At 42.2% G+C, this 71,296-nt stretch overlaps 3 protein-coding genes across 6 annotated transcripts; 2 read left to right on the top strand and 1 right to left on the bottom strand.

The window, feature by feature from the left end:
- Window positions 1–209: 209 nt before the first annotated feature.
- Window positions 210–23,770, top strand: LOC140656651 (hepatocyte nuclear factor 4-beta-like). 2 transcript variants are annotated; one of them, XM_072872627.1, is made up of 10 exons: window positions 210–324; window positions 6,876–7,080; window positions 8,977–9,071; window positions 16,821–16,927; window positions 18,020–18,175; window positions 18,726–18,813; window positions 19,628–19,780; window positions 21,594–21,830; window positions 22,490–22,603; window positions 23,634–23,770. In XM_072872627.1, the coding sequence occupies exons 1-10, from the start codon at window positions 210–212 to the stop codon at window positions 23,768–23,770; spliced, it is 1,407 nt and encodes a 468-aa protein (XP_072728728.1). The 2 variants fall into 2 exon arrangements, with proteins under 2 accessions (XP_072728728.1, XP_072728729.1); XM_072872628.1 differs by having other exon boundaries at window positions 6,909–7,080.
- A 4,164-nt stretch (window positions 23,771–27,934) lies between these two features.
- Window positions 27,935–51,184, bottom strand: ZDHHC7 (zDHHC palmitoyltransferase 7). Of its 2 annotated transcripts, XM_072872553.1 has the most exons (8): window positions 50,987–51,184; window positions 44,356–44,441; window positions 41,111–41,433; window positions 38,165–38,289; window positions 33,203–33,299; window positions 32,650–32,731; window positions 31,269–31,399; window positions 27,935–30,188 (listed from the first exon to the last, which is right to left on the bottom strand). In XM_072872553.1, the coding sequence occupies exons 3-8, from the start codon at window positions 41,414–41,416 to the stop codon at window positions 30,012–30,014; spliced, it is 918 nt and encodes a 305-aa protein (XP_072728654.1). In that variant the 5' UTR covers window positions 41,417–41,433; window positions 44,356–44,441; window positions 50,987–51,184; the 3' UTR covers window positions 27,935–30,011. The 2 variants fall into 2 exon arrangements, with proteins under 2 accessions (XP_072728654.1, XP_072728655.1); XM_072872554.1 differs by lacking the exon at window positions 44,356–44,441.
- Window positions 51,185–55,905: 4,721 nt separating this feature from the next.
- LOC140656560 (uncharacterized) lies at window positions 55,906–67,473 on the top strand. 2 transcript variants are annotated; one of them, XM_072872452.1, is made up of 11 exons: window positions 55,906–56,270; window positions 58,468–58,602; window positions 59,850–59,974; window positions 60,283–60,351; window positions 60,841–60,954; window positions 61,758–61,873; window positions 62,785–62,840; window positions 64,322–64,374; window positions 65,030–65,157; window positions 65,685–65,841; window positions 66,952–67,473. In XM_072872452.1, exons 1-11 carry the CDS (start codon window positions 56,067–56,069, stop codon window positions 67,052–67,054), a joined length of 1,260 nt encoding a protein of 419 aa, XP_072728553.1. In that variant the 5' UTR covers window positions 55,906–56,066; the 3' UTR covers window positions 67,055–67,473. The 2 variants fall into 2 exon arrangements, with proteins under 2 accessions (XP_072728553.1, XP_072728554.1); XM_072872453.1 differs by having other exon boundaries at window positions 56,131–56,270; window positions 58,437–58,602; window positions 66,952–67,472.
- The last annotated feature ends 3,823 nt before the right edge of the window (window positions 67,474–71,296 follow it).

Genomic DNA, 71,296 nt, shown 5'->3' on the forward strand with positions numbered 1-71,296 from the left:
ACCGATGCACCCCGGGAAGGGAGGGGACTGCATGAGCGAGAGGGAACGGCTTCGTCCCTTCTCTCCTGGCACGGGGAGGGGACTGCGGGCAGAGCTGGGTAATGATTTGTCATTGCAAGGGCTGGGGTGTCTCTCTTTGCAGAGGAAACCTTGGCCGTGATTGACAGCAGGGCTGTTTTTGCCGCTTCTCTTGCTGTTGACAAGTAATAATGAAGCTTTGTCAGTCCATCATGGACATGGATATGCCAGATTATGTTGACTCCTTGGACTCCTCTTATACCATGCTGGAATTTGACAACCTTCGGGTGCTCCCCAATAACGCTGGTGAGATTTCTGTTCGCTTCCTCTTGAATAATCTCCACTACCTTTGTTATAAAGCTGAACACCTAGGAAAGGCAGGTAGGAGGTGTGGGGCAAAGGGTGGAAGAGGTAATATTTAAGCAGCTGACCTGTCAACTTGTGTTGCATCTTGCAGTTATGTTTGGGGTGAAATGGGACCCCTTCACTTGCTGGTCCTATTTTGAGTTATTCTTTTCCTTGGTGGGCTGAGCGTCATGTCCTGAAGAGCCCACAAGATATTGCAAATGTTGGTAGAGCTCTCCATGGCATGCCATAGGTTTGTCCCCCTGTATGACGTATGAGAGGAGTTATTACCAATTTTTCTTCCTTAAAATGTGTTTCATTCCCATATATGACTTAGGTTCATATTTAATGTTTGGAAAAAATGCCGTCTCAAATGGCATTTGTCTGTTACTCAGACAATGCACCATGTGTCCAGTTTAACTTGTTCCTAGGTACTTAGATTGAGAAGCAATGACCAAATTGTTACTTGCCTTATATTTTTTTCTGGCTACCAAGATGGTTTAAAAGCCTTCAGAGCACACAAAGAACTTGGCTGTGAGGCGCGAGGTTTTATATGCAAAGACTTCCGCTTTGTTCACAGAAATAAAGCGTATTGCGTGATATTTAGTTTTTGAATAGTCAAAAGTACTCTGACATAAAGCGAACACTATTCTGTGAAATTAACTGTTCACTGTGTGAAAAATAAAGGACATTTTAGTCATATAACATGAAACCAATCATGTAGCCGAATGAGATTCCAACGTCAGCAATGCTTTTGGGGAATTTTGGCAACATTTCATTTAATTTGTTAAGAAGCTTAGTGAAATTAAGATGGGATTTTCAGGGTCTCACGTTTGCTCATTAGCTGTCTCATCAAAAGAAATCAGTTTCAGTAGGGCTACTGCCTACAATATAAAATGATTAGACTTATTATTGTGGGACATGGGGGGATGTCAGGAGACAAGTAGAGTTAAAAGGCCCAAAGAAATTTGAATTTAAAGTTGATTTCAAGAAAGGCTCTGTCTGTCCCTAAATAAAAGATTTTCAGTGGTTTTTTTTGCCAGCTCCAGTTACACTGGATCTTATTTCTTATTCTTGTGGAAAGGGTTCCATCTGCCATCCTACTCCAGAAATGTTATTTAACACAGATGTTTCTCTCTGTCACTTGCTGCTGAACAACAAAAGACTTTTAACTTTTTAGAGTGGTACAAATTTCCTCAAAATTCAATATAATTTTGCAAATGAACTACCAAAACCTGTTTGGGGGTCTCTGTTGTTTCATGCTGTGGAACTGACAGGTTGAGTTTTTTTGAAGTTTATCTAGATCAGTATTGTGTTATTTGTCTAGTTGTTAATGAGTAACTGGTTCTCTCAGGAACTAGCTGTTTTGAAATTAGCTTGTTTGCCTTGGGTAAGTGTTCTCTTCTACAGTTTGTAAAAATAACTTCAAAAAAGACCTGAAATGTCCATGCATGGAAATATATTGCTAACCAGCCGAGTTCAGTTCCCATAGGTAACCCAAAGCAACAGTTTGCATAGATACTCCATAGTTTCAGAAATATTTTCAAAGTTGTTAGAATCAAGAAATAATCTCACTTTAGGTATTTTTTTTTTTTAAATATATGGCATTGTGTTAAACCATGTCTTTCCCACTATGCAAGATTATTCTGTATTATTTCCCCTACTAAATCTAATGGCAGTTTTGCCCTCTATATAAACACGAACAGGAAGGGGTGCAATATTTATTTTAATGGACGCAGGACTGTTTCTTACATTCTGAACAATTTTTAAAGTGAAAATTAGAATATTTTCAAATCAGGTCATGCTTTCTTAAAACTAACTGTTTCCTTCTTTGGAATATTATTTCATCAACATTTTGCGTGGATTAATGATGTGGAGCACTTCCGGTGCTAAGCTTTCTGCTTCAGGAAGCTGCTATCATTTTGAGATTTGCCTAGGTATATATTTTGGATTTTCCACCTTTAAGTAGCCCATAATTTGCCAAATATTTTGACACTAATTCAAAATAAAGAATAGAATCCATTATGGGAGTGGAGGAAGAGTATAAAAATTTGTCTGTTTTAAATAGAAAGAATGGCAAAAGGAAATGAACAAAAATAAATGCTAATCCTGTCTTTCCTTTATAAAATATGTGTTGTAACTGCAGAAATTTTCCCATTCCGTACAAACTTGTTTCCTGTACCTTGGCTGGCATTACAAGCCATATTCTCACTTGGTTTTTATGTGCTGTTAATACCCATTTCCTCACGCTCTTGTCAGAGTTGTCATTTTGCTTAAAATATGATGCATTATTGAAATATTGCACTAATTCTTTAGCTGAGTGTCGGCGAACACTTTCTCCCATGGTGGTGCTTATTTTCCCATCTTAGCACTCAAACACCACACTGATCCTTGGGACTTTGGCATAACGTTGGTGAAACACCATTCCCAGCCCCGCTGCAGTCTGACCCAATTCAGACCATGAAAAAGCCATCAAAGGTATTTTGACGGTGTCTGACCATCCCTCAAGCTGCATGTGTGCTTGCGAGGAGCTCTTGCCTTTCTGGCTGGCCTCTTTGTCATTGTTACTGTAGGATTTGGGAACACTAAAAACTATGTTTTATATCTCAAAAACTCCCCTTCTATTTGCTAAAAGCTGATGTAGAAAGTGGCAGACCTGCACACGGCCAGGGCTTCAGTGCTAGCCCCCATCCAGCCCTACATTTGTATGCACAGGTTTCGCAATGCTGGCTTTGGCCACCAAGTTTGACTGTGTGTGCCTGCCCTAAACCCGCATTTATGATCTCTTTACATTCTAGCCCAGCACATGTAATTTGGGGATTTGTTAGCTGCAAATTATGTGCACTAAGACTGGCTTGGATTTGTGGGTAGATAAAAGCAAAAGCCATTCTGGAAAGTATCGCAAGGTAAGCCTCCTATACAATGTGCATCTAGAAGAGATGTAGCCAGTAACATAACTGAAAGGAAAAGCAGCAAAGAGGTCTGCAGTGGTCAGGTATCGTTCAGAGCTCCAGCTCTGAATGGAAGCCAGATATCGTTCCCCAGCAGCATCCTCACTGAGACCATCCTCACTGTCATTTCTTATCACTGTAAAACTTGGCATCTCCATTTCAGCCCTGGTTAGGTAATGACTTACATACAGAGGCAGTAGGTAACAAAAATGTGTATGCATTTTGGTTGCGAGCTTGGTTGACCCCAAAGCTGGTGAAGCCACTGGGATACTCTCATCAGCATTAGGTAGGCTGTAGTTCCCAATCTGCGGGCTGCTTAAATATAACTCACAAAAGATGGCTGAAACTTCAGATTTTTCTGCCAGTGGATGTCCGGGACAGTTCTAGTGAGGAGCCTGGCCACAACCACGGGTCTTCAGCTCAGCCTGGGACCCACGCAAGGTCAAGACGAGTTATGGTCTCTTCTTGGAGAACGTCATCAGTTGCATCTCTCTGGAGAAATTTCAGAGGCACTGTGGCACGGCTTAGGAACTGTTCTGTTATACCACAGTGATGAGCATCTATAACCAATACACGTCTCTGAGCATCTCTCTCCAGGGTGGTGAGGACAGTTGTGAGCTTCATTTGTTGTGAGTCAGCTGGACTCTGACCAGATCCATCCTAGCAGCCCTCGAGCCCATCTTAGTGCGGAGCTCAGCTCCAGGTAGCAACCCCAGTAGAGTGGCACAACATATTAAATGAAACGCTGAGCAGGTTATCGCCTTGCATCAGGCAGGGCTGAAGTAAATGGTCTACAGTTCTCAGCTGATTTTGCAGGCAGGCAACTGTGCTGGCAGGGATCCTGGCTTTCCTCTGCCTTTCCTAGCAGTGATCAGTCCAGGGAAACCCCCAAATACTGGGTAAGTTTGAAAGCCACGTTGAAACAGTCCTCTGATGCACGCGATATCAGTTGTGCCTTTGCTCTTCTCTGAGCTAATTCTCATTTGGAACTCATCATTAGTTGGTGACAGGATTTTGTAATTAAAATTTATCATCATAATTAACATGTGCATACTGGCTTAGGGCTTTCCTTTTTAAATTTTTTTTTAAACTTCTATTCCCAGTCAACCAAGCTGAAAAGGAAACAGCTACCTAACAGGGACTGAACTTTTAGCTATGCATCTGCCCTAACGCAGAGCCACCCAACTCAGCTGTAGCCCATGGGCTTGTCTGTGTTTTCATGGGTACAAGTGAGGGCAAAATTTGGTTTGCTAACCTCCATGGGCCCTCACATGCTCAGTGCTGATGGTCCTGTCTCCAGTAATACTTGGTTTAAGGCCAGATTATTAATTTCTTCCTTATATCACTAAGCAGCTCCTCACACGTCCTACTCACATAAGGGAAAAAAGTCTTCTCTGGTGACTAAATGCTTTCCAGCATCAGGAACATTTTGCAATCTGGACCTAGCTGAAGGATGAAGGGTTCATTGGAGACCCAAACTGTATGACCTTGGCTTGATTCCTCTGAAGTCAGTAGAGAAAGCATGAATGGAGCGAAGAGAAAATTGGCCTTCTTATCTTTATTTTTGTTGTGCAATTTTTTTAATGGAATCCAGCACACTCGGTACATTTGTTTATGGTCATATGTTCCTTCAAAAAAACAGATGGAGCAACAGAGGCACGAATGTTTAGCAGTACAGTGACCCTCGAAGGAATATTCTAGTACAGCTCATTTAAGACTGAGTTATCAAGCAAAATAAAACAAAGAATCAATGTAAAAAAACTAAAAATCAATGTAAATTACCATTTAAGCACCTCTGACACAGACAGTGTTCCCAAAGGACCCAAGTGCCACTTACTGACAAATGTCAGAACTGGGAGCATCTTACATGGATTTTTGGGAACAGGTAAATCTCAGTTCCTGTCATTATAACCTAAGAATGATTTTGATGCAGTCATTCTTTCTTGTCATGTTGCTCCCATCTTGCTACAACCTACTTATTTATTTATCCGTATGTTAGAAGGTGAAATATAGATCAAAAAGGTTTTTTTGAGGGGATGAAAGGACGTCTGACCTTTGCATTTGTGAAGTCGTAGCTAAAAATATCTTCGTCTTAGCTTTAGGTAAAAAACTTTCCAGTTTTTGAAAAACTAAAGCTTTATTGGCTTTTTTTTTGGCTTTTGATTACAATTTTCATTGCATAGCAAATATTTTCACTATAAATTTTTAACGTGTGTTCATATACAAAAATAGCCTTCTCTCTCTCTCTCTGTATATATACATGTTGTGTGTGGATTACCCAAAGGTATTTTTATGCATTATGCATTAGAAAACTTTCTCTAGACTGTCCGGATCAGATGCCAATTCCTCCCTTTTGAGTAATTTTCTCTAAGATTTGTCATTGCTCAATACAAAGCAGTTGAGCTTTTCTCATCACCGCCCATCTCTTCTGCGAGGCTGGATGCGTCTTGTCCCAGAGACTTTGCCGACGTCACTCTAGCACGAGATTGGCTCCCCTGGAGCGAAGAACACGCTCCCAGAAGTGCGATAAATTCATAAAACCATCCTGCAGTGAGTGCCCAGGTCAGGACAGACTCCACAAACATTCCTCCTCTCAGCAAGATGTAAACACTGTCATCTGCGTCTTCTCAAGTGTCTCCTTTTTTTTTTTTCCTTTTTTTTTTCTTCCCCAAGCTGTGCCTCAAATTAGGAGGATTAAGAGGGCAGCGAGTCTGGTGGTTAAGGCCAAGGGAGAAGTTTAAAGGGGAGTTTTCAGCAGCGTATACACAGGCCAGGCAGGGGCAGAGCTATTCCTGCCCCAAATGACTGGGTGCAAACAGAGGACATGATAGAGGGCATTCATATGACCTAATTTTAGGTCCCTAATTTAGAAGGTTGATCTTCCTGCGCCCCTCTATTGCTTTCCAGTGGAAAGCAATGAGCCTCTTCAGAGGGCAATTCAGAGCGGGAGCCAGACTTAGGAGAACTAAAGTGACCCTTCTGGGAGCTGCTGTCCCTGTCTTCCAGCCACAGAAGAGCTCTCAAGAGCAGCCTTTTATCTCCAACACCTCTGTCATGTGCATGAAGCAGTTCATCCTTCCTGCCTCTCCTCTCTCTTCTCTGCTTTCTGCTTATTCAAGTCAATGATGTTCTTTCCACTGTCTTCTGTGGGCACCAGCTTTGAACCATGTTCTCCAGGTATCTAACTGGGAAGGTGGTTCCCCATCCCTCAAAAGCATATATCTCACATCCAGGTAAGGTTTCTCTGCATCTGTCAAGAAAAGTAGTGGTAATTGTTAAATTCTCATGAGCACGTCGGGTTATGCAGCTTGAAATCTCTCTGTTCACTGAAGCAAAGGAAAACACCAATATCAGAAGCAAAGCAACTGAGTTACTCTCAGTTGAGATTGAGAAGCGCCTGGAGGCTTTGTATCTGCCCTAACATGGCCCTCCAGGCCATCAGCCTGGAGGCTTTACTAGCAACACATATTGCGTGTGCACACATGTGTGTGGGGCTGGGTCAGTGCACGCTTTGCTTAAAAAAAGCAGCTCGCTGTCAGCTGATTCTGGTTTCCATCACAGAGGGGTCTAACGGTCCCTGTTCTCTGCCCACAGAGGCCATCACAGCCGAATCAGCAAACACCAACCTGCTCACCAACGGCATTGGCTCCCTCTGCTCCATCTGCGGGGACCGGGCAACTGGCAAACACTATGGGGCATCCAGCTGCGACGGTTGCAAAGGCTTCTTCAGGAGGAGCGTCCGCAAGAACCATGTCTATTCCTGCAGGTACCTGCCCCTTCTGCAATAAATAAATACAATGTATTGATGCTGTAAATAATTTGGGGTGAAGATCAGGTTGTACAACGGGGGCCCTATCCCAAATGCTGAATTACCATGCCGTGAATGCTAACAGTAATACTGCAGTTTAGTTTCTGGCTGGAAGACAGGGAGCTAAGCAGTAAGTGAAGTCCTGTCTCATCTTGGACCCTGACACCTTTTGTGACCCTGAGCAACCCGTTTCACGAGTTCACTGTCACTGCTTTCCCCATGTTGCAAATCAAGGGAAACTTATAGACCTGAGGTTTGACGGGGGTGTGTAATACGTAAGTACAGCTTCTGGGTGTGGAGTGACGTCGTGACCTTATCACAGCCCAGCAAGAGAAAGCCAGTGTGGCAAAGGATCAAAGCTCCAGAGATTTAATCTCAAACGCAGTGTTTCTTGATTTTCCCGGTAAAAAGCAACAAGCATCCAAGAACCTGCCACCTGCAAAGCCTCCACCTCCCCCACAGTGTCTCCATCTTTGTTTTGAAATCATTAAATTATGTACGCTGACATATCACTGATGATTTTACAACCATTCTGAGAACCTAGCGTGGACCAGTGGTGATTCATATCCACTTTGGCACACAGGTATACATTTGAGAATTTTTGTACCAGGAGGAGGCTATATATTATATAGCAGCTATCTTGGTTGACCTTAGAAAAATGGTGTTTATTTTAGCACAGGAGGAAGGGGAAAAAAATCCTGAATACACTCAAGCCCTTCATCTCTAATTAAAACCTGGAAGTTTTCTTTCTGTTCCAGAGCTCTTCCTCCTTTAAGGGTGTTCCAAATTTTTGCAACGTGAGTCACGCTGTTTGTTCAAAATGCTCCTGGAGGCCTTATCACTCCAGGACACACCAGCCATGAAAGACACCTGGGTGACAGCAATGTCCACCCACACGGTGCCCATCCCAGGAACCATGGGATCCCTGCAGGAGGAAGCAACAGCTACTACTGATTTCTTAGAAATTTTGGCTCTCAGTCTCCTGGGAATGGAGTTGTTGCCCCTCCCCAGGAATCCATGAATCTCTGCGATATTTGGCAGCTCAGGGAAGATCTACAGCATTGAAGCCAAGCAAATGGCAAATGTTCACTTGTCTGCAAATCCTTATTTGGTGAGCCATACTATATTATAGCCCAGCTCGGAGATCTGTTGTTTATCGCAGACGTGAATTCCTTGGAAAGTCTTCGGGCCTTTTTACCTTTGGCTTTTTACCAGCCTGGGAAAGTCCCTCAGCTTTTACAGCCTGATGATGATGGTCCTGGAGCAACCCACCCTGTCTCCTCTCTGAGTGGCAGATTCCTCTTCCACCACTTCACCCACCGTGGCGAGAGCTGCCAAGTCTACGTGGGCCACCCCTTGAACAGCACATAGGTTCCTAAATCCCCTGTTGAAATGAATAGGAATTAGGAGGCCATGTGCCTCAGAACTAGGCTGCAGACACAAAAGGGCTTGTGGTCCACAGCATAATTATTCTATGCAAAGCAGGGCAGTGTTAACAAGCGGGATCAAACAAGCTCCAATGCCGAACATCCAATAACTGTTTGAAAGCGGGAGATGGAGTTCCTGCACTTGAGTCACAGTCACGCTTTCACAGCCAAAACCCTCACGGTCCTCGCAGGGTGGGTGGTCTGAAATGGCTGTGCTCCCAGCTGGCGGGAACAGCGGTGGGGAAGATGAGGAACTGGGCCAAGCCAACGCTGATTCAATCCATTTCTTGCAAACCTTTGGCTCTTCTCGGGGTTCAGGCAACGTGTAGCTCAGTGAGGTCTGGGACTGTATTTGGGGCTGCTCGGGGTGAGTGGGGTGCAGACGCCAGGCTGGTTGCTCCATGTTTTATATTCCGTCTCCCCCCAGGTTCAGCCGACAGTGTGTGATAGACAAAGACAAGAGGAACCAGTGCAGGTACTGCAGGCTGAAGAAGTGCTTCAGAGCTGGCATGAAGAAAGAAGGTAGGTGCAAAGAGACATTTCAAAACTGCCTGCTGCTGTCTCTGGCCCTGCTCCCACTGCAGAGCACGGTGGAGAACAGCGGCAGCCCTGGCCCAGGGAGGTGATGCTTGTGTGTCACAGTGAGAGATTTCCTGTTGTGGAAGCTGAAAGCTCCATTTCTCATCTTATCAGATGGGAATTTCAATTAGAGCCTTGCGACAGTATTCACCCTTCCTGGGAGGCTGGTCTCTTCAGGATATTTTTATACTGGGAAAGGGACGGGCATCTTCAGGGTTTATTTAGCCTCTAATTATTTCACAACAGAAATTCCCTTGCTACGTACCTGCTAGTGCGACTGCTAATCCCAGCTGTGACAATCTCAGCGAGGACCTGCCATCCTCAATCTCATAAATGCTAAAAACCCACTACTGCAGAGTAGTGTTTGGTGGTTGACTTGGCGGATGCTCACGTAGCTTGGTGCAACCCTTAGGGCAAAGTACAGCCTGAACACGATGCCTTGCGGTGCGAGAGCTGCTCCTCTGTGGCACAGGGCACACAGGCAGCGCTCCCAGAGGCAGATGGCTCCTGTGTCCCCTGAGTTGGGACCTGAATCAGAGTTAAACCCTTGGGTAGTGCTGTCCTCGTGGTGAGTATAGCACGACTATAGAGCCACTATTAGCACTAGCACTGAAGGGCCAATCCAATATTGGCTGATGCCTTTTGTTGCACTTCACCATGGCTGTATTAAGAGGGAGGTGGAGCACTGTAGAGCATTTGGGTACCAGTGACCATCGGGAAGTGCCCTTCCAACGCACTGAAGGAAATACTAAGTGTTACAGTGCCTAATGCAAGCAAGAGAAAAAAAGACTTCTGTTAACCTATGCCTTAATTCCCTACAGCCAGCTTCCCTGGGAAAGTTTGGGACCTATCATAATTTCCTACAGCCAGCTTCCCTGGGAAAGTTTGGGACCTACCATAGCATTTCTGATGTCTGATCCTTCAGTGTTTGCATAGTGGGAGAGCACGAATAATACTATTTTACTTACTCCAAGCTTTCTGGGCAGACTGTCTTTGTACACTGAGTGCTGAGCAAAGTGGGGGCCCAACCCACAAGAGATGGTACATCCCCCTGATGTGCAGGTAGTTGGGTGATGGTTTCAGCACTCTTCACCCTTCATTTGTGCTGTTTTCCAACCCACTAACAGCTAAAGGGTGAGGGAGCTAGAAAGGAACTTGAGAGTTTCTTTCCATGCCACTGTGTAAAACACCCCTTACCTAAGGGGTGAAATCATGGTCCCACTGAAACCAAGGGGAAATTTGTCACTGATTTCTGGTAATTCATAAGACTTCACTGGTGATGAAAAAATCTTTCCAACTTTCTGACCATATGTTTTCCTGGAGAACAAGGGTGTCTTGCAATTTAGGAGATATGGAGTAAATACAGCAGATGGAAAAAAAATAGCCCTCAAAGTAATAAAGACCAAACGGAAGCATATCTGGTCAGTTCTAGATGGGGATGGAGCCAACTGCCGATGCAGCAAGCTCCACAGCTTGGAAAGGCTGAAATCTGGTTATCAGCTCCACTCTTTGAGCTGAAGCATGATTTTTATTGGTTCTATGGTAAAAGTTATAAAACCTTGGCCCACGCCTTCATTATTGATTGCAGCCTGATAGAGGATGACTCATTTCAAGTTCCACATAGTCACATTCTTTGAAACTTTTTTATGAGTGCAGAGTCAGGTTGTGTGCTCACAAACTGCTCATGTGTTTGGTAAGGAAGATTTTAAAGCACCTTGAGCAACTGCTTTGCAGAAATTAGCTTAGCTGACCAGAGCTATGTCCAAAGCATGTGTGCAGGACTGGGAAAGAAATTTTCTTGCACAATTGTGTGCACAAAAAGAACACAGTTATTTGCTTTAGGGTGGTTCTAGATTAATATTAAACAGTATTGCGAAGCATTAGGGAAAAAGAGAACCCATGTCTTGGGATAGAGCAGTATGAGGATGATGCAAATGTTTGTGCATAATTTTTTGGTGGCATGCACCAATTCATGTTGGGAGACCACAGCTGTGACATCCACATTCAGCCTGGCCCGTTGTCCCAGCACTGGCACGCAAGAGTTTGACACTCTCCTTCTCTGGCATACCACTTTTCGGCCAGCCCATATAATAGCAATCAGACTTTCCAGGGTGTGGTAGTAGTGTTGTTTATTCACAGTAGAGGGGAAGAAGCTGGAAACGATCCTTTTCCCAGCCTGTCTGTGACAGTACACCTGGGGTGGGGTTAGCAGGGTTGTGTCACCCTCGCACGCTCCCCACTGCCGGCGTCCCACTGACCCACTGCTCACCAGGTATGTGCGCAATATCGGAAAACTTGCTGTTCCCCAGCAAAACTAACTGATACACTGGAATTTTGGATCCAGAATGACTTTTTTCCAATCTTCCTGAGTTGTAAGATGTGACGTGATACATTTGGATCTTTCTTTCTCTCTTTTTTCCCCTGTTGGAAACAACTCTAGTGCATAAGAGTTTGAGAGGCGCCTGGCCTGGTGGAAGGGAAATTTCTGCCTAAAAAAAAGCCATACGATGCAAATACCTGAGCGCGCTTTAAACTGGCTGTCTATAGGGGCAGCAGGGTAGGTGCAGGGCTGAGGGTCTCAGCATGGGCTGGTGCTGGGAGCACAGTGCAGTCAGGCTATAGGTTCACTGTGGGTTTGGGGCAGCTGGGCAGAGGTTGTTGAGAAAAGCATCAGCAGGGTCCTTTAGGTTGTCTTAGGTCCTTGTCCCTTAGGTTTGTACACTCTGAATTTGATCCTGCTTTTGGAAAGGACCAGGACTGTCCCACACATGAACCCTACGTCTCCAGGCTTCTTCACTGAAATGGGATCTAGGTTCCATCGGTGCCAGCGAGAACAAGAAAGGGCCAAAACATGAGTCTTGTGGAAGGTCCAGTCCCCAGATTTCCTAGAAATTAGGTCATTCAGAAACACTCCTATCACAATTACATTTTTGGTATCAGTAATTCAGTTTAATAACCACAAGTAAAGAATCATTAAAGTTGGGACGAGGGGAGAGGAAAAGGCTTGCTTAAACACAAACCCCTTCCTGTCTCCTGAAATGCCACTATGATCAGGATTTAAGATTTTTACAGGAGATTCACTCCTTTATCCTTGTTTTGTGGTTAAGGCTGGGACCGTACCGCAGGGTGGTCTGGGTGTTTCAGGGATTTTCTGGCCGTTCTCTCTGATTTTCTCTCTTTGCACAGGAGAAGGTTCGATTTCTATTGTTTTGCACAATGCTACTGGACAAGTTTTTGGTCACTACAGCATCAGTGAAGGCGGAGTGCACCAGATACTTAAACATCCAAAGAAAACAGCAGGATACTATTTTTAGCATCTTACTGAGATCAAGTTTAACCTTGAATAAATTAGCAGGGTGTGATTTTTCAAATGAGCCAGGTCATGTACTCACATTGAATTGAGCATCTGAAAACCTGGAAGCCTTTTGAAATGCCAGCACTGTACTGTCAGGATTCAGTTTGCTGGTGAAAAAAAGAGGGGTTAATATTTAACCTCTCATCCCCTTTAAAGTAATTTATGAATGTACATGAACTCCTTTAGTTTTCCTCGGAACTAAAAAGTATCACTTACAGCCATGACACAGTGGGAGGATTTGAGGCTATTTTTTTATTTATTTTTGTTAAATTGGACAGGTTTATGGGACAGTTTTATTAGCATTTCACAGGACCTCTATCTTGTTTCATACCTTTTGTTTGCACATCTCTTCTGCCAGCTTTTAGAAGGCCGAGACTGCATTTTATTGCAAAGATGGATGGAAAAATTAAAGGATCTTCCTCACTTTGTGATAGTCATAAATCAGGTCAGAAGCTCGTGAAATTATTACATGTGCATGTACCATTGGGATTTATTTGCAGATAAAATATACCACACCTACAAAATCAGAGGTAGCTTGGGAGAAAAAAAAATTGTATGTATAAATTAATCAGGCAGCAGAAGGGGTAAATCTATTGGAGGAGACAGAAACACCGTGAGCACCGGTGAATGCCGGCACCGTGCTGGGGCACTTGCACTGCCCTCCTCCTGCTCTCTCTTTATGCCATTTATTAATACATTTCCAACTCCATCGGCATTAAATGAGGATGTTTTTAGTGGAACAATAATGGAAATGGTAACTCCCATCTAGGCAGGGCTTTAACCTCTGCAGTTACTGTGGAAAGTTACTGGTTTGCTGCGGTCCCCTTCCAATCAATGCCTGTGCCCATATTTATTGGACTCCCCGGAGGTTCCTCATCACAGGCTCTGTACCTATGTGGCAAGGCAGCAAGGACAAAATGTTTGGGAAACACGGGTTTGTTGCAATCCCACAAACACACCGCTGTTTGCTCAAGAGCCTCCGCGCGTGCTCCGCAGCCTGCCTGGCTGCCGGCTTCCTTGATGCGCTCATGGCAAAAGGGCCTAGGCTTGCTCTGAATAACCAAACCCCTCCGATGGCTCTTCTACATCAGATGGAGAATATGTTTGTTTTCCCATCCGCTTCCCACAGTCAGGACATGCTGTAGCCGTGGACAATTCCCTGTGGGGAGACGTGGGCACCATCTCGCCCTCTCTCCCCTTTCCCCGGGGTCGGGGCCACGCTGTCCCTGGCCGGCAGCGTTGTCGGGGCTCGCTCCTGCTGACGTCCCCTCGTGTGGGGCTGCAGTGGCCCTTCCTGGTTTGTTGGCTTTGGGAACTGGAGCACTGTGCAGAGGACATGATTAGAGAAAAAAAATGGGCAAGCAAAGCTTTTGCCAGGCACATATTGGAAATAGTTGTCCCTGGGAGACAGGGGGATCCAGCACTGGGATTTTAGTCCTTCCTGCAAGATTGCTGATTTTTATTGACTGCAAAGCCAAGATCATGTCTGAGCCCGAGCACCCTCAGCGTCAGCACACCCCTCGAGCACTCCCGATGTCTCACCACGAGTGACCTATCCTTTCCCTTTTACAAGCACAATAAATATAGCAATATAATTACCACACAGTAATAGATTAATTTTGTGGCAGGTAAAACATTAACTCCCTTTTGTATCTAATTCCATGGCATCTTGGGTACTTTCAGTGATAACACCCAAATCACCTTGAGAAAGTCGGTCTGTACCATCCACTTACACTTGAAGATTGAGCTTATCAGAGCATGAGGGAAGCACTGAAATATGTGCCATAAAAGGACCCGGGAGAAAAACAGGCTGAGGCTTCTTAAAGGAGTCTGTCATCGGGGACTAGGACTAGGTCTGCCTGGATTTGTAGGACTTACCTAAAATACGATGTGTAACTCAGCTGGAAAGGCAAAATTTGTACCTTTTCTTCTACGTGGACAAAAAGAGCCCCATCACCCCCAGAGAGCTACATGGGGGAGCATCTGATATGAAACCAGGCATAGAAGGTTGGGTGGGGATTTTCCAAGGACATCAGCGATGACATGGATTCGGGCGGGCTTGGATGCTCAATGCTGGATGCTGCTGCTCGTCTTTCTGGTGTACCAAAAAAAGTCATGAAGGGTTAATCTATTCTGACGATTAATCATAGATTATGGTTCCTATAACCACCCTCACCTTCAGACTGGTGGGGATTACTGGCTGAACAGCCTTTTCCATCACTCCCCCCATGCGTAGGGTAATGTATGCTGGTAGGTAGGTTAGCAGAGCCTCCCAAGGGTTGTAGTTTTTCTCTAAATTGATGTCTAATTGCCTCTACATAGTATTCATAGCCTGAAAAGGCTCCAGTAATATGTACATATGTTGCATCTTTTACAAATTGATGTACCCATCCAGCCCCTTGCAGCCATTCAGGCAAGGGGCAAAATGGCTTTGGTGGCTGGACCCCAGCAGACCCCCCCAGGTACACCCAGCTCAGCAGCGAGTGGGTCCCGACTGACAGCGAGGCTGAGCCCCAAATCCTGGAAAATAAATACTACGCTCCTGCCGATAACGGAAGATATTGATTTTTGTCACTGTTGCTTGTTTTCTGCCCTTTCACTTTGTTGGCCTCTCATCAGAGGCCAGTTAGGAAAACAGATCGGTGGTTAGACCTGAGCTGACAAAAACCCCCACCTTCCCACTCTGCGTACGAAAAGGTGCCCACGTCTCCTCCTTTGCATGAATTCAGAGAAACGTGCCGCATGCAAAGACCGATGCTTGCTCTAAAGCAAGGCCCAGCAGCGAGGCAAAGTCGTGAAAAAGTGATGGCGAAATGATTTTGCTAACTCTGCAAAAAATCGTTGCTGGAAAAATCTTCTCCAGTGGCCACTTTTGAGACCAAACCGCACTGTTTCACATCCAAGGGGTTAAAGCACAGAGCAAGTTGCGCTTTAACAGCTACGTCTGAGTCATTCCCCCTAAGTAAAATCAAAAGGAGCCTGGAATTGCTGTATGAAGGAGGAAGGATGTGTTGCATTATCACCACATGCTAAATCTTCCCGCTCTCTCTGCTTTAAGGCCCTGACAATTGCCTTTCTGAGCTTTACATAGCCAAGACATATGAGCTGTCAGGAAAACGCTGAGTCTGCATTCAGGCTCCTTCCTCCAGCCCCGTGTGGGCTTGTTTGCTGCTGGACGGAGGCAGTAAGGCTCAGGGGAGAAACTAACACTGAAAACAAGGTTGCTTTAAGTCTGTATTCTGTTTTTTCCTCTGCTGCTGTTCTACTTGATGGCACCAGTGGAGGCGAGTCAGTTCTTGAAGCGGGTGTTTCAAAAATGAGCTGCTGAAATGCAATAAAACCCTTATGTTCAACATGCAGGGTTGACAGAGCATGGGGCTAGATGCGGCTTGTGCTTCAGGGAAAAGGATGGTTTACAGGGTGGAATTGACCTCAAAAAAATCAGCATTTTTTTTTCTAATTCACCATGGTATGGCTGTACCTTTCTGTTTGCAAAAAGCCCAGGGCTGATCTTCACTCTGCAGTGGTCACTATAGTGTGTCCAAGGAGCGTTGTATCACTGTTATTAACAGTTCAGGACTCTCTGAGCTGATTTGCAGCAGTGATTTGCACAGGGTGCCAGCAGAGCTGGAGACAAACCCTGGCTTGGTTTGTTCCCTCAGCTGTGTGTCGGCATCGCCATTGGGGTCACGGGCTCCTTGAAATCAGCAGCATGAGGGGCAAGGCTGAGGGAATGGTTTTAAGGTGGGATCAACGACTTTAAGCTTTCTTTCTTTGAAGCTTCTTTAATGAGGTGACTCTTCCTGCTCCCCGTGAGTGGTGATGTCCCCTGGGGACCACCATCTGCGATGCCTCGGGGCAGGGGACACTTCAAGGCTGCTTTGAGGTGGGATCAGAGGATGGTGCTGCTGTAAGATGAGATGAAACCTCAAGAGCATCCTGCTGTACCAGGAGCTCAGGAGAGGAGTCCTCAGTGCAGACGTAGCAAAAAGGGTATCGCAGGCCAGGACTCCAGCAGTGTGGGTGCATTGCCAAGTGAAAAGGGTCGACATCAAATCCCCAAACCCAGTGGGACCAGCTAATGTCCCGCAGGGGTTGGTCTGACTGCCAAATGGCCTTATCTCCCTCTGTTGCTCTTGTGCTTGGTCTTCTCCCTCACTGGTGGTCTTTTCCTCTCCCCGCTGTCTGTTTAATCTTATTCCAGCATCCAACAAGGGTGGAGGGTCTTGCAGGCACTAAAGCCCCATCCACTCCTGTTTGGGGACCACAAGTAACAGCAGCCATCGGTTGAGTGGGAAGTTTCTTGCTAACACAACCACTGCTCACTCTCATTTCAGCCGTGCAGAACGAGCGCGACAGGATCAGCATTCGCAGGAGCAGCTACGAGGACAATGGCTCTCTCTCCATCAACGTGCTCACTCAGGCCGAGGCCATGGCGCAGCAGGTATGAAATGTGGGGACAGCCCTCCAAACACGTACGTGGCCTTCAGCTATTCCATATGGGGTTATGAACTCACTAAACCAACCAGGGCTGGATCTTTTTCTGCCCTTGGATGGCTCTTGCACAAAGCCACAGGGAAGAAAATGTATTAGAGATAGCCAAAAGCAGACAGTAAAAATCCTTGTTGCATTGTCAAGACAACATGTCCTGCAAGGAGCAGATGCAGCCATTGGCATGTGAGATCCAAAGCTGAAATCCCAAGGGCTGAGGGATGTTGCAGACCCTGGGTCCCCTCTGCCCCCAGCCTAGATTGATGCTGCACCCCTAAAAACCCATTGCATTTCATGCAGAAGTTTCTCTCTCCTTGCTGCACTCTGTCCTGCTCAGAACACAATGTTCCCGTCATGGTCGATTATAACTTTTCTCGTAATTTCTTTACCAGGGCAACAATTTTAGGGGAGAAAAATAAAGCTAATAAAATCGTTGGGCTTCAACTAACACTGATTGCTTTCTTATTTCGTGTTCCACAATGAATTTCACCCTGCGCGTCCTTTAAATTCTTATGCAAATATCCTTTCTCCACTGAAACATACGGTCCAGATGTTGCATATTACATGCAGTGATGCGTCCACTTCCTTTTCAAAAATTATTGTGTTTTAACCCTCTACCCACCACGCAGCTTTTTAGAGATTGAAATGGGTGTTTTGTGTCCCAGAGAGCTACTTGGGGGAGGAAGGCTGGATGCCTTTCATGCATTTGGCTGGCTTAAGTGATTGATGGGAAGCTGAGACCCAGTGCTGCTGGCTACTGCTAGGAACAGGAATATTAATCAGATTTTGTCCTGAGCCAGCCTGGAGAGTGGGGAAGGAGGCGGAGGAGGGAGGGGTGTCTGTTGGGACTGAGCACCACCTCGTGGAGGCTTCGCCATGGGCTGTACATTGGACAGTATACACCGCTGAGCAAATACGTGTGCACCCACGACGGCAAATGTCTTGTCAAAAACCTGATGAGGTTAATGTCTGTGAATCATTGCTGTCGAGGATGGCAAAAGAGCACAGATCTGGTCCCAGTGCAACCGGGCTATTTCTCTTTCAGTATTCATCGCTGAGTCCGGTGCACAGCGCGGACATTGCTATGAAGAAGGTTGCAACCATCAACGATGTGTGTGAATCCATGAAACAGCAGCTTCTGGTGCTGGTTGAATGGGCAAAATACATCCCGGCGTTTTGTGAGCTCCCACTTGATGACCAGGTAAAATGCAAATGCCTCTTCCCTGCAAACCCACTGCCTTCGACAGGAATTCCCAGCCATATCTTTCAACAGGAGAATCTGACATTAACATATAGATTACACTACGCAGAGCAATAAACTAGCAGGAGAGAAAGAATAATAAAGGCCAAGGGATCGATTAAAAATAAGTTGAGTAGCCAAAGTCCCCCAAAATATAATAGAGTTGGTCACCCCAGTCTGCACAAGGAGCCAGTCAAAAAAGACTGGTTTTCCCTTTATTGCTACCTGATAGTTGAATGTAAAAGCCATTTATTTCCAAAGAACTCAAATTACTCAAGCCCCTCTTTGCTCTTTCAGTTGAAAACAACTTTTTATTTAGTTTGCCATGAATGTAGCACTTCTGAAAAGTGAAGATATACTAATAATATCTAACTTTTAATAGTACTTTATCTGTAGATCTGACATATCTAAGCAAACACCAAATTTGGCTTAATCTAAACAGCAACAGCTCACCGTTCTCTTTTCTGCTTTTCAAACGTAATATTATTTCTTTCTCCTGTGCCATCTCCAGGTTGCCTTGCTCAGAGCCCATGCAGGGGAACACCTGCTCCTTGGGGTAGCCAAGCGGTCCATACCGTACACCGATTTTCTGTTATTAGGTAAAGTAGTGAAATACACTCCTGCTTTTATAATTCGCACACCCGAGTCATTGCCAAGTATCCTGCCTGCCTGAAATCCTCTCTGCACTCCTGGGCATGGTCTGCACATCTGGCTTGAGACTAAGTGCTTGAGAAGGGCTCTGGAGAAGCATAAAAGAAGCAAGCAAATTCACTGGGACTTTTACAACTGTTCCCTTACTGCTTTGAAATTGTGGATGCGAAAACCCCCAGTATTTAAAGGGCATCTCAAACTGCGTTGCCTTGTTTTTGTAACTGAAATTGCCAGGACAGAGGCAATGAGGTATTTGGGTATCGGTGCTTAAAAATTTAGCAGAAAGGTCTATCAAAAATTATAGTGTAAATAAGTATTTCCTTTTCATGTAGCTCTCTGCCACCAAAACCACAGGTGGGATTATTCTTGGAAAAGTTAGAATATGGATCTTGAAAGCCACACATTAAAGAAAAGAGGGAAGAAGAACTTTGTTTAAAAAAAAACCCACCAAAAATAAAGATGCAACACCACTTGCAAACAGATGCTAGATGTAACAGAGGGTAAACCAGAGCAGAACGTGGAGCAGGCTTTGTGTACAGTGTGGGTGCACTGACATGTGCAAACGAGATAATTAAGGACCAAAGAATGAAATCCACAGCTTGCTTCTCAATCGTGAATCTGAGTATCAAGCTGCACACTGGAAACCTGCTCCACATGGGCACTGGGACTATCTGGCAGCATGCCTTGGGGTAACTTCTGGATGAGACCTTGTCTGCACAGCTAGAGCAAAAATCTGATGCTGAATTTCTCTTGTCTCCCCAGGGAATGACTTCATCATCCCAATGCACTGCCCAGAACTGGAAATTGCTCGTGTGGCCACCAGAATCTTGGACGAATTGGTGAAGCCCTTGCGGGACATCCAGATTGATGACAATGAGTACGCTTGCCTTAAAGCCATCATCTTCTTTGATCCAGGTAAGCTTCCCTCCTGATTGCCAAGCATGGGGCTTGAAAAGGAGTTGAGGGCTCTCCAACAACCAGGAAAACCCCTTGGCAGCAGCTGTACATTTCACCCTGCCTCTGCTGTAACGAGGAATACTTAGAAGTGCAGCAAGGACGTGTTAGGAGTGGCCTATTCCTGAACACGTAACTATTTAGCAAGTAGTAGCTTCAGCCGGACTGATGTGCAAGACTCTGCAGACCCTAGAGGAATTTTTACTGCTTCTGTAGCTTGACTTCAGGAAAGCCCATCAGTCTGAAATGAAGGACCTGACTATTAAGGACATATAAGCCTATAGTGAATTATGCATAAGCGACATGAGTCAACTGAGCAGCAGTGTAGAGCATCCATCAGAGTTCAGAAAGCAGCATTAAAAACCACAGAGAGCTGGACCGTTCAGAGTACCCAGAAATATCAAGGATGTCTGTTAATGGATCTTGCTGGCAGCCAGTACGGACCAAGGGCAGGGCTGATCTGTACAGGGTGGAGAACACAGAAACACACAGAGGCAAACAAAAGCTTGTTTTGAACCTTTGCTGTATTCTCATTCCACAGACACGGGGGTTTCTGTCTCAGCCCAGGTTTGCCCCAAACACTCCTGTTTCTACATGCCTACAGCACACACACAAACCCCCTTGGTACAACACTTGAGTCCCTTTAGTGTGTATTGCCTTCTAGCTTGGAGAAGAGACAGGGGAACAACCCCAAGTCCAAAACAATGCCCTTTTGTCTTTGGCATCTATTAGCATGGAAAAATTAGAGCATCTTCCATTAGTTATTTTTTGCTGCGTTCGCTGATTTGAAATCAAGATACAAGAGTTTTACAAACATCATGAACTTTGGCTCGCCAAAGAGCCTGCTGAAAATCTGAATAAGGATCGCATTATTAAATTGAGTTTGACAAATTGCCTTCTCGGCGGATCAGTATCTCAGTGAAGCTTTAGATCATTGCGACAGTAAGGCGCTGTGATTTCCTCTAAAATGAAAAAGTGTAAAGCTCTACAGAAATGAAATTCGTTCATGCTAACAAGTAGGCATGTCCATGGAGTTACACACTAACATACAATAATTTGTTAACCACTTTGTCTAATCTCTTGGCATGATGATCTCTGAAATGTGGTGTTTGTGGATTCTTTGTCAACAGTGACGGAAATAGTCCAGTGAGCCAGAAATCTCAGTTTTAGATAGCAGGAGAGGCAGGAGTGGAAAGCTGTAAATCCCAGTGCTTCACCCTACCCAGAGTGCACATTGACTTGATGATTAAGCAAAACTGGACCAGTGGTCCATGAAAAACATATCGACCACAGGTCAAAGACAGGAAATCAAGACAAGAATCTGATGCTGCAGTGGGTGTATTTGCAACAGATAGGCACTAAACCTGCATGGATTTAGTGGCAGTAGTTGGGACTCAAAAGTTTTCAGGGGGAAATTCCAGGCTGTTTCCTTAGAAGGACAAATACAATTCAACTTCTAAATGCTTCCTCTTTGCTAATGGCAGTAGCCAGACATAACCATCTGAAGGAAGCTCTTACTTTCTTACTGTTTCCCCTCAAATTCCCCTCAAATTACTGCTTCCCCTCAAATTCCACTTACTGTTTCCCTGTTCCATATGAGATACAAAATAGTGGCAGCCCAATGCCAATCTGTCAGATGAACTTGGAGACTCTGAGAGATAATTGTCAGAGGATCACCGGCATCTCATCCTTTTCTCTCTACAGAGCCTGACTGACAGGGTAACACTTTCTGGTAACACAGGCCAGCAATTAACCTCATTTTTCTGCCTCCCAGACTGCAAAGGCCTGAGCGAGCCCGGGAAGGTGAAGAACATGCGTTTCCAGGTCCAAGTCAACCTGGAGGACTACATCAACGATCGCCAGTACGACTCCCGAGGCCGGTTCAGCGACATCCTCCTCCTGCTGCCCCCGCTGCAGAGCATCACCTGGCAGATGATAGAGCAAGTCCAGTTCGTGAAGCTCTTTGGTGTGGCCAGGATCGACAGCCTGCTGCAGGAGATGCTGCTGGGAGGTACGAACCCTGCTGAGAAAAGACAGCAAAGTTATTTTATTTCAAAGCCATTACAGGGCTTCATGTCTGGGTTTGTGTCCTCCTCTGGAGGATGTATGGTAGAGAGAACTTGGTCTTGGGAGGAGGGAGGTGAAGGCTCAGGTTGAACTGCAGCTTGAACATGGGTCCTTCTCACTCCAGGCCAATCCCCACAACATTTCTTTCCAGCCTGTCTCTGAAAGTCTGACCCAGGGATAGTTTTATAGAAAAGCGTACGCTCTGTGGCGCTTCACACCAGCGAGGGACTCGAATTTTAGGCAACCTACCAAACTGATGCAGTTTGCAAGAAGACAATACATTTCTTGTTAGCAATACGCAAAAGTTATAACTATATGGGAAACCCTGATAAGAGCAGTAATTGGGGGACACACACACAGGTACAGATGAACATGCAGTCGGTTATTAGCTGAAACCCCAGCCATCCCGGGAGGTTGCCCCTAGACAGTGAGAAGGCTGACAGCAAACAGGACAGAGGAGCAGGAAGGAAGCAAAGACGAGCCAGGACATTAACCCCCACCCACAGAGGTCTCCCACATTGTCTGAAAAAAAGACTTGACCCAGAGCATCTGGCTTCTCGGTAACTATGCAAAGAATGATGTCTTTTCCCACTTCCACTGCAGGAACCACCATTGATCTCCAGTACCAGTCAGGACCACCCAACCTCAACCTAGAACCGCTGCCAGGACACGTCCTCCCAAACAACATGAGCTCTGTGATTCACACCGCTCCAAACCGTACGTGTCCATTTTTATGCTATTAGTGTCAGCATAATGAAGGGACTGAATAGGAGAAGCAGTTAAGAAAAAGACCTTTAGGTTTATTTATGCGTTAAAGCATTACACTTGAATCAGAGCTCACAGCCTCCCTTGCTGAATTCTTTACTGTGAAGTCTGGAAACATGCTTCCAAAAGAGAAGCTGAGATTTTCACATAACAGCATCATCCAGGGGGATTTTGAGATGCTACTTAACAACACAAGATTAAAAACAAGAAACCAAGACTGGTGACAGTGTGTTTCTATGAATGTAGGCAGCGCTGGGAAATACCACAAAGAAGCACACGCAGTTATTAGTGGCAAGAGTTTCCTTACGTAAAGTGTCTTGGTTGCTGTCAACCAGAACACAATATGACCTGAATACAAGACCGTTTTCAACCACTCTGGGCACTGCTGCTAGGCAATGGCTACTTTTTAAGGCATTTATCCACTGTAATAGCAAACAGACCATGCTATTAAAAAAAAAAGGAGAACATGAGTTGCAATTTAACAACCGCTGCCATGTAATCACAATGTCTTACACACACAATCTCCTTCTGCCAGTTACGATCATCTACCTCTTGTAGCATATTGTGCTATTTCTCAGCCATATAAATGTTGGCATCATGTATTTTAGCTTGCTTTTTTTTTTTAAGCCGCCTTGCAGTAAGGGAGATTAGAGAGATGCTGCGTTCTGTAAATGAAGTATAGTGGCCAGCAGGCTGAGCTCTCCTCCGACGAGGAGAGGAAGGGTTAAAAAGCAGTTTAGGGGCATTTCCCAAGTGCAAAACACTGAGAAGAGCTGGTCCATGCCCATCAGTTCACCCTGTGCCTCATCACAAACCAGGAAGAATATGCCTGAACATACCTGAATTTGGGATGGATCCCCCTGCCCCATCCACCAAGCTCCTGCTCCTTGGCTCATAGGATGGTTTGCTGGTTTTATTTGGGCACCGCTCTATGGAACAGCACCCAGGTCCATGTTAATTCTATTTCTTTTCTCTCCTACAGCATCTCCTGAAACATCCCTTCCATCTCCTTCTACAAGCACAGGCAGCGAAGACTATAAACTAGGCTCTAGCGCAGGACCCAACGCTGTAGTGCAGCTCTTGCCTCAGACAGTGATACCCAAGCAGGAGATTTTATAGGGAGAGGTGGAAGGAGAAGCTGGGAGCAATGTGGAAACTGTGCTGAAAGTGAAACGGGCCCTTTCTCTTTGCAGAGGCAAAGCACAGCAACCCCCTGCCTGTAGCCGGATCTGTCGGTCACATTCTTTCCCATCCGTGAGTCGAGCACCAGGTACCAGACTGCAGCAGGAGCTTCACCACGGGTCTTCCCACCGCTCATTTCACAAGTGATTGGGGTTAATGCTCTTTTCAGTAGGACCAAGACTGTAAGCTCTTTGGAGCAGGGCTTCTGATTGCATTCGTTATCACCTAGCTCGGTGTGATCACGACCGTTTTAAAGCCTTCGGCTGCTATCTTCATAAAAACAAATGCCTTACACAGCTCCTGGTAATTGTTAATGAGTACAGCGGGTCTTGAATTGTCAGTATGAAAAAGTCTTTTCCCATTAAAAATTTAATTACACTCCCATTTCTCCTGCTGCATTTTAAGCTTTAGGAAGGGTATCTTCATAACCCTTAGCAGCCCAACGCTTTCTTATTCCACACAGATATGTCTTGTTCCACATAGAACAACATACATTCAACATATGGAATGACGTGTCTTGTTCCAGATACGTCTCGTTCCACATAGAACAACATACATTCAACATATGGAACGACGTGTCTTGTTCCAGATACGTCTTGTTCCATTTAATGCTGGTCAGTTACTATTTGTGATGCCAACATTTGGTTATTTTCCATAATTTTGAGTACATCTAGAGTCCAGTTGTGAGTCATTTAACGCATCTACTCTGTGCGTGCATCTAACACAGCTCCAAGACAGCAGCAAGGATCTCTGCATCAGACCCTGGCTGCTGGGTCTGGTAAAACTCACAACTGACAGGAAGCTCAAGAAGCTGTTGACTTACCAAATCACTGCTTTGTATCTTCTGCGAACATATTTGGAAGAAGCAACAGTCGTAACAAAAATGCCAAAAACCCCTTTTCCCTGTACACAGATATAATTTTGCTGTAGTTTTATATATCTTTGTAATGCCTGCAACCTAAACTTCAAGGCTCTACGTTAGCAAAACAAGGGAGAGGCAGGTCTCCTGTGAGGCATATCTCTTTAAAAACTGTTTGTATTTAAAACATAAGGTGCTTCTGCACTTAATGTAAAACTTAATCAGCAGTAGGTGACCAACTGTTGTTGTAAGTATTCAAAATGATCCCAATAGATGACTACACAACCTCTAACTTCCCTAAAGCGCAGTCACTGTGGTACCGTGTTTATTTTGCATAAATTGAACCTCATTAGAAAGCAGACTGCTGGACTTCTACAAAACTTATGCTCATCTGCATAAAAGTCCAATGACTTCCACCAGACAGCTCTTGAGGCGTTACGGGCAGCCGTACTGAACAGTAGGACACGATGGAGAATTCTTAGTTCTGCCACATCGCACAAATCTCTCAACCCACGTGCATCCCTGTTCATAGCAAAAAAGAGATGATGGTGCCCAGCTGTGGCTTTGTGAGGGCTATTTCACTAACGCTCGTGAAGCACTTTGAGATCCTTGGATGGAGGACACTACGGCAATGCAATCTTACTGACTGAAAGAGAAGCTGGGAAGAGCATCTGAACCTTCATCAAAAGGGGAATACTTTGTACTCGGGGCTACCTTTCATTCCTCGGGATGATATTTTAGAGTTGCCATTCTACAGCACAAGAGAGAGCTGAAAAGCATTGAAGACTGGGTTGAATTGCACCTCGGATTGCAATGTTTTATTTTTCTACTGTCTATGATGAATTTGATCTGACATTATATGCTGATAACTTTGATTTGAAACAGCTATATCTGGAAACCAGGTTCCACTGCAAGCATTCCTGCTGCATGACAGATGCAACCGTACTTACCTAACATTGCTTCCAGTTCCGCCATCATGTAGAACATTACTTTTCTAGAAATTAAATGTACATTTATACTCATTAATGGTAAGGAAATAAATCTATGGAGGAAATAAATTCCATACTCTTGTATTTCATATGGATAGTTTGCCTTTTTTCTTTAATTCAAACCCAAGTTTTCAAGTTTCTCTAATGATTTCTCCAACCTTCGGGATTTTCACCTTAGGGATTTAGTTTTCATTAAAAAGAATCATCTATGGCTGCAAAGCCCAGCTTTCACAATGTAATTAACAATCTAAGATATTATCTGATAGAAGAAAATAAAACTGTCCAGGAACAAGTAGATATCAGACTCAGCCTCCAGTGTTCAGCTAGTCTGGTGAAGGTTTAGCAAGAATAATTTACTGTCTTACAAGGGGCCTGTATTAAGGGCCAGAATAGATTCAGAGCAAAAATCTTTCTGGCTTCCCTATGTCAAACCCCACTCTAAATTAAACCAATATTCTAATGCAAATATACCTTGGAAATGACTATTTTATTAGATTTCTGCTTTATTGGAATCATGATTTTGTTAACAAAAGCGGTTCAGAGCCATCATCTAAAGATATTTCTGTTGCCTGGCAAGATGCCAGCTGCTTTGTCAGAACGACATGAATCGTGCATCTCAGATAATAGTGTCTTATCTATTTCTCTGTAAATTACCCATTTCCTTGCCAATTATAACATGTGGCTTTATTAACATTGAATCTAGGTCTTCTTTTAACTTTATCCTGCGCTACAATATTAAGAGAAACTGCAGAAATATTTTGGAGGTGCAAAGTTACACTTGATGTTATTAAGAAACGAAGACTGTGATTGCTTTGATGCACGGTGGCTATTTTCCAGAGCTCTATTTGGGTATGACGAGAGTAACGTGCATTACAGTAGCATATATGCTACTGCAACACAGTCAGGAAATAGTGCAAAACCTGAATGATAGTATTTCTCCATGAAGAAATTCAGAACACAAAAAAAAGAATAACTGATACAAGCAAAAAAACTTAATCTCATCTCTCGAGAAGCACCAATCCATATTAAACCACAAAGTACACTGCATCAATTGAACTGTTACTCCGTTCAAAGGAATAACACTTAAAGAATATACAGAACAGTAATGCTGGTGCATTTCATTTTAGTGTTATCAACAGATTCAAGAATCATTTTACAGTCCAATTTCTGCATTTCAAAACCTCTTATGCCACTTTCCTTCTCCAACAGCATTGAATACATTCACATATTAACACAGTGCCAATAGAAAGAAGTGAGAACGATCATAGAAACACACCACTTCCGCACAGGACAGGCATAAAGAAGTCCATAAATGAACTGTCGCTTGCCACTGCTGCAGTCTAAGACTTCAGAAAGGGTTCATGAAACAACCTGACGTTACTACTAGAAATTAAACAAGAAAATAAAAAGGAGATCAATTAGCAGGATCCATCTGCAGAGACATCTGTCCGTTTGGAGAGTAAACAAGCTCCTCCCTAAAATATATGTAAATACAACACAGCCTAACTGTTGTCGAATACAAATATAATCAAATCATCAACCTGATAAAAATACAAGAAGCAGTGGCACAAAGTCTGTATGAGTGTATTTGGAGCTATTTTCTCCATAGAAACAGCAGTGTACAAAAGTGTGATATTATACCCAGGAAAGGTACGAAAGTATTTTTTAGAATTGTTGCAAACGGGAAATAAACCGCTTCCAGTCTCTCCATCCTTTACTGCCTTTGTAAACCTCATTTCCTCCTCGCCCTCACACTTGTTGGGTCAGTTGTTCTGTTGACAACTACCTGAACTGCTGCTTTCTAGGCTGCATAATTAGCTGTCTTTGTACCTGAAGCTACAGAACTAGTGGAAAAAGTCAACATTTGCGCAGAGAAACTAGGGAGTCCAAACCTGTATTTTACACAAATACCTTGAAGGTGCAAAGCCTGAGATACTCTGTTAAGAGTTTTCAAATAGGAAGCATTCGCTGCGTGTTTTCCCACTTGCCTTAGACAAACAGGTACTAACGAGATAAGCGGTTACATCAGAGGATGCAGAAAAGGAAACACCTAAGAACAGCTAAGCAGTTAGCATAGCTTAAAACCCTTAATAAGCAGAGCAGCATTTTAATTTGGAGCAATATCATCTGTTACTTGCTATACATGTACACAAACTACAAGCCAAAGGATGCAAGACCACTACCCTGAAGTGGGTGTAATCTAAATATATGCAAATATGCATGTGTATGTGCAAAAAAAAGTGACATCTAGAGCAGAAGTTAATCAACTAAGACTTCAATTCATTACTTTATTTTTTTACATTAAAAAAATTACAACGTAACAAGGGTTTGAAAAGCCAAGTAAACCTGATTTCACACACGCACACACTTGCTAAGTCACAGGGTTCAACCGCTTGAAGTGATATTTTCTGATTTTCATCAGGATATTTTATTAAACAATATACACATTAAGAGCCTCATGACAAAGCCAGACACATTTTTTCCCAATCTTTAAGATGTGCAACTGAATATGCAAAGATTCTTGTGGAACTGCCAACTTTCCCCTCAGTTACACGAGATGTAGTTTTGTTCATATGACTGCAATTTCATTGGATGTGTCCACCTAGAAATTGTCCAGTGTTACACACCATCTCCCCCAAGCAAAGTGAACATATTACATAGTATTGCACAGTTTTGTTCGCAGGGCCATAGATAATAAATGGATCCCTTAGTAATTTCACCCACCCAATGGTATAAAATCTGATGAAGCTGGAATCAAGATGCCACAAACAGTTACAAAGAAATGGAGAAGCAGGTCACTGAGAAAAGAAAGTATAGCTTCTGTAGTATGTAAACTTTATAATGCAAGATTCTTCAGCACGTTGAACTGCTTGAGGTGGGACAGATCATCAGTGCTACTGGCAAAGCAAAAGCAAGAACAGGACAATTTTAAGGCAAGTCCCAGAACAGGGAGCTATTTACTTTCTAGGCACAATTTCAAGCTATGCATCAAGGCTCCTGCTTTATCCTTTACATTGTCGGTAATTTATAGAACAGATTAACAATACAAAAAATAGTCTAAATAGAATTTTTAAAGAATCCACTTTTAGCTGAATTTCATTACTTGCAGCTTGTATTTCATTACTTGCAGATTTATAAACATTTCTTAGCACTATTGTTGTTTGTCAGGCCCACATAAAGCAGTTCTAGATCTATATTGCTCTGATTTCTTGAAAGTAGTTTTGGTTGGAAAACAGTTAAATTCAAAATAATTCCTTCTATCGCAGATCTTTCTGCATTTAAGATCTGTTGTACTTGAGAGAGAGGCAACCTCCCTCATTCCTCTGATGTCTTTGTTCAAGGGATCATTAAGTTAACAGCTTTCCTTCTATGAAAAGTCTGTACAATAAAAAAGGGGCAGAGTCAGACCTTACAAAGACAACCGTTTTGAGTCAATTAAATCCAATCTGCAGTACGTTCATTTTAATCTCACATAGGAGGATACAGTCACTGGTCCCACTTACCCCTGCACAGAGGACTAGATACAATCCTCAAACACCTACACTTAAGTTCCTCTAGAATCAATGCATTAAGAATTGGAGATGCATATCTGAGGGCAGAAACTGGCCCACAGCCGTTCGTTACAAGTGTTGTTTACTGAAGATTTAGAACTTACCTAAATGCCATATGAGATTAATACTGCCAAACACAAGACATGCTTTTGTGAGCCTGGGAAGACATTTGGCAGGGGTGTAACAGTGCCTCTGATGTGTTATGCTGTTGTGTGCACCAGTCCTTTGAATCACTTGCATATGAGGAATGTGTGCCTGAAGTGGGACACAAGAGTACAGCTCTGTTTATTAGGACAAGCTGAAATATAAATTAAAACGGAACAAACCACTATTCCCTGAAAACTGGATTTAGAAGGCTAGGTCTCATTTGAGATCAACTTTCACCATAATGCTCCTCCTTATGATTGACAACTGCACCTAAGTATATACTTTTTATAAAAACACACAGGTAATTCCCCAAACATTTATCAAATAAAAAGGGTTTAACAAAAATGGATAATTAATCTCATAAAATAAATTACAGTAGCATGACAACATTTGGCTTCTTTAGTGTGACCACGTGCTTTTCCTTTGTTATCTTGCTGTTAAGACCATTACAGATCCAGTTCGCGTCTCTGAAAGTTAATGAGATGTCTGTGACGATAAACGTATAAAACTCTGCTTGCTACAAGCAAATGTCTGATATCAGTTTCACCTGGTCACAGATTATATGTAGACAGCCTTCTCTGGCCCCAAATAAATATTATATACTATTCTTGCAAGTTCCAGCATAATTAGACTCAAACAGAAAACTCAGGTCCTCCTTTCTTTGCTCTCAGTAGAAGTCGCCTGATTCGAAATCCTGCAAAAGGATTGATCCACAGGAGTGAAGGCTGACCCCCAAAAACAGATTTCATTCCTTCCCAGCGTAGTCTTCGCTCCCATGTTGGCTTTTCACTCTTCAGTCTTTCAATCTCCTGTATACAAACAGACATGCAGTGATGCACTGTTAAGTCAGAAATTTAGTAAAATTTAGTAAACAGCAATTATCAAAACTGATTACTATTTTGCATTCTTTTAATTTATAGCTAGTGAGCTGATTAGTTTCTTACTGTTATTTATTTAGTAAGGAAGAAATAAGAATGGCTGATTTAGCACTGTGGGTACAGGGCACCAGACGTAGAACATAAAACATGTACAAGAAGGTTGGTCTACCTCTACCTCTTCCCCCCTCACACTAAAAGACAAAATGACCAGAAAAGCTGATGTTAAAAGCAGAGGATCTGCACGCAATATACCTAACACTAGAAGTTGTTTACTCAGTTAATGAAACCAGACAATAAGGCTTCCAAGAAGGCTCTGCTACTGCAATTGCTTCTGCAATTACTGAAGCTAGGCTTACTCTCCCAAATGCATTATTTTGATGATCATTTTTTGTACTTCCCACTAATGAAGGCTGCATATTTACCCACTGTTTTTCACAGTTACTCTTCAGTCCAGAAGCACACTTTTAAACAGCCTCACATGAGAAAATTCTGAACAGCCACAAGATTCAAATTCCTTATGTTTCCAGTCAATTATCCATCACAAAACATCCTCTCAAGGCTGCAGATCTAAGGGCAAGGGAGCCAAAACTCCAAACTAGGTTTATACTCTAATAAAGTGTATCAAAGTAGAGGAAAGCCTGAAGGGTTGATACAAGATAGCTGTTTAAGTGTAAACCTGAGAAAAGAACACATTTCTCATGACACTTATCAGGAGTTTGTGATAGTTGAGAAGTGCAAGTCCAAACTGAAGTCGGAAGCTGTGCAATCTTTGTAACTGAAAACCTAATTATAAAATTTATGTCAGAAAAGCAAATAATGCAAGAACTTCTGTTAGAAAGCATACCCCAAGAAAGTATTTCAATGCTTACAACTGTAGAAAATAAAAATGATGAGCTATTTCAGATATGGGGTTTTCTCCAAAATAAGAGCCTCCCCTCATGCAAATAAAACAACATCTAATCACATCTTCCTAGAGTAATTGTTACAGTACACAGAAGTTGAGGTCTTTACCGTTTCATCATTGCATATTGAGTGGATTTGGGTGCCAAACATGACTGCAGTGAAAGTGAGAAACAGAAAACCCTCAAGGCACAAGAAGATCATCAGGATCACAGTTACAGGTGGGGAGAAGTCACTGCATTCTGTGAAAATGACATATGTAGTTATAAAAAAAAATAATTAAAAAAGTCTATAGAGCATGTTCACACTGAGACATCCCCTCTTCAACAAACAGCAATAAAAGCTAAATATCTGACACTTGAAAAAACATTATAACAATAAATTATAACAAACTTCTAATTTCTAGCACTGCAGCAGCTTTATTTGCTGCCCAAGGAAATAAAGAATTTTAAGGAATTAACATTTTTGGCTTCCTATAAAGCACATGGTACTGCATTACTGCAATCCTGCCTCACTATTTCAAGGATATCAAATAGATGTTTGCACGTGGGACAATTTAAGTACTCGGAACTGCATATATATAAAGATGAGAGCAGCTTGAAGTTTCATGCATGACAAACACTGTAAAAACCATCACCACTGTCAGCTCTGACTTGCTAGTTAATCCAGATGTTCCATTTTGCTGAGATTGCTTTATTTTTTTTTTAATTCACCACAGAAAGCAATCAGGTTCTGACTTACACTTACAGTCACATCTCTGGAGATCCTCTGATCAACTGATTAACTCTATTGTAGTTAAACAAAGAAGAAATGGGATAGTATACAGGAAGCAGAATGTTTCAAGTAGAAAAAGGACTAAGATTCCATCCATTTAAGGGAATGTTCAGCAAAAAACAGTCAGGTGGATTCCCCTGTTGCTTCAGGCACCAGGAAGAACATATGATCAACCATCTTCTGTCAAAAGCACAAGATCAGAATGAGCTCTGGCACACTGGAACATTAAGAAATGCAAGTCAGAGCCCTAAAAAAACCAACTGGGACAGTTTAGGAAATTTCTTTCCTACAGGAGCCCCACAGCTGGCTCCAGTAACAGAATGAGGGAGAAATTTGTTTAAGTTTCAGCTGTCGTTCACAGAACTGTGGTGTGACACACAAAGCCCAGCTGGCAGCTTCCGGTAATACAGTGCTGAGGTGGTTTGAGGACCAGCTATCTGTTTCTTCTCTATTACAGAGGTGGTAATTTTTTACTATGTGGAAAGGGAGTGAGAATGCCCTTGACAGCCACAGCTCTTACAGTGAATGACTGGGGGGGGGGCGGGGGGGGGGGAGAGAGAGAGAGATGGGTAAACAGGTATGAAACATTTTCAGGACCTCACTTTAAAAAGATCAAAGTCCTGTAATATTTCATACATGGGACTGAAATAGGTAGAATGCTATGACTTTCCTTTAATATCTGCTAGATTATGACAGTGAAAGTTAAGTATTTGCTTACCAGTCCACTGCCCTCGGACACAGGAGAAAAACTGAAACCCACACAGTATGAGCGCATGAGCTGAAATTAGGGCTATATACATCTGGAAATAAGAGAGAGTGCTTACTTTTGACTGCTGCCAGGTAGTAAACCAGATGTTCCCTTCAGCCAGCCTTCACCACTGCACAGCAAATATACTGTCCTATTTCAATTTTTAATTCAATACAATGATGTAAAAACAAATTCTAAATAAGCTTGAATCTAAAAACGTGGGCAACAATGAAAGTTTAAGGATTAGCTCCCTAAATCACAGTATCATTTCACTAACTGTTACTACATAAAACACAGCAAAATTAAGATAGTTTAAAATAACAGCACTTTACAAAACAGATTAAAATGAGTATGAGTAGAAACATCTTCCTCCTTGGAGAATATCTTGCATAGAAGGAAAAAAAACCAAAGCTAACACAAAACATTTTGCCCTTAAGTCATTAGTCACTAATAAGCACAACCAAAATTGTTATAATCAAGGTAGACTCATACTGATATCAAGCTGCTGTTGATTTTTACTTACCGTAAACAGAACAAAAAATCTCTGATTTTTCTCCCCCACACAATTATTCACCCACGGGCAGTGGTGATCCATCTTTCGAATACATCGTTTGCAAATACTAAAGGAAAGGAAAAGAGGCTTCTGTTGAGAAACAATACTTCCCATTTTAATGTAGAAACAAGGGTATCTAGTGGTCATAAGACGATGTGCTGAAATCTTTCTTGACAAACTGCCGACTGATTTTATTTGCATTTCTTTAAAGAAACTATTTGCTCACTTACAACTCAGCTTTTGGTTGTTACAAAACTGACTGTGTAGATAAGATCTTCACATAAGAAAAAAGTTTACAGACTTTCAAGTTGTAAATTTAATTTGTGAATCAGAAAAAAAGAAATTCACATCTTCAAGAGAGAAATTGTCACTCTTGAGGTTTCAACTGGCCATACAACTCTAAACATATGCAATCAAAATCTCAACTAAAGAGCAGCTTACAGTGTCACACCTCACTTCCTCAATGTAAAACAAAAACATTGAAACTATAAGCAGCACTCATTCTTTGTCTACTTGTTAATGAATACTTAAACACTACTGTTTTTTGCTAGTTCTGCAACTAATTGCTTAGTTTCTGCCCAGTTTTGAGTCAAGCTTATTTCCAGAAAGAAGAGTCAAATATTTCAGTAAGTCCATTTTACATCTGCTAGGCCATACAGAACCAGAGGGCTCATTTCTCTTATACTCAGGTCCATCTGCAGCCAAACATGAACAGTTATACAAAAGAAATGGAACAGTTGCAACATGTGTTGAAGTTCTTCTGTAAACCAATAGCTCAAGTAATGCTGATATTTCATTTTCCTAGCTTTGTACTTAAGATAGCCACACACTCAAAATGTTCCAGATTTGCCTGCAGAACATCCAAAATATTAAGCATTTTCATTTCAGCAGTTACAAAGCCAAATAAGCCTAAAAAATGCAGGCACTATTATTCAAACCCCTTTATTTTTAATGCCTGCTTATTTATGTATGATATCTATGAGTGCTGCAGTGACAAGCCATGAAGTAAAGCCAGACGATTGTCACTAGAGTGAAGAAAGGGGTGGGGTGTGGGGGGTGTTTGTGTCAATTCTCCAAGGCATAAAATAATTCTTAAGTCATCGCATATGCATGATTACAAGGTAATTCAGCAAGAGGCAGAACATACTCCTGTGCAGGTTATATGAGAGAATCCCAAATCTCTCATTGCTCCTCTGAAGCTCCCTTTGCCCTGAGCTATCATAACCCAGCCCCTACATTCCCACTACCTCTTGTTTTATGGACATTAAAGACGATTCAACCTCTGATGCAAATTACTTTTCAAATACTGCCAGTTACATCTGAAAATCTCAATACCACACCTAAACACCGCAACCATTCTCTAGTGCAGAAGAAACAGGTATTATTCAAGAGATGGCATTCAGAAGGGTCTCCAAAAGATTTTCATTTCACAGCCTGCTGCCTGTAAGTTCAGCCTCTCATTAATTTCCTGAGCTCTGCGGGAAGGTGAACTAACTCCAGTCACCACAACCATGCAAGGCTCCTAATGTAACACAGAATATATACTGTCATTCTAAAAACAATATTAATGTGAAGTACTGAGTAAAATCATATCCAGACTCAATCAAGCCAAACACTGGAGGATGTGAGGTGGGCAGGACGCACTGTTGCTCATTCAGTATTTCTCACAAGCCCACGCAGAGCTCTCCAAGACATCAGATGTCTGGAACCCTGCCTTCATTTCTAATCTCACACCACGATTCAACCAACACTTCCAGCCAACAAACTCAAAGAAAAGCTGAAAACAGCAGTCCTGCCTTCTTCCTACCCCCGTCACTTGTATGCTATTCCTTCCCTTGTCCAAGCACGGATGTTCATGCGGCAAGAGTTTGGGGAAGTCACTCCGTTAGCTGCAACCTGGGTCATTTCACTGTGCACGAACACTCATGCCTACACAAGAGGAATGAGCAATATGGTAGTGAGAACAAGGAGCTGTGGACAAAGGAAGGTCTTCTCCAGCTTGGTACTGCTGCTTAATGCACTCAGGCAACTGCAGGTGCAATTGCAGTTTTGAATGCCAAAGATAACATTCAGAAAGAGACAGCTAAGGGCTTAAGAGAAATTGGTCTAGATAACAGAAATTCACAGGAAGACTGATGCAAACATCTCAGTGACTTGATTCTGAGTAACAGTTCCTCACACACAAATGCAGCCACTCAGAATAGGCTAGAAATAATGATAGCTGTGCTCCTTCAGTGAAAATGAAATAGTATTCACCCACGATAAGCCTCTTCCTTATTCCTGAAAATGTTAACTGCTTAGTAAAATCTCAGTTTAGTGTATTTCACTGAGGTTAGATATTTAGCTGTAAATAAAGGTTTCTTGTTCTTTCTCCCATCCCTAATGTTTATTATGAAACTATTTTTCTTCCTCAAAAGAACTTCTGCTGCAGTGTTGCACAACAATTTTCATAACTACATCGTAAGAGCCTCTTCTGTTAATAATTTACTACTCAAAACATGCACTGTGGCTTTGAGCGTAACTATTTCCCAACAGGAACCAACTTCAATTTCCATTTTCAAGTCTCTTCTATCAGCAAATTGCCACTTTGACTACTTGGGACTAGACCATCCTTTTAATGTCCTTGGAATGGGTTTGTAAGCCAATAAAATGTTGGCAGTATAATCAAACAAACCTTTTTTCTATTCGGTACACTTCTGCAGTGCTATGTCTATGGCAAAGAATCAGATTCTGGTAGCTGCTCTATGCAGTATGTATTCAACATTCAAAAAGTTACAGAAAAATCCTTTGTTTTACTTAAGAAAAGTTAACAGCGACTACTAGTAACATGTATTATATGAGTAACAGAAACAAAGGCAATTAAACCAGATATCCAACTGCCAAGAAAAACATGACAACAGGCTTACAAAAGGATAGCACATACGCTTTCAGACTCTGGCTTTCTCTTTCAGATGTTCTCTGAAGCCAGTTATGCACTGTGCAAGCACTGAAATGCATCCTGTGCCCTTATGTGGAACATCTCACAGTGTATTTTACCAAGGCATAGAAAAGTAAAACAATTTCCAAGACGTGCAAAGCTAGGTCCCTGAACCAGCATTTAGTGAAAAACAAACCCTTTGAAAGTATCACAGATTTCCTTCACTGTAGACACTACCCATTCTTGCTCTGCTTTAATAATAAATGTCACTCAAATTCTTGCTATAAACAATGTATTCGAAGTCCCTATTTAGCTTATTTTTATTCTTCCATGGAGAAACAGTAATTTTTCAATCAACACCACCTTATCTGGGATCACAGGCTACTGGAACATCCAAGGTCATACGATGCCTGCTGAGGATGACGGCCCGGACATACCCAAGTGACTCTGCAGGGCACAGTGCTGCAGCGGCTCTGGGCTCTCCAATACTCCAGCTTCTTTATTCATATGTAGAGTTCAACATAAGATGCCTTCATTTAGCACTACTTCCAAATAAGTAAATCCTATCGGGACTGAAGATGTGGGAAACACTTTACAAAGATACCCGTAAAGTCTCTGTAGAAGCCAGCCTAAATCTGAGATGAGAAAATTAGCAAGATCTAACCTCCACTCAGCAGAGGCTCTCAGGTGTCCCTTTAGCACATCCCATGAACACAATGCCAAGATATCTGAACAGACTGCACAAAGCTGTTTTGGATCCCCAGAGATTAACAGCTTATATTCTGCCACAAGAAAGCAGCTGCACTGCTTCCACCCCCAGGCCCACCGAGCAACCGTACAGCTGTGTTCACGTAACACTCTACCAGAGGTAATAAAGCCAGCCAGAACCAAACTCATTGAACATGAAGGCAGGCCTGGTATCTTCATCCGTGCAAAAGCTAACCTACAACACAGATAAACTAACTGAAGATAATTCTATACTTGACTATTTATACATGAAACTTTTCCCTTCACACTCCAGATACAAAAACCCACTCACATCTGAGAGAAGAACAAGATTTCAATGCCAAGGCTGAGTATTTATAATGGAAATAGCTTCTCAGCCATAACTTTCACACAGATAAGTGACATACACTGAAACATTTAATTTAGAAACCACAAATTTACAGAATAATTTGAGAGTCCTGACAAGACTTCACTCTGTTCTTTTGACGGGCACTAACTCAGAGACTTAAATTTAATAGGCCACACAATTCAATACACATCACTCCTCACACCTAGAGAGAGCCACCAGGAACATTTACATATTTACATAAGTCTTAATTATGCAGGCATGTCTATTTTCAACTCTCACACAATAAACATTACAAATGCATATCCACAGTGCCTGAAAACGCAAAAGATTGAGAATTAATTAAAAATGGATACATTTACTATCTCTTCTATAGCACGCTAAATTCAATTTATCATCAATTCTGTCCTTATTAAAATGACTCTTCAATAAGCAGATGTGCATTTAACCAATTATGCATACAACTTTGGGAAAATAATCTGCCAATTCACATATGACTTCAAATGACACACTATGAAGACAAGAAGACACAAATTAAAGTGACAGTTTAATCTGTATTTTCTTAATTTAAGATTGCAGGAGTCATTTCTTAAATCAGCTTCTATCAGAAATTTCCTTGAGATTCTTCCCTTTGCTCTGCATTATCAACAGTACAGCACAATAATTAGAATGATGCACAGGAGAAAATATTCACAGATCAAGAAGTATTTAAGACACCACAGTATTAATATTTTTAAAAACTCCGGAGTCTCTTGCTTCTTTCCCCTCATCCACATTCATTTTTGGCCATAGTATATTATATTTATAAAATATTCTGCAATGTATTTGAAAGTTTACTGGATACCAAAAGAAATTTGTGGGAAAAAAAATTAACACATAAGTATCAGGAACATTATTCCAAGACGCAATATGCATAACTGCTTTAAAGAAAACTATGGCATACCTGCAATGGTGTGCACGTTCAGGTTTGATACTACAGCACTTTGGACATTTGTAGATCACTTCTCCTGGTTTCAGTTGCAAATTATCCATGTATTCTTTAGTGGCATTTCCTTTGGGCACGGCCCCCTGAAATAATTTCAATTAAAGGACAGAAAGCTTCTTAAATGGTATGAGAGCATTTAAAAATACATTTTACAGACTTCATACCAGTAATCTCAGGATAATTGCTGAAATAAGTTCATTTACTCAAAGCTAGTCTGCCATAAGCCAGAATCATTTCCAAATGAATAAATTATCTCTGCTTGATCTCAAATTCAGTTTCATTTCAGCAAGACTCATCTATGGCCAAGTATTGGCACAATTCTGATAGAATCTGCTATCACCAGCATACACGAAATAAGAGGAAGACACATCTTTACATGCAGATACAAGCACTACAGGTACAATATTTGCTGAGAAGTTACTCTGAATGAGCACTACTAAAAGAGACATGCTTTCTTACAGCAGCATATGTTAATTGTTGTGACATTAGATTATTAGGCCAAGACATCCACAAAAGTTAAATCAGCAATGACTACTTGAAAGATGTTACTTCAACTCTCTGAATCCAAGATTTAGCCACCTGCCCCATGTACACAAGTTTTTGAGAACCAACAGTCATTCTTTTTTCCTTTATACTTAAGCTTTTAGCTTGGACACTGTCACCATGAACCACCACTGGCTTCCTTATTCTACATCTAGTATCCTCTGCTGCCTTCTGCTACTGTGAAAGTTTGTGTAGCTACATGGTAAACAGTTGAAGGAACTGATCCAGAAGAAAAATAACCTGCTGGGAAAAGAAATTATTTTGTAGTGATTAGTTCTCTGAGCTGTTCACCACAGAGCTGCATTAGCAGCTGTTTCAACACAATGAGGAAGATGATGAACAGACAGGGATAGGATGCAGGCTTGCTTCTTCCAGTAACAATATTAACCTAAAGCCTTGCAAGACCAGAATCTAACTTTGGCTTTGTAAGAAGAAAATAATGGAAAGTACCACTGTCACTTTGCTTATTTACAGAGCTAAAGGCTTATCTGTGACAGGAAGTGATGGTGAAATAAACTGGGATGTGAAATCAAAGTGTAATGGCCTTTCTGTACCAACTCCTCCAGGCCAGCACTTACTTCCCACAGGGATAAACTTCTCCAGGTTGTCTTAAATCATCTGCAACATTCTATAATTATTTCTCATTCAACCCCCCCCCCCCCCCCCCCACTGGCAACATCATCACTTTACACAGACACATTAAGGAAGTTTTTGGGACAGAATTAACAAACCCACAGGCACTTCAGATTCAATTGGAAAACACCTCTGTACTTAGGCAGAAAGTTTTTGTTGCCTCTTGCCTGCAATAACAATCTTGTGTTTGTATTGCCTGAGACACAGCCCAAGTTCTGCCCCAGATGAACTCTTTGGCCAAGTGGTGCTTCAAACTTGAGCCAGCTGGCCTTTGAAGGGATACAAACTGAGAGTTTCTTAAACACTCACGTTGCATTGCTGAAGTGTTTTTTGCAATATGAATGTTCTCATTGAAGTTAATACTTTGGTGTAAACATGGTGAATTATCTCAGGGAGAACTCCTAAAGCACAAATTCACCTTGTTCCAGGTAAATTTATGCTTATAAAGCACATCTCACATTCACCTACTCACCTGTCACTAAGGACGATAACTTAAGGCCATGCTCTTAGCATTTTACTGACAAAAATATGCTCTATTTCAAAAACATCTTTCAGAGCCTCAGATGGTCACCAATTTCTTTCAATGAAAAAATCTATTTTTATAGTTATAAGAGTAAATTTAATTCACATATATTTTGAGGCAGTTTATTCCTTTTTTCCTTCAATCTTAGTTTCTATCACACAGTCGCGTCCTCCATTCTGGGAGTCAGCAGGAAAGGAGTGGAGAAAAAAAGGTAGTGATTCATCTCAATTTCTATCCTGTTTTATCCATAAAGAACAACACAGGTCTAGAAAGACACACAGTTTTACCAGGACATATTTTTAAGCAATCTATCCTTAAACCATTAACTTTCTTAGCTGTCACACTCTGTAGAAGTCATAACATTTCATCATTGGGTGTGGGCTCAGAAGTAAATCAAAGACCTAGAAAATCATTAACTACAACACCCTGCTGTTTTTCTGAACACTCCCATAACTTCTATATACACTGTTACTGTCTCAAAAATCTGGAGAAAATAGATGTTTTTCCCTTTACCCTTCTCTCCCCAGATTTATTCCCTAAAAAGAGTAATAGATTTTAGTACAAAATAAACAATTTAATCTCTTGAACTGAAGAGTCAAAGTCCTAAGAAATGAGTACTTTCAAGACCTCTTACAACTACACTGTTCCAATGTGGGTTCAACTTAAATCTCCCTTCCCACTGACTCCAAATACCTGAACACAGTCATGCATGAATCATGTAGGACAGCAGTTCTTTATGAACTTTATGTCAATATGCGACTGAGGTTTTTCAGCATGTCTACCTCCAAAACTTCTTTCATGTGCCATAAATGGAAGATACATTTCAAATGATACAACATCTTACAAAGTTTTGAAAATATATCTGACAAAAAAAAGTAAGAAAAATTAGCACAGAAAAGACTAAAGCTTTATTAGCTTCTTCAGAACCTGGGTTAATATGTAAAAAATAAACTGTATTTCTCATGAGCCTACCTCTCCCTTATGAATTAATTTTATACTGCCTGCTCCTCAAGTCAAAAATTATTTATGGATTCATTAACGGAACAACAGGAAAAGTACAGATATCGTCCCTTCAACTTGAGGGTTCTGCATCTAACACTACTTTTCCTAGCAGGAGGAGACTGATACTGCTTCTCCAAATTTCTCTGCAGATGATGAGCTACAGGAAAGAACAATCCAACATCAAGGAACGATCGCATACTTACTGGATCAGTTAGCATAGTTCTCAGATGCGATGACAAAGCTAGCACTGCCAAGGAGTTAAAGAGAACCCCGTTGATCACAGAGTACCAAAAGTCTTTGGAAGGCAGCAACATGACAAAAGTCACTACGAAGTCTGCATAGACAACCAGAAGCCATGTCATTATAGCACAGACCATACCACAGCCATCTCGGATGAACCAAACCCTCTCTGCCATGTCGGCCTCTGAGGAAGAGGAATCGTAGCTGTCATTTTCGGCAAGCAGCGGGTGGTGCTCAACATCACGGAATCTGTGCCCTGATGACTGCATGGTTTTCTGGCCTTGCCCTGCAGGAAGCAAAGATACCGTTATTATGCGTGAGGAAACTGGAAATACAGGTGGCTCTCGTTTTTTATTTCGGTAAGATAAAACATATCCAAGTTCAAAATAGATTACTGAGATTTTTTTTTAATCAAAACCTGAACAATTCTATGACTACATAAAGATGAAGTATTTCTGTAATCAAAAGATACTCATTTACAAAGTTTCATCCACAATTTTGCAAGCCATTTACTGAGTTTTATAATCCCTTTTTTTTTATCACACAACTTCAATGCTTGACAAAGAGATTTTAGAATGGTTTCATTTCCATCTTGCGGTGCCCATAAACCATTCTTCCCCTTTTGTTAAAAATGCAACCTCTTTCTTTTATCTCAAACTAAAATGGCAAAGTCTTCATTAAATTACAGCTCATGTCTCTCAGAAAACAGCAAATTATGGCACCAGACTGTTGACTTTTCATACTGCTCCAGCAACCCAGGAAAAAGCAGAAGGAAAAAACAGAAAGGAAATACAGCTGTTCTAGTACATTGTTCACAACAAAAAACAGAGCAAGTTAGAAAGCAGCTAAATTTGTTGACAAAAGTGCTATTGTGTTGAAAAAAATCCCAAACCTGTTACAAAGATATATGGGATAACTTACAAAATGGTCTCAGATCAAACCAAACTTAAGGCAAACAAATGGTAGTGGTTAAATTAGCATGGCAACGGATTATAAGAACCAGATTTTCAAAGAACACATTAATTAATTTAATTTAATGAAAACTCTTTAGGGCTTTGTTGTTGTTCCAATGGGGAACAAAACCAAGACTTGAAACCTTAATAGTTTTCATAAAACCAGAATTATTTTCCAGACATCTCTAACAAACAAAGATAGGGAATGACAGAACTGAAGTACTATCAACAAACAGGAGACAAATTAAAGCTTAAACATTATGCATCAAGAATAGCCCACTACTTTAGAAGTATACGGTGTTCTAAAAATCCTATTGATTCATGCTAATAAAGGCCATGTCTTAGAGAAACTTGAAAGCATTATATTGACTGATGACAGTCACACAGAGGTCTCCATTTTCCCCCCTTATTAATGGTAGCCTATATATGATTGGTAGGAATTATGGCACTTCCGTTTACATCCCGAGACCTTGAATATAGGATCACTTTGTTAGTCCAAAATGGTCAAAGTGACCATTACCAGGTAGAGAGACTCACACTGAGAGAGTTTTCAGATGAAGCTATGTATGTCTAAACCCTTTAAAAAAAACGCTCAGTCCTATCTACCAGGAATCAGATAAACATATTCTGTCTAGTAAATCTTTCTGATTCTTAAGCCTTAATGCTAGAACTAGGCAGGAATAATCCAAGAGACTAGAAATGAAAACAAGTATATGCAGATTGCAGTGTAGGGATCCCAGAGCAACAGTTAAAATAGCTAGCCGAGATACTCATAGGACACAGTTAAGTGTGGGCTGCATTCTTTGGTTGTGAAACAGAACAAACTGAAACACAGCTCTGGTGCCTGGATTTAGTCGCTAACAATGCAGTATTACAATTTCTAGTAGTTACACTGTGTTTTCTATCCACACCTTGGGGTTTTTTGGCTTGGTTTTTTTTTTTTTTTTTTTTTACAGAAAAGTCCCCTCTCTTACCAGAATGTGGCTAAGCCATGGATGAAGGTAGTCACATACTAGAAAAATACCTTAGAAAAGAATAAACTTCACCTCCCTTAAAAGCAATTCAAGCTTAACCTAACCTAGATAAGGCGCTCTTTTCAGACACTTTAAGTTATTCTAATCTTTCTAAATTTTTACAGTTAAAATTACAATCTATGCCAATTAATTTCAATAGCACTTTGGGACATCAACCACCCCTTGTGGTCAAGACTTGGAAAAGAAAAGTCAAGTTTCATGAAGCCTACATAATTAGCAGCTAGAACATGAAGATAACTAAGCAAAGCAGCTATTATTTCATCAAAAAAGGGCATATAAAACTTTTAAGAAATATTATTGTCTAACTTTTTCTCTCTCAAAAAAGGACCCACAAAAAAATATGTACAATAACCTTTCAACTAGGCCTTGAAGTGTATGAAGAGCTGACAGCCAAGCAAAGTTATCCCACACACAAAACACCCAACAAATGCTTTAAAGAGCCAAACTTCTAAAGAGGTAAGTGGCAGTACTGCAGAAACAGTCAAATACAGTGCATTCGCATGTTAGTATTTTGTCAAAATGGCAAATGTTTCACTGGCATATTTCAAATTTTTCAATTTTCTTTTTTAAATCAAATTTTTCAAAATATTTCAAATTTTTCACTGGCAAATTCTGGTTTTGTTAACTCAAATTTAGGGTAAATTAAACCAAATTCACAATAGCAAAAGTACTAGCTTTTTCAATTTTTTGCCTTTTCCCCCCAATTTTTTCTTTTTGTTTAAAAGTCAATACTGAAGTAACTTGGAACATTTTTTTAAACAAAATGTCTGGTTTTTTTTTTCCACCAAAGGACTGTTTAGAAACCCCACTCCTTCAAGACCTCCTGCTGCATAGATGTTCTGCAGTGTTTGAGAGGAATCAATGAATTAAAACCAACCTCTCGATTCTGAAACCTCCTATAGAACACAAATTTGGAATTCCTTCCAGCTAAGGTGCAATACCTCAGAAGAAGAAATATACAATTATTTTTCAATCGAGGCAAGTTTTCAGCTGCTCAAATCAACAAGTTACCTTAAATCAGAACAGACATCAAGATTCTTAAAAAAAATAATAATAATCAGCATTTGTGTATGTCACGACAAATGTGAATTTTAGATCAATTCTGCAAGCAACTCCTTTAGCATACAAATGAAATGGCATAAAATTACTGTATTCATTTTGTTTAACTGTATTAAAGACAACCAAGAAATTTTTTAGCACAACAGAAAATACCCCATATACCTCACAAATGTTTTGTATGTTACTCTGACATCATGTCCTTCATTTGGGCTATCCTAGGCTATTCACATAGTCATATCTGATGTAACCTGAAAAGACATCATCAACAAACTGATTAGTAAAGCACCCTTGCTTCATCAGAAAAATAGTGTTAAGCACAAATAATATACATAGATAGCAGTACTTTGAAATACGCTGCATGTACTTACAGCAAACAAGCCTCTGATCAAGAGGAAAAAACTTTTAGATTAAGCTATCAAAGAACAAACTAAAAAACTCTAAACAGTGTTTCAAGTAACATTATATCTGTCTTGTCCATTGTTTTTTAAGATGAGTTGGATATCCAGATTTTAGCTTTACAAACTAATGTACCCAAAGACCTACATCTTTTTCCTGTTTGCCATTCCTGTATGACTAAGAGAGAGAGTATGCAAAAATTAATAATCTTACTTGATTGTCTTCAGAGCTTACAGCAAGGTTTTTGGGAGCAGGTTATTAATAACAAGCATGCATGCCTACCACTATTTTTATAATTGTAAGATAAGATAGGGAAAAAAATGGTTTAACTCTAATTATTAGATCAAGCTATGGCCAATTAAAAATAAAGAAGCTCCTCATTCCAGAATCTGTGTATAAAAGAAAATGGCCCACAACTATCCAAAGGCAACATGCACTTAGAAAGTTCTCCTTGCTAGAATTCCACCATATAGGCAAATAATTACCACATGACTTATGATATACAAATCAGTATAAGGACTGAAATGCTAGCACAAGCCACTCTAACCATGCTTAATTTTACAATACAAATGTTCCATGATCTTGAATCACAGTCCTTCCCTTTCACAAGGACGTAATACTCAAATCCAACATGGACTGTGCAAAGTAAGAGAGCATCAGTAGTTTTAAAAGTGTAGAAGATTCCTTTTTTATAATGAAAGAAGAGGAGGAGGAACTTATTTTATTTAGAAAACCAGGTACTTCAAAGCTTGAAAATTTTAGCAGTTAACTTTTAGAAATCACCACATGGCATTTGGAGCAGGACTGCAGCACAAAACCTTGAGTTAGATTTCTATTTGGGGAAGAGAACAGAAGAGGTGTGGGCCTGAATTTCTGACTGGAAAAGTTAGTGACCACATGCAGGCTGCACAGAAAGCGCTGCTGCACTGGTTTCTGGCAAATACAGTTGGGATGCTTGTTCTGCACAACAACATTGACTGCCATTCCCATTCTCTCACCCAGTCCTACTGCTGCAAACTACAACATCTGCTTGGCAATTAAATCCCTAATACGTGATCAAAGAAGATTTTCCTGCTTTGTTTTATATAGTACAGAATAAAATGGCCAGCTTGGAGTAGGAATTTCAAATTTGTGTCTGATTAAAGTTGGCTAAAGAAGTACCTAGGTTTATTTCTTCAGTTGTTTTATTTTCTAATATTTAAAATAAGCTTTATGACATGGAAGCTTCACTCTTTTATTTGGATGGTTAATTTAAATTAATATATTTAGAGAGCAATGTAAGGATTCTGACATTTAACAACTATAAAAAATACGAAGCCTCTTACTTCTAATGGAAAGCTTCTGAAACTAGCTTGTTACAAAAAAATATTCCAAATGCAACATTACTGATGGAGTTCTTCAGTATACCTCTTCAAATTTTCCCAGTTCAAGGGGAATTATACCAATGAAGACTTCCCCTGAAAATGAGAAGGCTCATGTCTTATTTAAACAATCTTGTATAATCTATTGCAAGCCTAAAAGGTAATGCAAACGCTTATTATGCACCTATAACTGCATGAAGCTACTGACTGCTTTCTGTTTTGCTTTATAAATAAATTTTATACTTTTGTTAAACAAGTTTTCACAATATTGTGAAATCCACAATCATTAAGTTGTCACTGGCATGGCATTTTGTAGAAGCTAAGTAGAAACACACAAAAAGACGACAGGTTGAGTGTACCACATTAATTTGCAATGTCACCCACCCATTCTCTGAGTCGAAGATGACAAGCAATAGAATAGACACGCTAAGCCTCTGCAGGTGAAATACTGAACTCAGAGTAATAATTTGAAATTGTTAACAGAGAATTCATTGACAAGACAGGGACATGACTTGTTCAGTCAGTTCCCTAATCCTAAATGCAATTCTGTGCAAAATGTCAGTGTTTATTGTAGCCTCATCAGTTATTGGTTTATGTGGAAGTGTCACCACAGTTCAGCTTTTGCGAGAATAATAGATTTAGTCATTCTCATGTGATTTCTCCCTCCCCTTCCACCTCCCCTGCTCCTGTATGTTGTTCTCCTCTCCAGCTGCCCACACCATTATCCCCCACCTTGGTCCCCTTCAAGGGGAAGATCAATGTTTGAAAAGCACTTAGACTTTATGAAGAGCTACGCATCCCCACTGAGATGCTCGCAGCTTTCCTCTAGACTATTAATTTATTTGCTTCAATGTCTGTCCTAACCAAATTTACATTGAGTCTTTGTTGTATACCTAAAGCACAAACCTCCAGGACAAAACATGACACTTTAATCTCTAATATACCAAGCAACAGTTTTTAACTTGACCTGTTAAAAATCTTTACCTAGCATTGGAAGATAAAACAAAATTATTCAATGTTTCATGCAAAATGTCATCTGTTTGCACAGGTGATTATATTAAACCTAATCCAATGCTGTTCTACTCTTAGGTGTTATTTGAAATTCTCAGGTTGAGAAAGTCTCACCTGACCTGCACCTCATTGTTAATGAAATGCAGGCCCAAAATGCAGATATATTATTGGAACAAAAAAAAATTTTGAAGAAGTTACATTACAAACTCATGATCACTGGAAAGATGGTCTTGTAAAATGACTGTGCCTAAGATGTTTTTAGTTTTCTAATGAGGCTAAAGAAGATCCACTGCAACAGCAAATCTTCCTTCTCTAAGTTTACTGGAAGAAGGTTATCAAGGACATTAGGAAGATGAATGATACAACACAACTATTGTACCATGAGGCCCCTGCGCTGTCAATTAAATTTAAAAAAAAGGGCACTTCAGGGTTAAGCACAGTCCTCTTCCCTGCTATTTTTTGAGGAGGAAAGGAAAAACATTGTTGTAGGAAAAAAAAATCTAATTGTTTTTTCTTTTTTCTTTTTTTTTAAAGAGATATACAGGTAAGAATTTATGTACAGGCTAAAAATCCATCAGTTGTCAAAGCCTAAATCTTTTTTGGTCACTTTTTCCTTCAAGGTATACAACAGACAGTTCCTAAGATTCCTTATATTTCAGTTACAACACAGTAAAGAAAATGCTTTTATTTCAAAATTTCTGATTGTGTACTGAGAAGTCAGTAATTGTAGGGACACTAACAGATATTGCACACCAGAATAATAATCCCGCAGTGTTTACATACGATGGTTTTAAATCCTACCTAGAAAGCACAGCATTGATGGCAAATCAAAATCACAGAACTGTAGTCTCAATAAATGGTTACAGTGTAAACATTAACTTCAGTAACTGCAAAAATTTTAAGGGAACCAAATGGGCAAATCTACTACTGCATTCAATTCCATGGGCAATTTGGACTATTCATTGCTGACAGATAAATATCCATCAGATGATGTCTAGATGTAATCACGTCTAATTTAGGTGAGTAACCTACTTTTTATTACAGATACATACAACCCAAACTGCAAAGCCATTAAATAAGTAAACTGTGGCTTGCTTCAACTTCTTCTCAGTGACTGGTCTAGCAAACAACCTCACAGCAAACAAATAAAGCTACTCCAATAACTACATCAACCAGTAACTGTACTGAAAACCCTTTAGCTCATCCCCAGCAGCAGCCTCGCTCTGTACAAGGAAACTCTGCTAGGTACCAGAGCTTCAAGGCTGAACTTTCTCAGCAACTGTAACACACCTAACAACTGCTAGAGTAGCAAGTATTCAGAAGAACCAGTCGGTCAACTACAATCCCAATTAGCCATGACAGACTCAACTTTTGCTATCTGTAATTACAAAGAGATATGCGCAATTCCAGCAATCTGGGACATATGTAACACAGTGCACACAACTCTGGAAAAGAGCAGCTGAAATAGCTTGTGATGGCAACCCCGATACAACCCCAAAGTGTTGTTATTAACTTATCCCCAAATCCATCCCACGTCCTCAGTGACATAGATCATCACTTCTCTAAATCCTTGCTGCCTTTGCTCTAACTTAATATATTTTGTACCATATTTATTTCATGGATTTCCTGCTTATGCCTTGTAGCCCTTCTTTGCACTGACCCATATCTGCTCTATTGCAGATGCACAGTGACACTTTACATTGGAAACACGTAACTCTTGATGCTTTTTACATACAAACACCTGGCAACAAATTCAAGAGACAATCTTCAGTAAGTACATATTTAACAGAGTCAAGTTTTAAACTATTGTAATGATTCTCTTTATGCCAGTTTCTTACTAAACAGCAAGTGCCAGGCCATCGGAAGACACTGCAATTGTTTCTTTTCAGCTCTGAAAAGGGCATATGTTTCTTCTAAATAATCTCAGAAAAAGGGTATATAGAAGAAGTACTTAAGCACAAGTATGGGTGTCTTACTGGGAAGCTGGTCATCTAATTACTTATGTCTTTATGCTGGTAGCATCTTTATAAACATCCTCAAAAGCGAGCAATGAGAATTCAGGGTAAAACAAGTTATGCAAAATGAAAGAAAAAACCCTATGCATGTCTTCAGAACACATATTTATAAAAAGTATTGAAGAGCTTTGCTATCAGCAATAAACCCCGTAGATTTGTGATACTAAGTCACTTTTCCATAAGCATGAGAATAACATCCCAGATGTTCAGTAAGGTATCTTTTCGATAACAGATGTTTTTCCCCCACAGATGTGGAAGTGAAAGAAAATATATTTCACAAGACCTTGGTGCGCAGCAAAGATACACACTATCCAATACACGAAGAGTTCACTGAGCTACAACAGCAAGGACAGAACACTTCTGGATTAAAGAACAACCTTTCCTTGAGAAAAGGACATGAACACAATCTATGGCTGGGCTTTGTATCTTACCTCTTCTGGAACAGGGCCACAAATTCAAATTCAGATTAGACTCCAGAAAGCTAGATGCTTAAACCAGCATCAGTATCATTATGTGGAAACTGAAAATTTTACTCCTTTGCCAATGACAATTGGATGACTCACATTCTACTTCAGAGTGTAATTTTTTAATTCTAATTTTTGCATTCATCAATATATGCTATATCCTCACACTCAATTAAAGATAGCTTGGGTATCACATTTACTGATTGCACTGTGATATCAGGCTGGTAAGCACATTTTTCTCTCAGTTATTATACCCATATCCACATGTGATTCTTCCTTCCAGGTTCCAAAAAGTAATGTCATAGATCAAAGCTGCACTATTTTCACTAGCAATTTTCATTATCAATTAAAGGAGTGTGACAGCTTTTGTTTCAATGGTTCCTCATATCAGACACATATAAAGCCTCACAGTTCCTCTATATTCTTCATCTTCAGCCTTTCAATTGCTACAGAATTCTATCAATTTACTTCCCTTAAAAGTTCTGTCTTCATAAAAAGCATAAAAAGTAAATCCATCAGATACATACAATACAAAATATACTGCTTTAGAGCAAATCCAAGGACGTTTGAGAGGTGAAAGTATTAACAATTTCTTTCAGCCACAAAGAGCTTTCAGCTATTTAACTCTAATCTAAAACTGCTAAAATTTCACATCATTTTCTTCTACTAATGAATCAGTATGGCTCTACTTTATCTGTAAATTTTCAAAGTCAGAGAGCATCCACTTCAAAAGATCTCATTTAAGTCTGTTGATGCGAACAGTTCAACCTAATTATGTCTTCAGCAAAGCGAACAGTTACATCACTGTCATTCAGCATCCCAATACCATTATACAACTGTATAGGCAGTATAGAAAATAGCCAATGATTTCTCAATCCTTTTTTGACGGCACCTATCACATACGTGCTGTAGGAATCTACCCTCTCGTTTTTCAGAGTGTGAACTATTTGCATTCCCACTTCCTCTAAGAGCTGTTCTTCCCTCCTGGAAACAAGGAAAACTAGCACCACATAAATCAGCAAAACTCCCTAGAGCAAGTTCCAGGCCATTACTGAAAAGCGTGGTGTGTCAAATGGTTGCTGTTCCCTCCCTTCCCACGGCGGCAGCTGAGACTCTGCAACACAACTGTGCTGGGGCACAGGGACGCTTACTTCCATGCACTTGTTTCCATGGCTGCTGACAGATGATTTTTATTTTTTTTTAAGTAACCCAAAAAGAGGAAGGAGCACAATCAAGACCTAGAAACACTCCTTTCAGAAGTGACACCAAACACCGGCAGGGACGGCGACTGACGGGTCGTCCAGCCCTCGGCCCGACCTGCCCCAGGACAGGAGGCTGATCCCCGCTAACCTTCCCCGCTCGTCCTTTGCCAAGGCTTCACGGGGCCACCGCGCTCCTTCCCGCGGGGCCGGGCCTCTGCGAGGGCCAGGGGGAGCGCAGGGAAGGCCCGCGGTGGCCGGGCCCGGGGAAGCGGCGGCGGGCGCCCTGAGGGGAACCGGCTCCGTGAGGGGAAGGTGGCCCGGGGAGGGAACGGGGGTGGATTTACCTCAGCGGCGGCGGCCCCGCTGCCCTCAGAGCTGCGGCTGGCGCCGTGCCGGCGGCGCGGTGGGGCGAGCCGGGGCCGAGCCCCCGCCGCTGGACCGCCGTCGCCGCCACCGTGCCCGTCGCCGGGCGCTCCGCGGAGCCGAGGACTCCCGGAAGCGGGAAGGGCAGCGCCGCAGGAGGCGGAAGCCGGACGCCCCGCACTGCGCAGGCGCCGCGTCGGGCGGGGCTCGCCCCTGGGCGGGCTGCGCAGGCGCCCCCCAACGGAGGGGGGCGCCGCCCGCTGTGCGCATGCGCGCCCCGAGCGGGACGTCCTTGGCGCCTACTGCCCGGCCGGAGGCAGGACCGCCGGTGCGCATGCGTGCGACGCCGCCGGCGGGCGCTGTGCAGCGCCGAGCACCGCCGCGCCTGAGGGCCCGAGGCGGGAGCTCGCCTACATCCAGTATCTGTACCCCCTCGGCCGCCGCAGCTAGACGTTTTTCCCCTCAGGTTTTCAAAGAATCATGCTTTGGGGCTAAAATTGTATTCGTAGGCTTCTGAGGTGATACCTCGGCCACAAGTGGGTCGCAGAGTGAAGATGCGGGGCCTGCTGACAGGGCGGCCTCTGCTCCACGCTCCTCATGCAGCGCCCGGGCCGTTAGGGTGGGCACAGCCCACGGCCTGCCCAAAGCCATGGTGTTACTGCTTCCGCAGGGGAGCAGACACCCGAGGCACGGTCTTGCCTCCATCCCCTTGAAGTCTTCAGCACCAGCAGCGTTGCAATCCAGCAGCAGCACATCTACCTACACCTGCGATAACTGAATACAGATCCAGTGGGTTTTACTTCAGTTCTTCCAAGAAAGGCTTTTGCTCTATGTGTACACACATTTTCATGGTGATACTTCATTACAGTCCCTCGTTACTTCAGGGAGTCTCAGGAGGGTGATTTGGCACCTAAGTCAAGAGCCTGTTCTGTGGCCGTTCACTGAATTTGGTCAACCTAGGCTTCAACATCGGTAGTTAAATTAGACAAACTGTTTTATGTGGAAATACTACTGCATGACACTCATTCAGAATTTTCCACTGTGTATTAGGAAAAAGATATGCCTGGTAGCTTTAAAAATGAGATGCAAAATAGCAAACCTTGCAGTGTGTGAGCTGATGATACATTTAAGACACATAAAGAAGCTGAAGGATGACAAATTACGACAGCTCGGGCATGCTTCTGCATCCTGTTTTTTTCTTGTAGCATGAACACCATCTAGTGGGACATGGGCAGCAAGCGCGTAAGGGGTTGTGCGTGCTGTAAGCACCATAAAATACAGCTGCCCACGTGTCTCCGTGTGTTTCTACTTTTTTTTTTTTTTTCCTCCTGCTTCTGTGCTGAAATATTAGGGACTTCAGAAGAGCTTGCTTTTGTGCATAGTCTTCTATTTCTCAACAGCTGGGTTTCACATGTGACAAGAAATATGTTAATTGAATGCCAACCTCTCTGCTATTAAAATGAAACTATGTAAACATCTATAGACACAAAATCATAGGGCCTGATCTTTTTCCAAAACTTCTATCTCCCTCCATGTTTTCCCTTAATATAACTTATATGGTGTTTATCCACAAATAAAAACGAAATGACGAAAAGCATTTTTTCTTGGGTACATACTTATGGGGGTGCAGTGCCAATTATAGCGAGCTTAACCCTTGAGAAAACTGAAACACATTGCCTTCCTTGTGCTTTTATCTCAGGATGGCTGATAGACGACAGCTACCCCGAAGTTACCAAAAACTTAGGTACTGTGTTGGGGTTTTTTTAACAGTATCAATTAGACAGGACTCTGCATGTTGTCACGCCCAGGAGGTTGGATACTTCAGCAGTTCCCACATGTGCTTTGTCAATGACAGCTTCTAATTCAGTGGAAGTTTTGCAATCGATTTTGGTGGAACTGATGTTTAGTAACTTGTGACCACAGTGTAACTAGTGTGTTTGTCCACTGGATGGTGCATAATTTATTTCGGCAGCCCTGGGGCAGCCTAAACAGTGCTGGTCAAACTGGCCATATGACATTGGCAAACAGCGTATCTCCAGATGCAAATGCAGGGAGAAAAGGTGTATAGACAAGGCACTTATTTGACTTTTTTTTAAAGAAACATCACATATAATGACTCTTATATAGGCTGAAACCAGGAAATTCTCTCCCTGATCTCAGCTTTCTTGAACTACATGCATGTCTGGGTCTCATACTACAGATGTGAGTCTAGCCACTATTTCTGGATGTAGTTCTGAAAATCCAGTTACATTTGCAGGTCTCTGAGGAGGAGAGGCCATGATGCATTTTTTTTCTCTTGGCTTTGATTTCTGCTCAAACACTGCTAGAGAGATTGGATAGCTTTGCACAGCAAATACAGTCAGTGCTCACAGTCGGAGATCTTGAGAACCAGTTTGGACCTCAGAGCTACACTTAATCAGATTTTGCAGGCCCTTGATTTCTGAGGGTGCCAAAGTATTTTTTCTGATGGAATATAGTCCTAACATACCAATTTCCTTTGCCAGGCAGCTGGATTTAAAAGAGACAGTACTGTTTAAAGTGTTCACCACGCAATGATAAGTTTGATGGTCGATATTGCAGATGCTTAAGAGCAAGTTAGCAAATTTATGCTAACCAGAAATTCTGAAATTCAGCTTGCTTTGTTCTCGGTATTTTTAGCGCCATGCATCAGTCGCACATTCCTCATTTCCTCCTGAACTCAAAACCAAACAAATCAGTTGAATATTTTCCTCCCCACATTTTTGCTAAGCATGTGGAGCAGATCTTAGACTTGTTTTAATATGCACAGCGTTGGTTTTGCCATGCTAAAAACATTACCAGACACGTCAGGACTTTGGTTCTTCTGCAAGTCCTGCTGGTTTGGAACCCATTTCCACAGCGAACAATATTGCCAAGATAAATTGTTTGCCAGAGATAATTTCAAGTCCTCAAACAAATTACCTAAGAAATGTTGAAACATAATGCTGCACGAAGCAAATTGTTTCCATGCTTCCTGTCCTCGTAGGAAAGAACAGAGCTTATCTCTGCTATAGATTCCATAGAGACAGCCACAATACCTTAACTGATGCGTTGTTTAGACTATGGGAGTTTTTGACTACTTCACATATCAGAGGAACATATAAAATATTCATGCCCCGTTTATCCTCCCCTCAGAAATGCAAATACTGAAATTCAAATGATTTGTATAAGGACTCCAACAGGTTGGCAAAGTGCAGGAAAGCTGCTCGTGGATTGCATTAGGAAAAAAGGAAGAGCTTACAAGAATATGTCATTCGCCATAGGCCCTTACAACTCAAGCAGACTAGGGCTGCCGAGGGTTTAATTATGCGCATGTTTGTAAAGTCCCAAAGGTTTGTCATTTCTGTGGATTTTTCCGCATTAAGTATTGCTTTGTGTCAATACCGTGTTTAAATTTTAACTAAAAATAAAAGCTGTTTTTCATAATCCATTCCCTTTGCAGCCTTTCTCTGTACTGAACCATATCTGCTGTGCTGCAGGTGCAGGGTGATAACTGTGCCACATCTCCTATTTTTAGACCGTTTTCAGTCCCTCCACGACACAATCTGAAGCAAGAGAATAACCTTATTATCTCTCTGGCTCTCTGCCTACTCTATGTGGTTAACTTTAAGACATACCCCTTGAATATTAACTGAAGCAATGGCGATTTACAGAAATAAATGTCTGAACCTCATTGTCTTAATCTCTGGTGCCTTCTGCTTTTTAGCTCCTGCCCTTCTACTTTTGATTTGATGTCGTCCATGGTTAGCAATAAAGCAATACAGAAGTTGTGCCTGGTCTCAGAAAAGGGGAAATGGGTAAAATTGAGGATGCTTTTTAAGAAGAAATGAAAAGGAACATCTAAGACACTAAAGGCTTTTGAAGGATAGATAGAAACATGATCATAGAGGCAGAGTAAGTGCACATCAGGATCAGAAAAGACCAGGTAAAGGGCAAAAAGAAGCAGCAGGGCCAAGGAGGTTATCAGAAAGAAGTTGCATTCAAAGAAGAAAACTGAAAGAACCATAAGCACTGATCTGTTAAACGCAAACCACAGCAGAGGTGGTTTTATAACCAAATTGAGGGACAATTGAGGCAAGGCAGAAAAATGTACAATAAATGCTTTTTCAAGGAACAGGAAGTCCACTGAGAAGTCTGTAGAGCTATCGGGGAGCCAAAACACTCAGAAAACAGAAGGAAGCATGAGTTCTGAGAGCCGCATCTTTCTCCAAAGCCAGATGAGCTACGCTTCAACCACTCCTGAGAGGCTGGGTTTATTTTAGTGTAGGGAAATGAGACTAAACACTTCCTAATTACAAAAGGAATAAAAAGATCTGTTGTGCCGCCAGCTGAAAGCCTTCAAAAATACGGCTTCTAGAAGTGGTACCTACAAGAGATGCCGAAGGGATGCCCGCTGCGATTTTTTTTTTTTTTTTTTCTTGGTGCCTTGGATGAAATGGGCTGCCAAGCTTTTGCCCTGCCCGGTGGCTGGGGCTGGCAGCGGGAGCAAGCGAAGGACCCACTGCCGCCGAGAGCCCAATAAAACAGGGTCAGAAATCTACAATAGGAACTGCCATCCAAATCAAAGCGTGGGGAACATCCACAACCTTCAGCCTCGGGGAAGAGCCGCTGATCTTGCCCTCATACCCCCCGATAGCCCCAGAGGGGAGACCCCCGAACCCACCTCTTCTGCACCACACCACTCAACCCGGAGGATTCCCTAGAAACTTGGCTGTGCCTCTCCCGGGGAACTGCCGGAACTTCGCTTTCAGCGCTTCCATACAGCTGGGCGAAACGCGCGCCGAGATCACGTTTCTCGGGAGACAAATTTAAACAATTTAAAAATAATATTAAAAAAATAAATAAAAGGCTCCAATGCGACTTCCCAGAGTGACCTCAGCGCGCCGACAGCCGCGACAAGCCCCTCGCGGAAATGACTGCCCCCGGCCCCGCGGCCCCGAGGCGGGGTTTGGCGGCGGCCGGCGCCAGCGCCGAGCACCGCGCCCCGCGCCCCGCGCCCCGCTCCGCCGGCGCGCACCGGCCCGCGCTCGGCTCCGCGCCGCGATGCTGGCGCTGCTGGCGCTGCTGGCGGCCGCGCTGCTGGCGCTGCTCGGGGCGCGGCGGGCGGCCGCGCCCGGCGCCTGGGCCCCGCTGAAGCGCTGGGCCCTGGGCTGCCTCCTGCTCTTCCACGGCGCCTGGAGGCAGCGGGCGGCCGGCGGAGGTCCCGCGGAGCCACGGCGGCCGCGCCCGCTCCGCCCCGACCCCCACGTGAGTGTCCCGCCGCGCCCCCGGCACCCCAAATCCTGGCACCCGCTTCCCCGGCAGCGCCTTCCCCGGGACCCCCTTCCGCGACACCCCCTTCCCGGGCACCCCCGGCGCCCCCTTCTCCCTGCACCCCTGGCACCCCCCTGTTGCCCTGGGACCCCGTCCCCAGCACCCTCAGCCCCCAATCCCTGGAACCCCCAACCCCTGGGCCCCACGTTCCCCCACAACACCCGTTCCCCTTGGACTCGTACTCCCATGGACCCACACCACCTCCATCTGCAGAGCCCGCATCCCTCAGGGATCTGCACCCCTCCCTGCAGCCCAGCACCTTGCATCCCCCCGCGACCTGCATCCCACAGGGATCCCCATCCCCTGCATCCTGGTGCCTGGCACCCCCCGCTGCCTGACCCCTGAAGCCTCGGGACCCACATCGTCCCCCCCCCCTTCAACACATCCCAGGGAGGGCAGGGTGGGGATGTCGCCTTGGCTGTCCCTTGCAGGGAAAAGGATTGCCTCAAATCAGACCAGCTGATACCGGTGGGAAAAAGCAGACACACTGTGGGACACAGAAGCCTTTTATTTTTGCACACTTGGCAAATTGAATCTAGTTTTCCAGGTGTACTTGTCTGCTTAATAAATAATAAACCCTCTATCGACAACCTGTACCTTGCCTGTGTTCGTGTACCATCCTGTCCAAATACTGACTGTGCCTGACAGGGAGATTTGGGTGGGCTTTGCTGTATTATTTGGTGAGAGGGGGAAGCAGAAAGGCTGATAAGACGGGATTTCCCTCGGTTTTCCTTGCCTCATCAAGATTCAGCTAGCAGATGCCAGCTGAGATTTTGGATCCTAAATCATTTTTGTGAAAAATCAACTTCTTGCTAACATTTCCTGGAGCCTTCTGGGAATCCTGAAGTCGTATTATTTAACAAATGCTTCAAGGCTTCTGCTTTGCCTTTAAAAAAAGAAGCTGTTTTCTCCAGCTTTTCCTTTCTAATTAAGCTGCTGCTTGGAGCGTTTTGAAGTGTTTTGCCAATCTCGACCAAATTTGATAGGGCAGGAGTGACACCACCTTCCAAATCAAACTGACATCCAGGGTGGTTTGAGATATAGCCAAGGGGTCTGTGATTTCCTCTCTGCTCCCTCAAGCAGCAGCGCTGGAGCAACACTTACAAGAGAGGTCTAAAAACAGATCTGGAAAATACTTCCAGAAATGACATCTCTGAATTTTTGCATTGGCATTCAATAGGCTCATTCTGTGTGTATTTCCAGACTCTGTGGCCTCAAAATCCCCCCTTATCTGTATGCAAACGGGCAATAATAATCTGATTTTAGTATTTTTTTGCATTTTACGATGAATAATTTTTCAGAAGCCGAACTTCATCCATGCCCAAAAATGCATACATAAATCTTAATTTCCACATTCCAGCTTTTAAAACTTCACTTTGAGTGAGTTTTGCACAAATACATGAAAATATACATCTGAATTTGAAGTTGTGGACTTCTGTGCCTAACAGTTTTTGAGATTTGAGATGTTAACTGGCCCTCTACCAGCCCAGCTGCTAATCATGTTAGTAAAGTGCTGGGTTTCCTATGACTTGCTTTCTTTCTCTTCCTTTTTCCTTTTTAGTTCTATGTTTCCCCTAAGTATAAGTTGTCCCACATACAATTTGGAGCTAGGTGGGGAAACAGCATGTTTGTGGCTCAATTTCTTCCTTGCGGACGCTCTTTTTGAGGACACATTTCATAAGGATTTTGATCAAGGGAACTTCTCATTGCAAAATAGTCATCTTAATTCAGGATAATATTTTACCTTGTCCGTGGCTATCATGCAATAATTATGTTCCCTCTCTAAAACTGCTTCTCAGCTGCTCCCTCGCTGCTTTCTGTGTCTGGCCTGATGAGGAAATGGGCAAACAAGAGAGGAAAAATGCTTTTGTGTTAATGAATGATGCGAGTGTTGTATGCCAGATTAACTAAATGTTTTCTGAGCACATGGACTGTCCTGCCTTACAAATGAGGCTTCACTGCTGCTAGCAAAACTCTCTGGCTGTTTGCTGGGGTGCCTGCTATTAAATATAAAAAGTGAAAGTAAAATTTCATTCCTGAGAAGAAACCTACGGAAAGCAAAGAATTACTCACCTTCTCCCCCTCCTTTCCTGCCTCCAGCTGGAGCTGAAACCCATTTCCCTTTCCCTAGGCGCTTGATTCCGTTTACTTCACCGGCTTTGCAGAGACCAACAAGACCTTTGTGATTGCTCGTCTTGCCAAACGTCCTAATGGCATCTGTGAGATGTGGCTCTTCCTGAGGGTGGACGGAATAGGAGAGTTTGAAGTAAGTGGTGGATGTGGGATGACATTCAAGAGCGGCGCGTACCTCCTATCTTGAACCTGCGTTAGGATCCCAAGCAAAAATTAATGTTCTCTGCATCTTCACTACATTAATATCCTAACAGTAAGACATTGGTGCTTTGACTAAAGACAGTGGTAGAACTGGCCAGATTACTGGTTACGTCTAATTTTTTGAGTAGGTATCTGACACTCATTCCCTTTTTCTCATAATGTGCACAAAACATAGCATTTTTTCTAAAAAATGTCTTGGTAAGTCTCCCAGGAAGAATTTGAGCATTCAGTCTTTCTGATAATGTGCACCATGTGGATAATAAATTACGTTGTATGGTTATGGCTGATTTTTTCCCCTTTTTTAATGAGTGAATGCTATAAAAACCATTGTGGAATTGCCTCTTTTCAAAGAGAAAGGAAAGCTTTTAGAGAGTTGTATGTACATCAGCTTAATTCTTGCTAAAAGGAAGGCAATATTAATCATATATTTACCTGTGTATTTTCTCTTTTCTTAATAGTTGACTATGTAGTAAAGAAGGAGGGAAGATCCTACATAAATCCCTTTGCACTCAACTAACTATCTTTATGTTCACAAATTTTTTTTTGCTAAGTAGTTATGACCAGAAAAAGCAGGAGACATCCTAGTTGCAGAAAGCCAAAACAGAAAAGACTGATGTGCATTATTTGGTTTTCTAAAAATATTTAGTAGAATGATAGTACTTTGTGGCTTTGTCATTTAGAACTGCCAGCCAAGTTCGGGACCTTCTTAGATCCTTCCCTACAGCAACAGGCATAAGCTCTCTTTTAGAAAGGTGGCAGCTTTAGGAAACAAGACATATTTTTCAAAAGGCAGCTGAAGAGTTTTGGGAGCTTGCATGCACTAGAAATTTAAATTATTTTAGAGGTTCATCAAATTCAGTCTAAAAATAAATTTACCCCCAAAGCCCTGCATCAGCTTGGCTGTAAACTTGACAGAGTCACTAGCATAAGGAGCTGAGCTCTTGCAGTGACCTCCCTTCACACAAGTAATTCAGTTGTATTATCTGAAACAATAATATATTATCTTATAACTCGGGTGTTTCAGATGCAATTTGCCTTCTCTAATAGTCTGATTACCAGAAGCAGGTAGAACTGAAAAGCCAAAGGTTCCTCCTGCAGAGGACCGTCAGAGCAGGAATTCACCTGCGTTGCATCCCCACAATTGAATTAAGTGAGTATTTTCCTTAAATGTCTTTTTAGCACCCACAACATCCAAACATGATGGTGAGTGATGAATCTGAAGAGATTTGGAGTGGAGGAGGGCTCACTATTGAATATGTAGAGCCCCAAACACGCTGGAAAATAAGCTTCAACGGATTACTCAGGTATGGCAGCACTCTATAGTTTAATTTACCTACACTCAAGACCAAAGCTTTTTGAACTATCTGGAATTATATTGAACCGGCTTGAACCAAAAGCTATTTGGTAGCAATAGCACGCATTGATTTTTATGGTAATATCTAGTAATATCTGCGTCCAGTGTAGGGTTGTAATATAGCATTACTATTCTACCTTAGCACACAATAGCATCATCCTTCTGCAGTGTCTACTATTGCATCCACTTCCAAACATGTAAGAAACATTCTGCTGTTTGTTTAGGACTGATACAAAATTGTAGTGCTTTGCCTTACAGAAAAGGACCCTACCGACAGCAGTGGAGTGAAGAGAAAGGCGAACTTGTACCAGTTAAATTCTCTTTCCAGTAAGAGCATTTCCCTTTTGCTTTGGGATGTATAGTGAGTTAATGGTTAGAGATTTGATTACTGTTTTCAAAGGGTCATGTGCACAAAGTAACGCATGAAGCCCTTGCTTCTGCTTACTGTTTATGGACTTGATTTGTCTGATAAAAAATGATTTGCTGTCAAAGTAGCACAGCATTTCTGGAGTAATGCTGCATTTGTACCTCTGAACAGACTACGTGAGGGAAAGCAGCACACTTTCGCTTGCGGCTCTGCCCTGCCAGCTTCCCCTCCTAGGTAATCTGTTGACTCTTGCAGGCCGTTATTTGTCTTCTCAGTTTCCTTTTGTTTGCTTCCTTGAAAAGTAGTAACATTTAAAATGACGAAAATCAAAATTTTCCAATAACGATAAAACACAGAGGTTACCATTGTCAGAGTAGCAAGTGCACAACTTGGCCTAGTATGACTTGAAAGCTAATAATGTATTTTATTTTTTCCCCCTCTTTTCCTAGTTGGGAGAACTTCACAGAAGTCTTTAATTTTAGTGTCGACAGTCAGCCCAGCACATTTGTACGTGCTTTTGCCCAGGAACCATGGACCATCGAGTTCTTCCAGAGGGTCAAAAAGTGAGAGGCGAGATTAATTTCTTCTGGGGTTAATAACAACTTTTCTATAGATCTCTTCAGGGTCTATCGTGTGCTGTTTTAGATGATTTTAGAAGGTGGGTTTAATTTGAAGTGAGCTAATAAAGGACATGGCTCCTGTTGAGTGTCTCCTGGTTCCATTCTCCTGGACCTGGCAACCTCTAAGGAGGATCCTGCACACAGACAGGGTCTTCCTGATGTGTGGGTGGAGGGACCTGCCCACAGTTTTGGTCTGTAAAACCTTGATCATTAGGAATATTTCTTATTCTGTCTTTTTTCATTGCTAACAACCTAATTTAGGCCTCTTCCAAAACCAATGGTGCAGGTGTATCTAAGCAAAGGATCGAATATAATCATGTGAAAGGAGGGCTAAAGTGGGCATTTTAATTACTATACAAGCTTCGGAGAGCTGAAAAGACAGGAACAAAATATGAGTATCAATAGTGTGTTGTTTAATACATGCAGAAAATATGTATATGGTCTGACTTCTAAGCAGCAACTCTTTGGTAGCAGAGCATTTTTTTCAAACAAAGGGCATTTTTGTAGTCTGTCAGGGTGGGAATTTGCTGCTGCTTCATTCTCAGGTGTCTCATAGACATAATGTAGCAATAACTGGGAAATGTAAAAGTGGTTACTAATGTGTAAAATCTGGCATAGCCATGATCCAGATGGTCTGAAATCTCTCCTTTATTTTGGGATATAAGTCTGTCAGATTGGCATTGGGGCCGCCTTGATTTTGCCTTGTTGATTTTGTTTGTGTTGATTCACTCTTTCCTTTCTCCCAGACAAAGGGAACAACATTTCCGACATGAGCAGTGGGGCCAGTCTGTTGGAGAAATTGAAATAGAAAATCATGAGAAAACTAAACTTTCCCTCAAAGGCGTTCGGAGCCACTCTTACGGTAACAGAACCAGAAAAAATTCACTCACTTGGCTACCTTCACTATAGATGGTACTGGCAGGACAGTGGGACTAAAGATTATCTTTAAAAATAAACAATTTCATGACTGGGCATGAAGTTCAGACATTTCAGAGGAAATACCATTTTTATGGCTAAACTTCACATGTCATAACGCTCTGAATCGAGGCCTTACCGTTACAGTTTCTAAATGAAGAAGAAACATGATGTTCCTAAGACACCCCCAGTCCTGGGATCACTCCTTCTTGCTCTTACAGCCCCTAAAGCTGAGCGACTGTGGCAGAGGGGCTGAGGACCAAACAGTTTGCCTTTCCAAATGCTGGAAGCCTATCTGAGCAAAGAGCTTCTTTTATCCTTGTTATCCACCAAAGGATAGGTACCAGAGTACCTAGACCCAAGTAGGCATTAAGTCTCCCTGAACCACAAATCCCACCTTCCTCTCTTCACCTCATTAAAGGCTGATGCTCCTCAAGGCATCAATATTCCTATTTAAGGGGGAGATGGGATATAAGCTCACAGATGAGTGAGGGCCAAATGAGTGCAGAGATTCATGATGGAGAGAATTTGGTCCATTCATGTCTCGTGAGCTGCTGCAAAGGCATTGACACGTTTGGAGCTGTTAAAATGTTTTGTGACATTTTCCTGGATTTGGCCAGTATGTAGACCTGTTGTCAGTCTGACTTGACATATTACTCTGCTCCCCTTTCCGTTAGGCCTTGAACTAATGGAAGAAGAGGAACAATTCCATTATTGTTTTGGGGACATGCTTAGCCTGTTACCAATTACTGGAGAATTTCTCTACTCAAAGTTAATGCCAAGTCAGGTACCATTATTTCATGTTTTCCAGCAACAGTTAACTTTAGATTGGGTGATTTTGGATGGTTTTTTTTGCAGGTATCAGAAACTGGTCTGAGATTTATCGGTATGTCATGATTTTGGCACGCTTTGAGGTAGGTATTAACATGCCAATATGCTACTTAACCATGAAAACGGAGGTGTTCTGAACACCTCATACTTAAATACCCAGAAATAAGGCATTAGGAGCACCCATGGTGTGCAATCAGAAGTGCTAACTGGTGCCCTCATTAGTATATACAATGTTGGAAGCAGCTCTCAAAAGCAGAGCCATATGTGTAAAAACTGAGATTTTGCTACACTGGTTGAACCAAAAGTTGTTTTGGTAATTTGAAACTGTTTGTTTTGGCTTTTTAAAAGAAACAAATAGATAGGCAGCGTTACAGGGCACATTCTCGGCTGCTGCAGATACCCAGCACTCAATGGAGTTGATGCAGTGCTGATTCACACTAATTGAGAGCCCGAGGTGTCTGAAGGCATCCTAAGCCTTCATGACAGCAGTCAGCAAATATTTCTGCCCGTGCTCAGCTCTAATCTCTGCTTTGGCCTTGTGGCTATGCCAGAGGTGTGTCTGCGCTGTGGCTGCTGGGAGCACAAACCCTGGGGAAATGCTGAATGCTGGCATTACAAGCTGGCATGCAGCCCAAACAGATGCTACTGAAAAGGCATTTCCTTTGCCAACACAGGCGTAAAGAAATCTAAACTGTCTGTTATAGGCAGCATTACAGGAGTTAAGACTGAATTCAGAATAAAAATTCTTTTCCCAGATAGATGTTGGTCAGCACAAAAACACACCTTGGAAAATCCCGCATCTGTGCAGATCCAGTAGCGGCTGTGATTTAATGTATGCCTCTGTTCCTTTTCACAAGACTGTGCTTTTGCACTGTAATGTGTATAGTCAGGTAGTAGCCTCTCCCTTTTCTCTGTAGTTATTCAAAACTCAAAATAACTGTGGCTCTTTCTCTCCTAATTAAAAGCCACCTGACTGTTTGTTAAGAAGGAATTAAAGTTTATCACTGATTGAACTTTGGAGTCCTCATACCCTGCATGTCTGTACATATATAACATCACAGCATAGGCTTATATTTGCCTCAGAGCAGCCCAAGTGGAGCATGAAGGGATTCAGACTCAAGAATGGAAGAGAAATTAATAAAAACGTGACATTCCAGTTCCTTCTTATTTAATGTTTTTCTCGTATGCTGCTCTCAGGCATAGAATAATATAGGTTAGGAGAGATGTCTGGTCAAAGCAGGACCAACTTTGATAAGTTGCCTGTCAGTTTTGAACATGGCTAGCTGACATCTCTGCATGTATTGTTTCCCTCCTCCTCTTACATCCTCTTGCTGTGGACTTTCTATTGTCCTTAATGTCCTTAATGTGTCTGGTTTATGTTCTTGGACTCTCATTTGCAGCCAGATTGTCATGGAAGATGTATTGAGAAGATTTAAAAGTATAAAGTCATAGCACACTGCATAACCTGAGTTATATCCAGTGTTTTCTTGGTCAAGTCAGCATACGATCCACACAAACAAGTCTGCACAAATTAGACTGCTTTTTCTTCATTGCTGTCTTACAGGATGGGACTGCGGCACATTTAACAGTTATTAATATGCCAGCTACCACAACTAAGTAAGTCACCAAGGAAGTTTACGCTGCTAAAAACATAGGTCTTAAAGGTGGCAGAAGTTGCTCTGCAGGATGCCTATATGCACATTCTTGCTTTGAACTTCTATAGCCCAATTTCCATCCACACCCTCTTGCTCTCCACTCCCTCCACCCAATTTTCCATTTGCAGTTAGTCACAAGGACAGCTTTTGCTTTCAATTACTTCCTTCCCATTCAATTACTGTTTGACTGATGCAGCTGCCTGTCTTGCTGTCTAGCTGATTTAAAAGTACAAATTGAGCACTTCCAGCTGTTTAAGAAGGTGTGTCTGTCTGTAGTGGGGCATTACGCAGGGAGCCCTGCTTTCCTGACTGGTGCTGTCTGCATCCAGAAACTTAAGGACCAGCGTTCATGGCCCTGTGACCAAGTGGGACCAAGTGACCTGCCTGTCCCGCCTGCCCACCACAATCCATCCTGCAAGCCTCATCTCCTTTCCTGGATGCGTGGCTTCCTGCGCTCAGCATTTGCAATATGCCACAATATAACCCTTTTTATTTATTCCCGCTGCTTTCTAGGGTTGAAGGCCGTGCTCAGCGTTGAGCTCCCCTGGAAGGCCAATGTGCTGGTCCATTTGAGCTTTGGTTGAACTTTAATTCTGCTCCATTTCTTTCCCCTTCAGCCTCACTGTAGGTTATGTCTTTTTCCCCGACGGGAGGAAGGCTGGCATTGAGTGGTCCAATGCCTCGCTGGCTGAGATGGCCGATGATGGTGTTATCAAGGATGAATACAGAGTCAGTTTTACTGCCGGTAAGCTAAATGTAGCCTGCCTATATCTGCCTTCCGCTTTTTGGCATGCAGTTCATTTAGTGGAGGAGAGACTATTCAGTGAAATTCCATGTGATCCTTGGAGCAAATTTGAAAGTTAAATGCATCATCTTACACCCTGAGAAATTTGCTTCTGTGCTTAAGTCATATGTGTGGAGTGTCATCAGTGAACCTATGTGTGTGTCCACTGCAGGATCAGGGCCACAGGCAGCTGTGTCAGAGGGAGAGTTATAGTTTCTATTTGTCGTGGCTGTTGCTTATGCTAATCCAGATAAATGATATGATTTTCACTTTTTGGGTGTCAAAACGTAAGTTATGAGGTGGATTCAGCTGCTCTGAAAATATGGCTTGATCAAAGATCTTACTTAATTTACAAAGCAGACAGGAAAACTTGCTCTTTAGAAAAGCATAAGAAGAAACCATATGCAAAAATAATGGATCTTGGTATTTTTTGAGATAAAATACTACTGAAGGTTGGAGACATTCTTCCCTTTTTACTCTTATCAAAGGTGGCAAGGACTTCGATGTTTCTGCAATGCTGGATAAGCAGGCTTGCCCCGTGGTGTATAACGGCCTGACTGGAAGCGGTGTTTTCCACGAGTGCATTGCAGATTTCCGACTGAACGGGTTAACGCAAGGCTGGGGCTTGGTTGAATTTTATTACAGGTAAAATAATGACAGGCAAGAAGAAGTAAAGAATTCCCATCCTCCTGTATTGACCTATGTGGCTACAGCTCCATAGATATCTGAAGCATAAATGCACAGATTTTTTATTTGATGTAAAGAAATGTTTATTTAATGTTTAACGTGTTTATTAAATTGACAAACAAGATATATATTATTTGAGAAAGAATGATTGTGCAAGCACTTCATACGTGCAGACAAACCATGGGCACTTGTTCAGTTGTTTGTTATGTAGGTTTATGTAGGATTTTATATAGATCTCCATATAGGTTTATGAGTTGGTGGATGGTCCATTCTGGAGACGGTCTTACTTAGGCAGTCTGTTGTTTTATAAAAATAATGAGTCCTCTACCCCAAACGGCAGGCTAACCATTTACAGAGGGAAATTTGCTCACACAAGTATTTATCAGACAAGAGCGCAGAAGAGATAAATGTTCAGAAAATCAATACAGGAATGCCTCTTCTAGGGGAAAGGATTATATCAACAAAATATGTGCTTCTCAGTGAAGTGCTCTTTCTCCTGCCACATGATTGTCACAGTCTTTTACTGGAGCCTTTTCCCTATTGAGTCTTTTCTCTCATGAAAAAAAGGCAAGTTTGGTTGATTACATTTAGTTTGCTTTTAAAAACAAACACTAATTCTTGGCTGTCAGAGGAAATGCCATAGGTGACTTTCAGAAGACTGAGAGCTCAGCTTCTTCTGAAAACCAGACACATTTAAAGCACATAAAATAGGCCACTAAACCCCCAAATGCCCACTGCTTGAACTTGAAAACTCTGGCCTGTAGCTGCTGCCAGGTACCTGCTCCACTCCCTTCACTGGCTGTCAAAACCTGCACGGTGGAGGAAATGACCCAGCAAGGAAAGTCTCTGCTAAAATCCAAACAAGGCACCCTCTGCAAGTCCGGACAGTCCTGGACGTTTCTAGATCCACCCCAGGAAGGCTTCATTTGGCAATGCTGACAAACTTCCCATCGGCTCCCATCTCCTATCTGCTTCCAAATCAAAACCATGTTAGAAATTAAAGGGTGGGTGGCTGGTTCTTCCCCCTCGCCGCAGAACGCCAACTCAGCATCGCTGCTCTTCTTGCAGGGACGAAGCCTCCCAGCTGGTTCTGAATTTGCAGCTTAGTTCAAAAGCTGAAGGACCCGACCTTTCCTCCTGGCACCCTGTCACCGACGGCTCTCCCCCGTGAGCGTTTGCAAGCTTGTCCCAGTGACGTTAGCCAGCAGCAGCTTTCAAAAAAAAATGTTATTCCCCGCAAAATGCAGAGTTTTGAGTGTGGAACTCATCATCACAGAATGCTGCGGAGGTCGAGGGTATAAAAGGATTTGGAGAGAAATGAGACACATGTTAGTTGTGCAGCTCTTACTGGTTGCTAATCATGGTGGTCTGGAGTTAATTTAAAGGAAACCTCTGAACAGCTGATTACAGGAAAAGTGCATGGGGAGGGATTGCTCTACGCTCTGTCTTTTGGTATTTTTCCTAAACTGCCAGCTGCTCCCCACCATGAAGACTAGGATGCTGGGCTACGTGGATCTCTGACCCAATTTAGCAGTTCCTCTGTTCTTTCAGATTCGTTTTTGAAATAAAAGCTCTATCTTTCTGAACCCTCTGGTTGTTATGGTCGTTAAAATGTAGGAAAAAGCTATTACAGGAAACTACACTGCACGGTGCTTCATTTCTGAGTGGGGTTAAACCACGACGTCTTGTCTATAGCTGTATGAGAGCTGAACTGGAAGAAGTACGAGAAAGCACATCTAAATGAGGTATCCTCTAGGAATAGCGTTAATGGCCAATGAAATAAGTGACACAAACACATTTTTCCCTTGTCTGAAGGAAAGTCAGGGTCTGGTAGTCTGATTTAGAAGACAATCTGAATTCCTCATCGTTCACTTGAACTTAGATGCCATATTAATCACAACATCCATGTTAGTCACTGATAGCTGCTGGCCCAAGGTAACCTACAGTGTATTCCCTACCTAGATGCATCTTGCCATTAAGTACTGAAAATTAAACATACTTACGATATGTCAAGGAAGAATAACTACGTGGAAGATCTGGACAGAAGGAATTAAGGAAAGATGACTCGTTCTCTATACCAGGCAGCAATGGTACCCAACTGCTAGCAGCATCATAAGGATATGTTATAATAGTACCTCCACCCCATTTAAGAAAGTAGTGAAATCTGGGTGCATATTTATATATTTATAATCTCTGCTTAGGTTGACACTGGAGGAGACTTTAACAGACTTTAAAGAAGACCTCCTTTCTGAGATGGTTCTTACACCTATTACTATAACAGTGTTATATGCAGAATAGGTGCATGAATGTAAAATTATTCAGCCTATATATGTCACAGCAATGACTGCATGTTCCAATTTAGGATGCATTACTGAACAAAGCTGGGATGATGCAAGCAACAGCCTGACATGATGTAACAGGCTGAGTTTATCAGCAGTCTCTTCTGCAGCTGTGCAGTAGGGTAGAGAGATTCCCACTCCCTAATTTATAACATTGTCCCTGTTCTGTGTTTGTGCCTGTGAGCTGTACCCCACCCAACACACAGATTTGTGGTGCAAGTGCCGTGCCCCTCCTTGCACCCCAAACCATCAGCTGTATGTGCGAAGCAGACTTACTATTGCATTTCTTTTGGGATAGTCATTGGTTCAGAGCTTTGGGTTTTCGCCGGACTTCTATAAATACTTCTCTAGTTACAGTGGTATTAAGAAATGCATTCTTGTGAGCCTTGCACAAATTTAAAGATGTCTTAAATCTGTCTGTGCGCTGGAAGTCTCAATGCACCGAAACAGGGAGCTTCTAAATTACTCGAGACAATGGTACTTTGACAGAAGGGAAGGCCTTATGCCTCTTTTGACACATAAGAAATCAGTCAAATAGGTAATTTTAGAAAGGTTAGGAAAATAACTATGTTATACATCACAGTTTGTTCCTGCTAAGTATGTGGCTTGTTTTGCTATGATCTCAGGAACATCTGTTCCTTTTTTCTGTGGAGTTTTTGTCATCTCTTTCCCTTTTTTTTTTTTTTTTTCTCCTTGAAGACTAAAACGTTAACATTTAGAAGAAGGAATACAGGCACATAATCAAGCAAGGTCTTTGGAGGTGTTGGAGAATGTAGATAATGAGAAAAATTGTTAATTATTACTCTGGAATGATAGAGAAATTGCTGTAAAAAAATTCCTTGTCCAGGTCAAAAATTAAAAATCCATCTCATCGAGGAAGGTATTGGTCTGGCTGTTTCTGGGCTACAACTAGGGATGCTGTGGGGCAAATGGCAGGTATCTGCCCTGACTCACAGTCTCTGAAGTTCATGTTCCTGCGGTGGAGGAGGCAGAGGAGGATGACGTAGCCTTCATCGCTCTCCTTTTGTCCTCTTTACTTGTTTCTTTTGGTACCAGTGGATGGAGAATTAGAGCACTCTGGAGTTTGGTTTGGAAAAGTTCAAGCAGGGTACAGAAAATGATTAATAAAGTTTCGAGCTGGCAGGTTTATTTGCCAGGTGATGAACTACTGGTACGGTATTTCAGCTTGAAGGACTGAAAAATTGACTGTCGGGGGTTTTCTCCCTGGATTTCAAATTAGTTTTTAGTAAGCTTGTGTCCAGGACACATGGAATAACTTATTTAATTTAAAATAAATCTACCAAGCCCCACGCTTTGACCATATGAAGTGGTCCTTCTCTTGCGGCTCCTTTCTCGGTGGAAAAATCCATCTTGGGAAATGCTTCTGCAGCCCAAAAGCATTAATTTTGAGCAAAAAAGCAGTAAATGGAGGTAAGTCCTGGCCAGAAGTGAAATGTAGCATATGATCTGCTCTCGTCCAGAATGAAGGGAGGCAGCTGGAGCCTTGTCGGGATGAGCTGCTTTCCAGCATCTGCATTTTGCACATCTGGGAGGAACTAAACACCTGTAATTCCTGCTGCTGTCAATGGGCCAGCGCCTGACACGGCAAAATACTTGCAAAAAATACTTGCACGTCCCACTGGAGCTCACATGCATGTTGAATTTCAAGATTCAGGCACTTGTAAAGAGGTCATTTAAAGGCTGTCAGCCCCAAACTAAGCATTTCCCATCAATCTGGCCTTGGCTACTGATGTCTAGCATGGTAAATATTTTACTAGGCTTATTTATTCTCCTTCCTTTTTCCAATCTTTCATGTATTCATAGTATAGATATAAAGGCCATTTTCAGTGACATTGTATTTCACTGGCAGAAAGAAAGGAAGAAAAAAATCTTTTTTTGTTTGGATTTATGTCCTAGCTTTACAGTTGGTGAAGCAAAGTGTAGCCCAGGGACTTCTGTAATTTATCAAAAAAAATGCACTATATGGCCGAATTATCTCTGCAAAGCAACCAATTATTTCAAAAGTAGACTTTTCCCTCCATAAGAACAAGCTCAGCAGCCAAATGACTCAAAGGCATTCCAGACAAAATGACTGATAAACACCCTCTCCTCCCATTTACTGGAACCCTGACTGCCTCACACTCCCTCTTGTTTACCACAAAAAGCCACATCAGTCTTTCTCCATCCAAAATTGCTCTTCCCTAAACTGTGTCTTTATTGTTGCTGCTCTCCTAACATACTTAGACTCGGAGCTCACGTGTCTGAAGCAGGGCTTCCAAAGGGATCTGTTCTGGGGGGCTTTTTGGGTCCTCCCCTCCCCCGTTTTGAGGTATTTTCCTTTCCTGGTTGAGGCTGTAATTAGTTACAGCATTGATTTTTGCTTGTATTCAGCACAAAAAACCCCTTACTAAAAACACAGTGCAAGTGAAGTTCATTCTAATCTGGCCATAAAATTTTACGAGGGATGTAAATCAAAGGGAGGAGTGGCAGCTAATGCTCTGGAACAGTTGAGCCCTGTTCAAGCTTTCTCAATAGAGTTAAATCCCTCCAGGAGCAATTAGCCTAACAAGCTGTTTGGTCCACTTATAAATAACGTCACCGATGGAGACGTCTGGAGGTGTCTGCTCTGCACGCAAGAGACTTTCCAAATATGCTGAGTGGTAAATGACTTTTTTTTTCTTAATCCACATCAGGGGGGTGGAGATGCATATCTGATATGTCCCAGCAGCTTTGCTCACATATTTATCATGTTTTCCAGAAAAGATATAGAGGGGAAAGTAGGAGTGCCGTGCTCTTCTGGTGTGTCCTCCTACATTGCTTGGTAGGTGTGCATGGGACAGTATGTCTTAAGTGCTGATCCCAAATGCTTTGGTCAAAGTAACTTAGAAATGGCCCTGTGCACAATAAACCTGGGAATGGTTCATGGCTGAAGTTCTTGTCACATCCTCTGTGACATCTGAGACTGGTGAGGGACTTCTGGTTGCTAAAGGTGTTAGAAATGTGATTTGCAGAAGGAGGTCCATCAGATGCCATTTGAGCAAGAAGATGTTGACAGGAGTGAGGGTCTGGGTGCA

This window comes from Ciconia boyciana, chromosome 9 (genome assembly GCF_034638445.1).
Source record: "Ciconia boyciana chromosome 9, ASM3463844v1, whole genome shotgun sequence".
In the NCBI taxonomy this organism is placed as follows: Eukaryota; Metazoa; Chordata; class Aves; order Ciconiiformes; family Ciconiidae; genus Ciconia; species Ciconia boyciana.

Coding starts and splice junctions, on each gene's coding strand:
- LOC140656651 (XM_072872627.1), top strand. CDS start 210: ATGAAGCTTTGTCAGTCCATCATGGACATGGATATGCCAGATTATGTT. Junction 18,176..18,725: donor AGCTCCCACTTGATGACCAG/GTAAAATGCAAA, acceptor TGCCATCTCCAG/GTTGCCTTGCTCAGAGCCCA. Junction 19,781..21,593: donor CATCATCTTCTTTGATCCAG/GTAAGCTTCCCT, acceptor TCTGCCTCCCAG/ACTGCAAAGGCCTGAGCGAG.
- ZDHHC7 (XM_072872554.1), bottom strand. CDS start 41,416: ATGCAGTCATCAGGGCACAGATTCCGTGATGTTGAGCACCACCCGCTG. Junction 33,300..38,164: donor GAACGTGCACACCATTGCAG/GTATGCCATAGT, acceptor CCTTTCCTTTAG/TATTTGCAAACGATGTATTC. Junction 30,189..31,268: donor CAATATGCAATGATGAAACG/GTAAAGACCTCA, acceptor GTTTGTATACAG/GAGATTGAAAGACTGAAGAG.
- LOC140656560 (XM_072872452.1), top strand. CDS start 56,067: ATGCTGGCGCTGCTGGCGCTGCTGGCGGCCGCGCTGCTGGCGCTGCTC. Junction 59,975..60,282: donor AGCTTCAACGGATTACTCAG/GTATGGCAGCAC, acceptor TTTGCCTTACAG/AAAAGGACCCTACCGACAGC. Junction 60,955..61,757: donor TTCTTCCAGAGGGTCAAAAA/GTGAGAGGCGAG, acceptor CCTTTCTCCCAG/ACAAAGGGAACAACATTTCC.